Source organism: Aptenodytes patagonicus, chromosome 4, assembly GCF_965638725.1.
Source record: "Aptenodytes patagonicus chromosome 4, bAptPat1.pri.cur, whole genome shotgun sequence".
Classification (NCBI taxonomy): domain Eukaryota; kingdom Metazoa; phylum Chordata; class Aves; order Sphenisciformes; family Spheniscidae; genus Aptenodytes; species Aptenodytes patagonicus.
Window position 1 is genome coordinate 50,131,277 of NC_134952.1, and position 60,948 is coordinate 50,192,224.

The 60,948-nt window shown below is 43.8% G+C and overlaps 4 protein-coding genes across 4 annotated transcripts; 2 read left to right on the forward strand and 2 right to left on the reverse strand.

The window, feature by feature from the left end:
* The first annotated feature begins 714 nt into the window (after window positions 1-714).
* SFRP2 (secreted frizzled related protein 2) lies at window positions 715-4,935 on the forward strand. Its single transcript, XM_076336654.1, has 3 exons — window positions 715-1,209; window positions 1,865-1,945; window positions 3,333-4,935. The coding sequence occupies exons 1-3, from the start codon at window positions 717-719 to the stop codon at window positions 3,635-3,637; spliced, it is 879 nt and encodes a 292-aa protein (XP_076192769.1). The 5' UTR covers window positions 715-716; the 3' UTR covers window positions 3,638-4,935.
* A 30,217-nt stretch (window positions 4,936-35,152) lies between these two features.
* On the forward strand, window positions 35,153-40,764 carry RNF175 (ring finger protein 175). Its single transcript, XM_076337534.1, has 6 exons — window positions 35,153-35,409; window positions 36,258-36,365; window positions 38,032-38,158; window positions 38,801-38,934; window positions 39,781-39,902; window positions 40,646-40,764. Exons 1-6 carry the CDS (start codon window positions 35,153-35,155, stop codon window positions 40,762-40,764), a joined length of 867 nt encoding a protein of 288 aa, XP_076193649.1.
* Window positions 40,765-43,972: 3,208 nt separating this feature from the next.
* TLR2 (toll like receptor 2) lies at window positions 43,973-46,512 on the reverse strand. Its single transcript, XM_076337626.1, has one exon. It carries the CDS (start codon window positions 46,510-46,512, stop codon window positions 44,161-44,163), a length of 2,352 nt encoding a protein of 783 aa, XP_076193741.1. The 3' UTR covers window positions 43,973-44,160.
* A 5,580-nt stretch (window positions 46,513-52,092) lies between these two features.
* Window positions 52,093-57,075, reverse strand: LOC143159581 (toll-like receptor 2 type-1). The gene is made up of 2 exons (XM_076336655.1): window positions 56,695-57,075; window positions 52,093-54,857 (listed from the first exon to the last, which is right to left on the reverse strand). The coding sequence occupies exons 1-2, from the start codon at window positions 56,706-56,708 to the stop codon at window positions 52,472-52,474; spliced, it is 2,400 nt and encodes a 799-aa protein (XP_076192770.1). The 5' UTR covers window positions 56,709-57,075; the 3' UTR covers window positions 52,093-52,471.
* Between the last annotated feature and the right edge of the window lie 3,873 nt (window positions 57,076-60,948).

Below are 60,948 nucleotides of genomic sequence, written 5' to 3' on the forward strand. Positions count from 1 at the left end.
AGGGAGGCCGGGAGAGCCGGCAGCCCCCAGCCGCTGCCTGCGGCTCCAGCGCCGGGCCGAGCCTTGCCAGCATCGCGGGGAGGGGGCGGAGGTGCCAGACACCCCCCGGGGGCTGAGGGAGCAGACAGCCTCGCCCCCTGCTTGGGGAACCGGCCCGGCCACATCATGCATCCGCTGGCAGGGGAAGCGCCGAACGTGGGCAAGAGGGGCCGGGGGGAGAGGGGGGTCCCGCCGCTTCGCGGTAGCTGTGTTAGCTGCAAAGCTCACCTCCAGCTACCCGCGGCCTGGGAGCGGCCCCTCTCCCCCTGCCCGGCCGAGGAGCTCCTCGGGCTTTCGTGGCTCTTTGTTCGCGGGGATCTTTCCCCCCTTCCCCGTGCTCGCACGGGAGCGTTTCTTGCAAGGATTTCCTGCCAAAAGACAATCCCCCTGAGCAAAAGCAGACCGAGAAAGTAGTGACCAATCCTTTCTGGATGGCTGTCACCAGGCTCCTCCCAGCCCCCGCTCCCCCTGCCATTTGCATACAAAAAAATCCAGAAAACTCCCGTTTGCCTCCGCATCTCGCTCAGACCCTCCGTCCCCGTCTGGCAGGCAGGAGCCCGGGCTGGGGGACGCTGCCCGCGGCTGAGGGCAGCGGCGCGCCGCCCGCTCCGCGCCCCGCCACCCCGGCCCCCCAAGCCTTTCGCCAGCCCCCCCCCCCCCCTCCTTCGCGCCCCAAAATGCAGCGCCGCCTCTGCGCCCTGCTCCTGCTGGCGTCCCAGTGCATGGGCTCGGCCGCCGGGCTCTTCCCCTTCGGGGAGCCCGACTTCTCCTACAAGCGCTCCAACTGCAAGCCCATCCCCGCCCCGATGCTGCTGTGCCGGGGCATCGAGTACCAGAGCATGCGGCTGCCCAACCTGCTGGGGCATGAGACGGTGCAGGAGGTGCTGGAGCAGGCCTCCACCTGGATCCCGCTGGTGCAGAAGCAGTGCCACCCCGACACCAGGAAGTTCCTCTGCTCCCTCTTCGCCCCCGTCTGCATCGACGACCTGGACGAGATCATCCAGCCCTGCCACTCGCTCTGCGAGGAGGTGAAGGAGAGCTGCGCCCCGGTGATGTCCGCCTTCGGCTTCCCCTGGCCCGACATGCTGGACTGCAGCCGCTTCCCCAAAGACAACGACCTCTGCATCCCGCTGGCCAGCAGCGACCACATCCTCCCGGTCACCAGGGAAGGTAAGAGGGAGCCGCCGGACTGCCCCCGGGCCGGCAGCATCTGCCCCCCGATGAGCCGCCCCGACGGCGGGGTCCCTCCCCAGCTTTCTGCAGGGGAGCGGAGGCGTCTCCCGCCCGTTACAGCACGCCCCGGTGCTCCGGTACGGGGGGGACCGGGGAGGGGGGCCGCAGATCGGGCTCAAGGAGGCTTTCCCGAAGGGACCGGAGAAACTGCAGGCACCGTCGGGCAACTGGCACCGGCCCGTCCCCGTCCCCAAAGGAAAGGTCCGGGAGCCCGGACTCGAGCCGCGCGGCTGCCGAAGGGACATCCTCCCTCTGCAAAGATCATCGCTGAAAAGCGGGGTTGGGGAGTTTTGTGCCGTTTCCCGTGTCCCCCCCCCCCCCGCTTTACTCTTTCCCCCTAAAAAAACCTTTTGGTTTAGGTGTGACCTTAAAAGCACACCGTGCCCCCCCCCCCCCCCCCCCCCCTCCAGCGGGTCTGCAGCAAGGTAAGACGCGTCAAAGTGCTCGGGCAGCGCCGGGGCTGGGGGGTAGAAGGCGCACGGTCAGTCCGTCCATCGAGGGATGGAAAACCGGCGTTTCCCGAAGGGTTCCCAACGCCACCTGCTGTTCCTTTCTCCCCGAGCCTGACGGGGACTGTCCCTTGCATTTCCAGCACCCAAGGTCTGCGATGCCTGCAAAAACAAAAATGAAGACGATAACGACATCGTGGAAAACCTCTGCAAAAATGACTTTGGTAAGTGGAAGCAGAGACCTCTTGGTTGAAACTTGAGAGTTGAGGATCAGGTAAACTCCCAGTGGAATGAGAGGGAGATGTGCCTGAATAAAGGCAGGGCATTGTCTTATCTGCAGATGGACCCATCTGACTGTTTGGTCGTGAAACACGAAATTCCACCTCGGCATAAAAAGTGGCCCTCTTTATAGTCCTTTTCTGTTTGCTGTTTCGAAGTAGTGCTCTTTTATGTGGATGTTGCTGGCAAGCCGAATAGAAAGTAAAATGGAAAAAAAAAAAAAGAATCTTTCATCCAGACTATTGCCTGGGGAAAAGCAGAGCAAAGTTTCATTTAGACATATGAGAAGGACCCGCATGACCAGTCTCGTGTATCATAAGACTCTCTCTGCAGATTAAGAATGAAGCTCTATATATCATTTGACAGAGAAGGTAATGCACAGACAATTGGGGATATAAACTTAATGGGAAGATCTGGGGTTAGAAGAGGACAAGAAAGCCCCTTCAACACAGACAACTGAACGGCACATTATCCACACATTAGCATTTCAAGAGAAAAAGGGAATAAGGAGGGGAATCCTTTTATAATAGGTCAATGTTTATACCTGGAAACAGATTCGTAGTATAAGTATCTACAACAATTCAAAAGTCTCTCTTTAAAAAAAAACACCACCCAAAACATGAAACTGTGACTGTGGGACATAATTGCTAAAACAACCAATAGCTTTGGCCTGGCAAATTGCACTCAGATAAATCCTCCTAAAGCTAAACATGCCCCACAGATTCTTACAGAGCCCTGTATCCCCCTCCTAGTTATTTTACCAAATCGAATGCAGCTGTTGGACCAATTTGCCCTCCACGGGATCTATTCTTTCAAAAAAACAATGCATGTGAAATATCATTTCCTTACAGGTTTGCTTAAAATCCGCTCCAGCCTAATAAATTAAGTTTAGAAGTTTTTAGCCGCAGCAGAGATCAGGTTTCAGATTAGGTCTAGGTACTCACCTCCCCACCTCCCCTTCAAACTCTAGTTTCAGGAACACTGTCCTCTCCCAGCCAAAATGGGAGCGCTGCTTAATGTAGCAAACCTGCCCTCTCTCTGTTTGCAAACAGGAGAAAATACTAATTTAGAAAGGAAGGAAAAAGGGGGGGAGGGGGAAGAGGAGAAAAGAAACCCAAAAAACCTCAACCCTAAGGTTGATTCAAACTGAAATGACTTGCATGCCCTTTGTGGCTTTAGAAATGGAGCCACCTGCTGCCTCTTCTGTCAGCCCTGACAGTTTAATTAGCAATAGAGCACCTCCCTCCCCAGGTCCTCTTTATGTGCACTAATGGGAAAAAACCTCTCAATCTCTCTCCCTCTCCCCACTTCCCCCTCCCCTCACTCTATTAGCCTTGAAGATAAAAGTGAAGGAGATTGCCTACATCAATGGGGATACCAAGATCACCCCTGAAACAAAGAGCAAAACCATCTACAAGCTGAATGGGCTGACGGAAAGGGATCTGAGGAAGATCGTGCTCTGGCTCAAAGGTGGCCTCCAGTGTACCTGTGATGAGATGAATGACATCAACGTCCCCTACTTGGTGATGGGGCAGAAGCAAGCTGGGGAACTGGTGATCACCTCGCTGAAGCGGTGGCAGAAAGGGCAGCGGGCTTTCAAACGGTTCTCCCGCAGCATCCGCAAACTGCAGTGCTAGTGGCTTCAGCTCTGGCCACCTCCAGCAGCCGCCTCTGTCCCCAGCTCTCTGGGCCTCCCGCACCTTCTTGCTTCAGCCCCTCTGAGCCTCGAGATGCCACGGCCATGAGACACGGTGACCGCTCTTCGAGGGGCAAGGGAGCCCTCCGTTTCTGTACATAGGTTAAAATGTAATAAAAAAAAAAAACCATGACTATTTTTGGGGAGTATTAAAGTATCTCGCTTAAAGCTTTTTCCTTTTTTTTTATGGTTGCAAATGTGACTTTGGTCTGAGGTTTTTCCCTCTTCATTTTGGTAATGCTGGTTCATTTATATTGCTGCTTCTCTGTATACATGCATGTTTGTTGTGCAAAAGTAGGAGATGCAGAGAAAGACAGCCACGCGTGCGACTGGCCTGTCACAGTGGGTATGACTCTTTCACCGAGGTGAAATGGCTTGCCATCTATATTAACACTATAAAGGTCCTGTTACAACTCTTGCATGTGATACGTAGGCACCAGTAAGAGTATATTAACCATTCTCACATTTTATTTTCCACAAGTCTGAGCCCTTCTCTCTCAGAAAAAAATGAACAAGTTTTGGAGCTGGTTGATCTGAATGCAACTTTTTTTTTACTATTTTGCAAATTAAACCATCTGTAGCCTAACTGTAATATACCTAGTGGTTAACCTGAAAGAGTTGTAAAATATTGCTTTAATTAACCTTGTAAATACTCCAGATAAATGTTATATTCTTGTATATAAACTTTACATCATCGTTTACCCATTGTCTTGGTCTGTATTCACTTTAATCTGTGTTGGGAGAAAGCTGTCCAAGTGGGCTTTGTCACGGCAAAGCAAAATCTGGGCTTCCACGCCAAGTGGCCAGCAGAGAAGCACGAGGAAGCATCTAGTGCTGCAACCAGAAAAGACACAGTGGACGTCATTTCCACAAAGATGAACCCACGAGACACGGGACTGAGGTTCAGTCAACTCCTTTTAACGTGTCTGTTCAGCTCTTCAAGACGAAGAGTTTTCTGGGGCTCCTTTGTTCGGCCGCCTGCATTTTCATCTCATCTTCTCAGAAGACTCTGCTCTTTGCTGATGTGGAATTGCAATGAGACCACTTGCTTAAAAATCAAATCTATTTATCCATTTCTTACACTTGAAAAAGCCATATTAAGGAGTGCAAGAATAGACAGAAAAATTTCATTTGCAGCTAGCAAGTCAGAATAATGATAGAGCAAGGCATGTTTTGTGTATGTACACTCACTATTCTTACTGAGAAAGAAAATAAAACCTAATTAATAGTGTAACTAGCGGAATGTTTTTCAGCATTTTTCTTACGAATGTTTCCTGATGAAGAGCATTACCTGCTAGAATTTTATTGTACTTATCCTGAAAAACAGTCTTGCTTCCCAGTGCTGCCACATAAAAAAGTCCTCTTAGCTTCACTGAGAGGATGAGCAGTCCAATATTCCCAAGGACAACGTTTTATCTTAACCATTGCAGACAGAATACAAATCCAACACTAGATTGTTCTTTAAAGTAAAAAATCATATTAATTTCATATATTTAGCGTGATTTTTTTCACCATCAGGATAAAAAGATAAAATCTAAAGATCCAACATGTTACATTTGTTTTAGAAAAATGAATTGTTTGCCCTCTCCCACAGTCTTAATGCACTCACTACACCTGGTACAAACAATGGTAGGCCTCTGACCAAGCAAGACAAGAGCAGTCCTCACAAATGTCCTCAAAAGTATAACAATTAAAAAAAAAAAGGCAACAAACCACCAAACAAAAAGCCCCATTCCAAACTGGCTCTTAATTATTTTGTGAAACAGTATCTTTATTTAAAGGCCAATACATTGCTGAAATGTCATTAAAACTTTTCTTCTGAATGGACCTGACTTCCCAGGAAACAGATTTGAGTCTTTCTGTGCTATGGCGTAATTATTATAATACCAGCACTATGTCCATCATCCTACAGAGCCATCAGCATCCAGATGTCACATCGCTCTACCCATTTCACTCAGCATAAAATGTAATACCTGTCCCTGAACAACCTTGGTTTTAGAGGGAACAAGCTCACAGATAAAGAGGAGCGGGCTGAAGATGAGCCTGCAGAAAATGGGCTTGTGCTGCCTGGTGGAGGAAAGCACTTCGAAGAGGCAGTCATTGCAATGCAGTCCCTGGGGAGGGAAAACGAACAGCCAGGACTGCTCCACTCAGCCTGCCTTACAGATACTAAGTCCTCCTACAGCAACCATAAAATTATCTTAATTGGGCTGTCCTAGAAGGCAGCAGTACTGACGCTGATGAGGACAGACAGGTCACAATTTACTCACTCTGGGGTCATGTTAAGGCCAAGACTACATAATAGATTTTTGCCAAATCACTTAGATGTATGAAGACACATGTACCTATGACCAACATTGCTCTGTCTTAAAAAAAAAAAACCATTCCCCTTCCTCCATCACAAAATAAACACCATTACACCAGCGAAATCCTGTTTCTGCCAGGACAAATTCAGGAGAAGAAGAATAAACTAGACTGGCAAGCATTCAGTTTTACTAGTATAATCAGCGTCCTGGATTAAGAGTATCCTGCCATACAGCATACCCCTACCGATAAGGCCTTCTGCACGTGGCCCTGGGCTGAATCACTGGGACTATCCACCCTCAGGGTAAACTGGCAGAGGCAGGATTACCTTTCAGATAAGCAGGATTTAGGCAAATGTGAGTAATGGTACTCACGTTTTCCCAGTTTAGTTCCATTACCTTGTTCTAACACTATCGTATTAAAAGATGGGTCATATTCACCTCACCAAGGAGAGTGAGTGTCAGTGCTTGTTACACTATTTCCAAAGGTGTATAATCTAGACATTGCGAACTATTCAACTGAAAATTAGGATTTTAAAGTCACAGCCTGAGGAATCTTCATCTCTCAGATGCTGGCAAAGAAGTAAACGCATAAATTTTTCACATTTTTACCCTTACTCTTACTTGCTCAACAATAACTGAAAATCTTCGACTGTGCCAGGCAAATAGTGAACCAAACATGTAATAAAAAATTATCGGAGCCTGTTACTTCTGATCTGATCATTGTGTCACGTATACTTCAGAGTAACTTCATTACCTGGTATGGTATGGTTCAGTTCTAGCAGAATTTTTTTTTTTTGCAATTGATGAAAAAAGGCAACCCACTGTTGCATTTTTCAGACACTTTTTGTCTTCTTCTAATTAAAACAACATTGTTAGGCAGCCAGTTATGTAGCTCCCATTGTATTTGCTTTCATAAAAACTATAAAAGCAGTTGACTACAATGGATTAGTTTAAGAACAATAATAACGATACTTGACATTTATGCAGAAGTTTCCATTTAAGTTTCTCAGACTGCCTTCGCAAAAATAGGCATTAATATCCCTACTTTGCAGATCAGGAAAATGAGGCACAGTGAAGTGAAATAACTCATTCAAAACCACCCAGCAAGTCCTTTACAGTCATGAAAAGAAGCATATTTTTTGTCTCCAAGTTTTATGCTCTAATCACTGCACCACAGCAATCAGAATGGTATATAATCAAGGCAGCACTTAGATTATAATTTGAAAGCATAACAGCAACCAAGGTTCCCTCCCTCCTTTTTCCCCCTGAGTGTGTAAAAAAAATGACTGCCCAAATTCGAATTTAAAACCCATCAGCAATATTGCTCGCAGTCTTTTCCTTTCTTCCTTATTTATTGTTCTCTCGATCCTTTAATTACGTCTTAATCCTTTCTTTTCTCCCTCATTTCTCATCCACTTCAGACACCCACAGAGAAGCCACTCAGCCCCTCTCTCGCCTCTCTCATACAGACACTTTCGCCCTCGGTATGGTTTATTAAAGAACTCATGCAGTATAACTACACACAAGCCACAAAAATCCTAATGACCAGCTTAAGACACAAAAAGACCCATGCGGGAAATTCAGCAAGAGAGCAAGAGGCATTTAAATTTAATTAATGATTTTCTGTGAGGACAGGAGGGTGGTTAGATGCCACAAGGAGCACCACAGACACATGCTGGTCGCCTCAGGCACAGCCACTATTCCTATTCTGCAGCAGGAGAATATAAGGATATTTAAAGAATATAGCGAGCACCAAGACCACACAGATAAAGCACACCTTCCCTTGCATGGCCAGGTCTCCTGCACATCTCAGCCCCATTATTATAACCCTGTATTCCCCCACTGGGGCCACGGTGCACCTCTCTCAACCTTCTTCCAGATGTCTCACTACCTCTCTTCAGCTATCGAGGGCATCAGCCAAGAGCAGAGCCACTGTGACTCAAGAACAGACCACCTCATCGTCCCCCAGGTGCCTGCTGGGGCACGAGCGACCACCGTGCAGCCGGCAGGGCAGCCCCTTTTTTGCTGCGTCTGCAGCCTGCTGCCAACCTCGCCAAACCTACCAGCCCTGTGAGCCCTCTTGATGTGTCCACGGTTGGCAATGCCAGAGGAAGGGCGATGGATTGACTGCTACCAGAGCAGTAGGCGGCCTTCCTTAGGTCGGGCAGCCCAGGCTTTTGTTATTGGAGCCAGAAGTTCTTATTTCTAGGCTTCAGAGACATGCCTGTATGATTTATCTAGAAGTTGCTTTCTTATCAGCAGATGTAGATTCAGTACAGCCTGACTGTCTGATGAAACAACCACAGGAATGGATCTTGTTTGCCTCTGTACGAAGAGGAGAGTGCAAGATATTCACATCACAGGAATCCAAGACCCCAAGCTGTCTTACAAACATAAATTAGCCTACGCTATATCCCTTCGGGGTGAATTTAATAGGGTAACATTTTCCAAATGCATCAACCCCCTTCAGGGTGAGCCGTGGGCTCCTAAATCACTTAGATGCCTTGGAAAATATTAGCCGCTATCCCCCACCAGAGTTAAAGCCAGTTGGCCGAGGTCAGCCAGCAAGCCTGTCACCCAGCCAGGAAGAACACCTCAGCAATCAGCCAGCCAGCCCATTGCTCTCACGACTGATCAAAATAACCAACCGACGCAGAAAACTGCACCGCGAAGCAGCTGATGGAGCAAACTTCAAAACCAATTACTGCACACACAGAGAAGCCGTCCGGCCAGAAAGACCAGCACAAGTTAGGAGGTATGCTCAATGTCTTACAGAACAGACACAAGAAAGCATATATACCTTCTAAGACCCACGATAAGGCAATACCATTAATGCAGCTCTTTCAAAACCCAAACAACACAGATCATCCTTTTAGAGTCATTTTCAATCCACAGAGATGATGCTAAAATCATGGAGTATTTTCTGTTTGGACACAACAGGTTGCCATTAGAGTCACAGCCCAAACTAGCAGCAACTCGCAGACTTAGGAGTGATCTGAAAGAGTAGCAGAAATGCTAATTTAAGCACACTTTCAACTTTCCAGGTCTTTGTTTTCAGAGCTTAACCCTGGCAGTCTTCATTAGACATTAAACTTTCCATATGGAGCCACTATGGAAGAACAATTTAAGAGTTTTCCATTGATACCTGCTTTTATCAGGCAAGAGATAACTAATCCTTCCCTGGCAATTTCCCTGCATTGTTAGCTTCTTCAAATCCCTAACATTGTCTAATTGCCTTTTTTGTTATGTGAATCTCCAGCCATGCACAATAGCGAACCCTGGCTGCTTACACACTGAGACAGGTGCTTTAGTGGCTGCAGGGCTCACATCATTAAGCACACACAGAGCTATTAATCATTTCAGTTTACTCTGAGGCACAAACCTGAATTAAGTCAGGCCACTTTCCTAAGCAAAACAATAGCTTAATTGTAATAGGTAAGGCAAAAGAGTTTTGAGAGGTAGAGTTTCAGAAACTAGAGCAACCCCCCCCCCCAAATAATCAGGAAAGACAAGAAAACACACTGTAATTTAAGAATTGGGGGGTTTAATAATTTGTTTTCAACAAGGGAAGAAAATTATTTTGAAGATAATCTTATAGCCTCACACAGCCTCTTTGTTTCCTTCAGATGCTGGATTCTTCAATACGGGAAAAAAATTCAGTACTCTTATTTACATTCTGTGAACTGTAACACTGTAGTCACCCCAGTGATATGAATGGTGGTTTTTTTCACACAATGTGTATTTTTAAATAGAGCATGGATTTTCAAAAGAGTCTATGAAACTAAAGCATAAGCTCAATTTCCGGAGTAATCTTAGGTTTTAATTTTTAAGTAACTTACACAACAAAAGGATGAAAAATTAATTTTGTTGGAAGCAACATAAGAAGGCATATTTAAAATCCTGTTAGATGCTTACAGATGCTTATCTGTTGCTTGAGGTACCCACATATATTTAAAAATTTGGCCGCAACACATATATCCTTAGAGAGTTTAATGTACTTGGCACCCAGGGATTTTGGAAATGGGATCTAAACTGTTGAAAATATTAGCAAGTAGTAGTATCATAATCTGTCCCACACATGTGAAATGTTAAAATTGTCTTAATCCTTTTGTTCCATCATTTGACTAGAATATATGACTTAATGGGAGAGCTCTGGAATTCAAAAGCTAGTTCTACATTCATGAGAAAACACTGCATGGAAATCAGTCCTTCGATCCAGAACTGAGCTTTAGAAGTCTTGCTGGCAGTATTAGCATCCTTCTCAACTTTGCACTACTACATTAAGTAGGTGAGCAAGAAAAGATTTGTATGAAACACTGCTTTCTACACCACAAGAGAGCAGAAACTACATTAACTGTTAGGACTTGCCTGGCAACTGCTGCAACTAACTAGCACATAACAAGCAGGAGTAATATAAATACTCAGCAATATAGTTATAGTTATAGTCAGCAATATAGTTATATATATAGTTATAATTAATAAAGGGTCTATTAATGAGATTTCTCAAAATGGAAGATGGAAGAGACACTGCATTTTCACCCATATGAAACTCAAAAGGATCATTAGAAACATCTAGAACATGGATTAGAATATAGCACATCTCCTATGCTAGTAGAGTGCCACAACCTACCTTAGGGTAAAGTTCACCTAGCAATAACTACACTTAAAGTGTGCATATTGTATCTAAATGTGAGCTGCTCTATAGAGGCTCCATTTTGTTGACCACGCAGCTGTATGCTCCCACTACCTTCCTCAAGGCAGAGGTATCAATCACACAAGGCAGACAGTGTGTCAGCTCAGCTCTTTTACTCAAGCCCAAATCAGCCCTGAATAAGAACAGCTAAATACGATGAGTGGTTTCTGGCAAGTTCAGCAGCTGAGCAGAAGACCCACCTAGTCCCATGGCCGCACCATCTGATGCATGGGGAGGGGGTGATGCAGGTGGCAGGTAGGTCACACAAAGTGCATTCTAAAAACAGGCCCTCAGTCCAGACATTTGCAAAGAAGCAAGTATGTTACAGCAGGCTCAGTCTCAATTTGCTGCTATGGCTTGCCCAGCACCAAGTGAAGTTGCTGGGATGGTGAGGGCTATTAAAGAGCTTGCAGTATCAACTTTGTCTCTGTATAGCCTGTCCCTGCGGCACAGGAAGGGGTCCCCTGGGGATCTGCCCCTCATAGCGGGCAAGGAGCAAGGGCTGTTGTGCTACCCTGGCTCTGTGAGCTCCCACAGGGCAGGAGAGCAGCAGGCAGGATCCCTTCAGATGGCAGCCTAATGACCATCTGCAGGGCAGGGCTCAGCACACTTGTATCTTGGACATGAAGAACACACCTTTTCAGCCTCATGGTAATCTTGATAAGGCTGAGCACCAGAGGCCCAGGCTTGCTGTATTTGCCAACTGGGCTCTCCTCCTGCTTGCTTGTCTCCCACACTCATTCTATCTTTGATCCTCTCAAGGAGAAAAAGGATCTAGAAGAGCTTGTGGAAAACTTTACACACAGCAGCACTCGAAAAAGAGATAAGAAGAAGGTGCTGGTGAATACTGTAATGGCATAATCTACTTCAGTGGGAGATTCTCATCTGGCTGATGTATTCCATTTCTGACACACTATTGAAAGGATGGTGCAGAAATAGAGCTTTTAAAAAAAAGAGGACAAGATTTGCCAGGGAATTTGGTACCAAAACACATTCTAGGTAGACTTTATGAAGTGTGAAATGATGGCCTAGAGCTGGTCCTAGGACAATCAGCGGTAAAATTCCATATACATTAACAGAAGCAGAGTATATCCAGTATTGACTACTTTTGAAGAGTCTGACTCTTTAACAGTAAGAGTATTTATTTTCTAAATGTCATGCTATATATAAACGAAGGACATCAGCAATTCAGAAGAGCCACTCCTGCTCAAACTCCTATTAGAAGAGATGCACTTTGAATAAATTTAATGGAGCCCTACTGAAGCCGCTGCTCTAAAATAGTATTAATGCAATAGCTGACTAAGTCTGAATAAAACATGCACTGGTATATAAATGCAATAGCAGAAGCTATCTGGAAGAAAAAAACAGCAACCCTGATTGTCACTGGTTCAACACATAAAGAGGTGGACAAGTGACTGTGGTCAGGATGAAGTCATTCTCACCATACAGCATCAGGCAACTGGCTGAGTGCAAAGCTGCCTGAGGTTCAGCAAAGTCAGCCTGGTGACATGTGGAGCAGATGCTGAAAGTCTGACAGCTGGAAATGTTGGAAGCACTTGTCATCAGGAGGTGGCAGGAAGCTTATGTCAGCTGGAAAAGAGCCTGTATGCTTGTTGCTAGGGGAGCAGAGAGGGTTTTGACAGATAAAAGTGTTGGTGAGCGACTACTAGAGATAAGAGAGCAGATCCCTGGGAAGGCAGAGGAGGGCTGGTTCTTCAAGTTTATCTTTAGAGATAGGGATACAACAGGTCACAGTGAACCCCCAGTTTGGGGCAGGGGCTTGCATAGTCCTCAAGTCATCTGCCGCTAGCTTAACCCCAGAAAGGAATTGTTACTCTGACATTCCATGCTCATTCTCTGTGCTACGGTATAAATGCTACAGCTAGCAGGGAGGTTGCAGATGGGGAGGAAAGCAAGGGGCAGGGAGAAGAAAATACTCATCTTTGGGAAGAGTTAGGTTCACTAGACTTGACCTTGAGAACCTGAATGACCAAAGCTTGCATACGCTTAGGGCTGTGCCTGGGAAAGCGCCTTCTTTTTGTATTTTAGTTTCCTCTGGAGGCATTCAGAGTAAAGCAATGAAGACATAGCAGATGTGTCTTTGAGTCAATCTTATTTGGTCCTGAAAAAAATAGGGGGGATAAAGAACAAAGTTTCTTAACTGAGATTGCTAAAATGTAAGTATGTTAAAGAACAGGAAGAAAACCTGAGGATGATGAAAAACGCATAGTCTTCAGAAAGACTGAAAAATAAGACCTTGTTAGTAGCTGTTTTTACTCCAGAACCAGTAAAAATACTAGAAAACAACAAAAAATAGAAAGTCTTTTGCAAGTCTTTTTTTTAAACAAGTCTCCCCAAATGTACAATATTGCTCAGAGATTGTCCAGAGCAAAAGCCTCTTCAAAAAATGTTATAAAAGTTACAGTATTGATAGCAATTTCAGATAAATGGAAAACCCAAAGTCTTTGTCAATTTTCACACTATGAGAAGTTTCTTTAACCAAGTACAGCTGGCTGAACTTTTTTTCATTAAATGGTTTATTGGTTTGGATGACTCAAATAAATTGGGGAAATTCACCTAGTGCTGTTTCTTTTTCATTTCCAAGGTTGGGAGTGGACATTTCTGAAATTAAATATTCCAGTTTTGGTAGCAGACTTGCACAGTCACTGACATTATCTATACTCACTCATGCACACTCAAACAGATACATGAGACAAGATGGTAAACACTTGTCCAGGCTGTGGGAGATCCAGGTTTAAATCTGTCCTCTCGTCCCCTCCCCTCTGTGTGCTCTGTCCCAGTTCAGATCAAGAGCTCAACCAGTAACCAGAGATTTTGGTAGCTACACACTTGCATGGGGACTATGCGCGGTGTTTCACTCTCAACTTTTGCTACTGAGGCTTTTCCAAATTGTATAAAATTATAGAATAAATCAGGTAGAGAAAGAATAAGCTTGTGGCCTGATGACTAGGTTACTCACTTTACACAGCAGCGGGAGAACATGAAGTAGAGGGGTCAGAGCCCATCTCTGATCCTCAGCCTCTCTCTTGTCCCTGTAGGTGTGTGTCATGGCCCCACGTCAGACTCATAAACAGAGAAGATCCAGCACAAGAAACCTGACCCATGAGTTCTGATTTTGCTTGCCTACTCCACTGGGGTTATTTTTTAATCTAGGCATCCCAGAAAGAAACAGAGCTCCATCCCAGAATACTTCATTTCCAGTGTTAAGACTTTCATCTGAGTGTTAGGTGAACCTGACTAAAATCTTGAAGCAGTTTGCAGTCTTGAATTTAAGTTGTTAACATCCCAGATAAATTGCCCTACTCACTCAACCAGTGGATAAAACGGGAGAGCTGGGACTACTTTCATCTCATATTTATGATCCAATCCTTTGCTTTTATTAAATGTACCTGAAAACCAAATGAAACAGTTTGCCAGGTGTTAAAAAATGTTTCTATAACCTCAAATCAATTCTTGTTGCTGTGCTGACAATTCTAAAGAAATGAAGTTTCCATTCAGTCCATAATATTTTTTTTCAGTTCAGCTGCCAAAATACTTTAAACCCAGCAACTATTTGCACAGCCCTATAAATTAGGTTTACTAAAGGAAACAATTAGCAAGCCTGTAGCCTACAGGAATTTCAACTGGTGCTGCTACAGTGCATTGTTTAAGTAATTAGAAAATGATTCCAACTATTGTAAGTATTTGCAACGCAAATGCAGAGCACATAGATACTGTCCTATTAATAATGAGAGCTATAAAAAGATTGAAAAGCTAGTCTGCAGAGGAGGTCACATGCTTATTAGTCTAACCAGTATACGCTTTCCATTGTCACCAAATAGCAATATTAAAATAAATTAGGACTGTACAGGGAAATGTGCTCCTGCACCGCTAAATTTCTGAGAAATCAAAAGATACAGATGTGTCACTTGCTCCATTCAAGCTTAAACAGACAAGCATCTGAATAAAGACATGAATATAATAATTAGTGAAGTTAAGGTGTACCACCGGACTAGAACTCTGTATGAAATACTGAGCAGAGCTATAAAATCAGCAGCAAGATGTCATGAAACCAAAATGAGTTTCCAAACGAGTGTCTGTTTCCAAATGGAAATAGCGTCAATCATAAATGTTGATCTTGTGGAAACTTATTTAACAGGAAAACTCAGCAGAGATGCTCAAACCACAATTTAATACACTACAATCCTGAAATGCAAGTAATCTGCTTAAGACAGTAATACTTCCAAGTAATAATTTCAACTGCAGCCTTAAAAAATTCTGCACCTTAGATTTAGCTATTAAGCTTTAGAGATGGGCTAGCAGCCAGATGTTTATAAACTCTTTTCAGGTTACAATTTAGTTACGGTTACGGGGTTAGACAATGTCCTCTCCTTTAGCCCTTCAACTGACTAGCTTAACCATTATTTGCCACTACACTAGGCATATGCACCCTGCTGGCTGCTGCTCTCCAATGCCAAGTCATCTATTTCCCCGCTACTGCTAGGCTGAGCCTGCTCCATTCATCCCCTAGACAGCCTCCTTTCAGGGGAGCATTACAGGCTCAACAGACCTCTTTGTTGGAGTTCTATTTACACCACCATTTTTTGTTACTCAGATTGTGAAAGGAAACAACAGGAGATGGAGAGGAGACGGACTGCTAACACAGTGGACCAGAAGTCATCAACCTTGGTTCTTTGAAGTGATATGCACACTAAACACGGAAACTATACCAATATGTGAAATAACCTGGTGGTTTAAGTGCAATTCCCAATAGGCGCGTGGATCTATATCTACAAAAGTCAGCATCACAATCAGCAATAACTGGCAACCTTCCTCGTTATTTACAAAGAACTGCAGTGTAATTATTCACCCGGCTCCCATTCATTATAATGGGATTTGGCTGGATAAATCCCCATGTAACTCTTTGAAAATTTGGGAGCTTTGGGGCAGTCGCTGCTCAGAGGTGCAAAACCAAGCACACATTCAGATGGGACGTGCTCCCTTCTGAATACAGCTAAAATGCAGCAGCAAGTATTGTGAGCCTTTGACTCTTCGCTGCTGTCTCAAAGCTGTTGTGAGACAGAAATGCACCTCCCTGCAGCAGGACAGCACAATGGCCATGCGCCTCCTAGACACAGGAGTGCTGGAGCACATGCTGAACTTTGAAGACGTGTTTAATTCCCTTTGACTTCAGCAAGACTAAAGCATGCACACGACCGCTTCGTGGCGCGGATTTCAGCATGTGACCCAGAACGTAAGGCATATGGCAGGGGTCCGGAGGCCTCGCAGTGTCTTCAGTTGTCAGGTTTTAGCTGGGGAAGCTGCTTTGCATACACACCATGCTGCTCAGCAGCTGCCTCCCCAGTACGCCATGGGCCAGCACCCTCCTTGCCCACACCACAAAGGCTTTTGCAGCCACATCGCTTCACTCCCATGATTTACCCTGTCGACTTCAGTGGGAGCAACACTCTGCATTTCAGTGAGTGATAGCAAGTGACCAAGACTTTAGATGCCGAGGCGAAAGACACAGTAAGTTGAACCACAAGCTGAGCAGGCATAAAGGGTTCACTTGGGTTCAGTGAACTTCGCGTCGTTCAGACAGACTTCCTGCATGGGAGAGCAGCTCCAGCAAGGGTACATGTGTATTGCTCATTTCTTTGCTGTACTCCAACTGGAATATATCTGTTATCCCCCAGTCGTGTTATCTTCTTTACTTAGTGCAGCACCCCATCGCCCAGCTCCAGCTTCCTCTCCAGCTCTCAGCTGTCCTGCTACTCCTTTCTGAGCTTTCCTGAAAGGTAGCTCCACGCTACTTTGGCTGCCAGATTTTAAGTTTGCAAGTGCATGGCACTCCGCTCCCACTGGCCATGCTGTCCATTAGCTTTCCCAACACTCTCCCACTCTCTGCCACTATATTCTGAAGCGGTGATGCCTTAGACAACATAAACACCACCGGAGGCAAAAGTAATGTTGCTTCTCTATGATAATTATTTCCCATTTCTACAGTGGGACAGATGCCAGATAGTGCTGTTGTGTAAGATAGGTCTACACGTGTTGCCTTTACCATGAGTCCACCGCTAGTCTTTCAAAACTTTTTATTGGTGCCCAAATTCTGGGGTCCTGCGATGAGAAAGGTCTCACTGTTTTCATTTTATGAAATGCACATTTTTAGACTTGCTTTTTCAGAAAAAAAAAATTGAAAAAGAGAACACTAATAGCTAAAAAATTAAAAGTGACTAAGAAGAATTGTATTGTTATTGCAGAAAACTTTCTATTCCTAAACCAGTCACACGATTGGGGGAACAAGAGGACTGGCTCTTGAATTTTCATTATTTGAAGTAAAGAGGTTTGTTTCACTAACTTTTGCAGATATGAGGAGAAACACATTTTCATGCCGTGCTTTACGGCAGATTAACTTACTATTTCTCCCTTGTCTGGTACGCTTTGCTGCTTTTCAAGAGCACCTCCTTCACAAAATAAAAATGTTGTTCTTTTATCTGACAACATCCAGAGGCTGGACATAAAAAAGACAATGCACAGAGCACAGTGTGTGCATGCATGTTTCAGCGCATAGAAATTTGCACTTTTAATTTTAACCAGTGCAAATGACAATTAAAAGCAATAACTTTTCACCTTTTGCAAGAAGAGGTACCATTTTTGCATTTTACGGGGTAGGTAGAAAAACAAAATTTTATTGCCTGTATAGGGGAACAATTTTCAGTGATTTAAGCTTATAGTGAAACCAGCTGATGTCCATCTTGCTTTATCCGTATTGCTTTATCCTTTGATCATAAATGTATCCAATGAGTATTTTTATGTTTGCCATGGTCTAACCCCAGCCAGCAACTAAGCACCACTCAGCCACTCGCTCACTCCCCTCACAGTGGGATGCGGGAGAGAATCGGAAGAGTAAAAGTGAGAAAACTCGTGGGTTGAGATAAAGACAGTTTAATAGGTAAAGCAAAAGCCGCACACGCAAGCAAAGCGAAACAAGGAATTCATTCACTACTTCCCATCCTCAGGCAGGTGTTCAGCCATCTCCAGGACAGCAGGGCTCCACCACGCGTAACGGTCACTTGGAAAGTCAAATGCCATCACTCCAAATGCCCCCCCCCTTCCTTCTTCTTCCCCCAAATTGATATGCGGAGCATGACGTCATATGGCATGGAATATCCCTTTGGTCAGTTGGGGTCAGCTGTCCCGGCTGTGTCCCCTCCCAACTTCTTGTGCACCCCCAGCCTACTCACTGGTGGGGTGGGGTGAGAAGCAGAAAAGGCCTTGACTCTGTGTAAGCACTGCTCAGCAATAACGAAAACATCCCTGTGTTATCAACACTGTTTTCAGCACAAATCCAAAACACAGCCCCATACCAGCTACTGTGAAGAAAATTAACTCTAGCCCAGCCAAAACCAGCACAATGTTATTTTACTTTCTTGGTAAATTGCGTGCATCGTGAGATATAAAAAAGTATACTAGTTACTATTATTTTCCTAATGGGTTTTCCTTTCCAGTACAGTATTGTATTGTAGTTATCACACTGAGAATTTGCCAAAAGTATCTGACAGAGCTGCTCTGGAGCTTCAGCAGTTCTGACATTCCCACAAAAGTTCCATGAAGAAAAAAAAATTCCATTATTTTTTGCTTCCCAGGAGTCCCAGAATCCAGCCTAGCCAGCCAGAAAGAGTTGTTTCCTTCTAAGGCCAAAGCAAGCCTTTTAAGTATATGACGTTTATGAAAACATAGATGAATCCAGTAAAGCACTCTTTAGGGGGGAGCTCAAAGAATAAAATTTAAAGTGTTTGTTGCATTCTGTTGAACAGGTAGCGGGTAAAGCTAACAACTGACAGGGTTGCCTGGTCGTCAAGAGACTGAAGTGGAAAAACAGGGCCCCAAATGTTAATTGCATGTCATTTAAATTGCTATGATTCCGTTTACACTATCTTACACAGCTCCTTGGATTTGATCAGATTTCTGCCAAGTGCTCTGCGACTCTTGTTCAGTAAGTGTTATAAAGGTACAATATGTGCGTACTGAACATGGGCACTATTTTTATGCAGAAACGTTCCTCTATTGCCTAGTCTCATTTCAGCTGCTTAGCTCTATTTATTAAAACACAGAGGAAAGAAAGGGAAAAAGTAGAATAAAAATATATTCAAATTTTCCCTTGAATATTTCTGCTTTGTCAGAGGTAAATGCACTTTTGCCTTCCAACTTTTGCAAAAAGAGATCCTGCTGTTGCATTTTAAAGAGCACTTGGAAATATAAAGCTACTACTTTTATAACAGAACAATTTTTAGAGATTTAAGCTTATTGTGAGGGTTTTGTAGCATATTCTGGGTTAAATGGCCAGTATGGAAATGATACATCAAAACTGCATAAAAGTATGACATGCAACCTGCTGTATTATTTTTGTAAATAAAAAATGTATGTACTTACAGGGAAATACACCACTATCCCACTATCTTTCCCAGATAACGCCTTTCCTTCCCACCAGTGGCTGATATTAGTTAATTAAATTACTGTAGCATTTATTCATGCACATACCAGGGGCTGCACACAGCCCTGCCACATAGGGAGAACTTTGTGGCAAAGACTGCACAGGTCTTGCAGGCAGGAGACTCCAGCTGGAGGGTCGGCCAGCTAGCAGGGAGCAATTTGTGAAGCCGCCATACCTGAACAGCACTCAGTTGCAAACCCAGTCCCCAGGCTGCTCTGTACTGGTTCAGAGCCAGGCCGCCCTTGGGTTACTGCAGGGGATGTCACACGACGAGGGTCAGCCCCTGCTTCCCTTTGCGGCAGGACTGATGCCTGCTATGTGTGAGCATGTATATACTAACTACTGGTATTTCTCCCCCATGCAAGAGACACACACTAAAAACCTCCTCCCGCACTATACAAAAAGTGAAGGACCATGCAGAAGCCCTCATCAACCTTGCCACTTAGAAATGAAGCGCTTTGCGGCCATTCAGGACTTTCATGGGTGGCCATCTCTTCAGGATTCTCAATACCAGACTTACAAAGGGCCAGGAGACCACATACCACCTCCATTTTGGTGTCTCATGCATCAGATGATAACAAAATTAAGTAATTATCTGGCACCAACAAACAATAATGAAGTTTGATCAGCTGCTGCCTTGGGAGGCTTCAAGCAGCCTGCTCAAGGGAACCCAAACAAGCCACTTCCCCACAGCTGCTCGTCAGGCACAAGAAGCAAACCCAACAGGGAGAGTATTTAATAAAGACACATACGTCCTCTCTCGTGTTTAAAACGGGTAGCAGAGGTGGGAGAGACCAATGGCCCACGGCAGCAGTCTGGACCACGCGTGCCCACCCGGGCATCAGGGCGGACAGGGCGGGGTACTGCCTTGTCTGCTCCCGAGGCTGGCCCGGAGCAGTGCTACCGCTCAGCCCCAGGCCGTTGGCAGCGATGCCAGTAAACCTCAGAGCGAGAACAACCCCAACCGTTTTGTGTAACGCTTCCGTGACTCGGGCTGCGGGGAGCTGGGACGGGCGGGCAAAGCCGAGCCGGCCCCAGCAACCCCCCCGCTCCAGCGCCGGCATCTTGGGGCTCTGCGCGGCCCCCGCCGCGCCGCCGCCAAATGGCCGCCCGCCAGCGCCGCCGCTGAGGGGCCGCGGGCTCGGGCGGGCGCCCGGTGGCGGCGTCTTCCTTCCCGCCCGCGGCTGGGGGCACGGCTGCCGCCACGGCCGCGGCGCAGGTCCCGGAGTCACAGCAGCGCGGCCGGAGGGAGGAGGAGGAGGTGGGAGGAGGAGGGCGGCTGGAGAGGGGCTGGCGGCGGCGGGAGGTGTGGGGGGGCTGTGGTGAGGGGTGTCTGGCTGCAGCCGTGTGTGTGTATGTCTGTATGTGTGTATACAGATGTGTGTCTAAGGGGTGGTGTTGGCCCTGTAATGAGGAGCCGCATTTTCAGCCCTGTCGCCCCGTAGGCTGCGAGGGAGCAGGGACCCTGGGGGATGGCCGAGCGCTCCCCAGGCCTCCGCAGGAAGGGGCAGACACAAACTCGCACCTCAACCTAAACCCAGCACCCCTGCTCCAAAATACTGGGGCATTTGTGCTTCCCAGCCCACTGGCTTGGCGTCGCTCGCCTCTCCTGGCCAGGCACCCCTCCGCCTGCCCGCTCCTGGGGAGCGATGCTGTCATTCACCTCTATGCCTTTTTCCTTCCCTCTTGGAAAATGGAGCCATCAAGAAACTTTCAACCTTTCCCTGCCCTCATACAGCTTTTGCAGGATTTTACGACAGCTGGCACAGGGTAGGAGGGTGGATCTCTGTACAACTCTATGCATTAATCATAATTACTCTTCATTAGCACTGTAGTAGTATCGAAAAGCCAAGGTACAATTTTTGGGTGCTTAGTGGCTAAAGCATACATAAGAATACACGGGCCTTCCCCCAACAACCTTGCAATCTAGTTTAAAACAAGACACAATACCTGCTGGAAAATTAGTACAACACTGCAATAATGATGAGATGAATGATAATGAACAATGCAGGTGTATTTGGAGAAATGACTTTTTTCAAGATTAAAAAAACCCAAAACTTTCAGTCATCCAGCTGAGGAGGTTAAAGCACACATCAGGACATCTGCTTGTCTGCTCTGAAATTTTTATTTCGCCCCAGTGTAAATAAACAGGGATTTACCTGGACTGTGACAAGAAAATATTTCTTCTGCTCATATAAAAGCTATTCTGCCCATCCTTTTAAGCCAGTATTGTTTTCTTGTCCTGTTCTTTCCAGTTTTAGGTGGATAATGTTAGTTTACACCTCATTAGCAAATACTTCACCCAGCAGCCGGAAGAGAGGCCCTAACTGGACAAATGGCATCTAGTCTTTATCCCTGTCTGCTGCTGACGGACACTGTGTTTAGATGGGAATTTAGCATTTATAGCAAACACTTTTTTGGCCAGGTCACTTGCCACTAATGAGGGGATACTGGCAAGGAAAGGTCATTCCTGTGGCCATACATTCACCAATCATCCATTACACACTGATGTTACAGTCCCTAGCTGGGTCCAAAGCTTTTAATTGTCCTTTTCCTGGGGCTGAAATAAAACTTTCAGATACCTTAGTCCGTTTACACATTAAAACAGGGCTTCGCTGTCTTCTCCCCATTGCCAGCACCCACAACACTCTCCCCCTTGCTCCCATGCCATGTAGCAGCCCCCAATGCTTTCCTCTACATTGTTTATCCAACCTTCACGATGAGGGTTAGTCTGTGCCTGGTGCCCGCTGCTGCACACACAGCACCATGCTGCCGTGTAGTATTTGCCTCTACTCACTGTATTTCTTCATGGCCACCATCAACATACTCCACCGTGCTTCCTTGTATTACACCACTTTTGTTCTTCATTCTCCTAACCCCTGCGCCACAAACTGCAGCACCCAGATAGCAACATCTCATGGTACTTCCCTTACTCCTTCCTGTCCAGCCCTTCACCCTATGGACAAAGCCCTTCCTAGCCGCTTTGTCGTGACAAGCCTTCGCCAGCTGCTCTGGTCTTTGCCTCATGCAGCACAGCTCCATAGTACAGGGCAGCCCTCATCACCGAGCCACTGCCACTGCCATAGGGGAGAGGAAGAGCAATCAGAGTTTAAAAAGGGAAGTCTGGAGATGCAAGGATTCATTTGGCTGTGCGGTAATCAGAGTAAAGTTAAAAAGACTGTGTGGACTGTAATTTTGTTTCCATTTTTTAACCACTGCCACATCCAAATTCTGGCACAGATAGGCTGATACTTAAAGCAAAAGTGTCATTACCAGTATGTGTTGGGGGAAAAAAAAATAAAGATCAGTATTTTGTACAAGTTCTTCACTTTAAGAAGTTGGGGAGAAGTATGCTAATAGAATATGATGAAATACTAGCAAATGGTCTGCTGTCTTTGAAATAAAACTAATTTTATTTTTAAGGTCCAATAGCCTTCCTCTTAACTGGTCCCTAGCTTGCTACAGAGTCAAAATCTTACCGTGTATAATGTTGAGGGAAGCGGGATCTAAACTATCGCAAGCGTGTTTCCAGTTTTATTGCATAGTAACAACAGAAATCAGGTTTGGTTAGCAAGATATTTTCAGAATCTGCAAGTTCTCTGTTACTTGCTAGCTGGTAAACAAATAAATAATGCAGTGTGAATTGAAATGCATCTCTACTTTGAGCTATATAGTGTAATTGTTGCAATTTAATTTGGCTCTAATGAGATTAGAGTTTGCAGATGTGTAGTCCAGTACTTTTGTAAAGGTGCATTAGCATACAAATGAACTACAAAAGCAAGTCTCCGTTTTACAGTATTTTCTAAGACTAGAGTGTCAACGCCTTTACTATACTGCAAAAGTATAATGAAGACTTCTTTTTTTTTTTTTGCCTTATTCCCTCAATTTGATCCTCATGACCTCCAAAGATAAGAGATCAGGAGCCACTTGCCTCATACTTTTTCTGACAGAAACAGCAAGAGGAGCTGAGGAAGCAGAGAGTGGCAGCTGGGCATCTAGGTGGGTTTGAAGTTTCTGCTAGGTGCAGCTATGTCTTTTGGTACTTAAATTCTTCTAAAAGTGTACTTATTTCCCCAAATGAATGGTGACTTGCATTCCCTGTTTCTCCCTTAGACAAGTACAAAGTGCCAGGCAGATAGTAAAACTGTAGCATATCCCTCAGTAGTCAGAGCAAAATGCAAGGACACATCACCCATAGGGCTAAGATGTACATGGCGAAAATCAACACAAAGTGGCACCTTGACACTTCAAGTTATATTAATAACAACCACCACCAAACATGGACATTTCAACTGAAAAACAGGTAACATTCATAAAAATAGGAAAAGTTTATCCCCTTGAGTTTTAGAATTTTTATAGAAAATTTAAAGACTTGTTTACAGAATTGGAAGATTTTGAAGGAAAAACAAGAACTAAACACCATCTTTGATAATGACCTTTTCTGATAGAATCCAGTTTGGAACCAGAAGTTCTACCTTTAGACTTCATTGAATACTCTTGAATTCCCCTTTTTAGCCTTTTTTGTGTGAGCTGTACCACAGGCTTTATGGTGTGCCTGTACAGCTGCCTAATTAGAGTAGCTGAAAGATCAGACCTAGACCTTTTTGATTAAGTCTAGGAGACATTTCGTTTAAACCTCAGCTTGCTAATTTTGTTGCAGTGATTTTGTCCCCATGTACTGAAGAAGGAAAAGAGAATTCACTGCCACAGGAGGCCCAGAGGGGCAGTGAAATACCCATCCATGGAGATATTAACAACTCAGCTGGACTCACCCCTGAGCAACCTGATGTCCTTCACTCTGTTCTGCGCTGGAGGTTGGTCCAGATAACTGCCAAGGTCCCTTTTGGCTGGAGTTATGCTATAACTGTAGGTCACCAGGGTACATCGTCCCCGTTGGTCAGTCACCTCGAGGGAATTCATTAGCTGCTCCCATCGTACATCGCAGCCATTGAAATTGCGTGACCGCCATCCTCATTGTAGCTGCAGGTTTCTAAGCAGCTTCCAGGTGAGAGGGGCAGAGGGAACTTGCCAACACGTCCAGCAACTCACAGGACAGAAGGGGTGGTGAGGGTTAAGAGAAGAAAACCCATCTGGCTGTTGTTCACCATGAAGTTATAATACTTGTTTTGAATGTGTTTCAGGAAAATGATTTATTATCAACAGAGGAACAATGGAAGTAAGTTAATTTACATATTGCTCGCAAATGTTTTGTTAAATGAAATGTACATTTATAGCGATACCAGAAACCTTTAACATTTTGTTCACAGAAGAGTAGTTAGTAAAGAATTTTATTTTCTTGAAAAGTTTTACTGGAACTTTTTATTCTGTCAGTTTAATCAGTTCCTCAGCAAAACAAAATAGGGAACAGCTTTACAGCGATCATTACAGAGATTGCTGTTGTAGTACAATGTTTTCCTTTAGGTACAATAAATATAACGCTTCCTGTCCTTGCAAGTCTAATATAAACAAATGGTCCTTTAACCATCATTTTAATGCCTGCTTGGGGGGGGGGGGGGAGGAAAAGCTTGTTATCCCTCTCTTGCCGCCTTCCCTTTTCTTAGGATGCACGTTAATTACACTATCTCCAGCTATAGGCTTGCCCCGCCGGTGCGGCTGCGCCGGTGCGCTGCCCGTAAGGGGGCACCCTTGATTGCGGCCGGAGGGACACCGAGTGCATCGCACCGAGGAGCTGCTTCGAGATACTTAATGCAAGCACGCTGTCAGCAAAGAAGGTGTGGTACTCTGTGGTATGTGCATAAAGCTGGGAAGAAAGACGTTTGACGCTGGTATTGGCACCCACTTCGGTGCTGTGGCATCTAAGCACAGCATCCATCACATAGCCGTTTCTTTTTAGATGGAAAAAAGCATGGCTACTGTTGCACTTTTGCTTCTGAAGAAGGGATGGGAAAGAACCACATGTTTTTAAACCTATATCCAGATTTCTGCAAAGTCAAAAGTTTTAATGGGATTCAAAGTTTGGCTAACATGGGATAGCAAGTAATAGCAGCAAAGAATGGCTTTGGGCTTTTGTGTAGTTCCTTGCTCAAATCTGGATGCCAACTGGTTTAACACTGGCGGTGTCTGAACAGAATAGCTGCTGCCCATCAGCCACCGTGACAAAAAGTCTTGCTGCACAGTGTTTCTCCCCACAGGGACCAGAGCATGGAAGGGGAAGGGAGACGGTGCGTGTCTGTCACTTCAGCTTTGTTTCAGGGTGCAGCTGGGGTGCAGTCAGTGCATACGCAGATCTAGAAGCCAGGAGGTGCTGTTGAGTCCTGAAATGTAGGCCCAGAAAGCTTCAGGTCAGAGGAAAACTAAAATCCAGGTTAATTTGAGTCAAGCTCAGATGAAGATCAAGATTTTTACTACAGGGGCATGAGGCTCTGATCTAACACAGAAGCTCACTCAGCTTTAGTTATGAAGGAGGCTGATTTATAGCTCCAAGACAATCCACTCCTTTCTTAGGGGCTCAAGGAAACTTTCATTAATTAATGAAATTATGAAGGAAGATAAATACCAGCTACAATTCTCACTTTGTAGGGAAGGAAGCTGACACAGGGGTTTAAGTCCTCTGCTGAGTTTGCATTTACCTTGGGCTAAAATTCATAGGCACTATGTATTTGTGGCTATATTTATCTTCAAGACTGAGTTACTAAAAAAAAGAAAAGAAAAAAAGACAACTCTCTGCCCATTACTTTACATTTCCTTTTTCAGGGTAATAGTTCCAGTTACAAAGACCAAGTATTCTCATCTAGCTTGTTACCTTGTATCTTCATGCATAACACCACTAACCTCTTTCCTCAAAGTATCTCTCATACATAGACTTACTGTCACCTCTAGGTATAACAAATCAATATCTAAACTGTTTTTTGGGTTTTGGTTTTGTTGTTTTTTTTTTTTTTTTTTAATAGCACACATATTTTCTTTTCGGGTTGCAACATCGGAAGATGCATGTGAAACAGCATGGCTGTGAATCAATGCACATGGAGATGGTTCTTGTTCTCATTGCAACCTTGGTTGTTGCCCAGATTGTGCTTGTTCAGTGGAAGCAAAGACACTGTTGATCATACAATGTGAATAGCTTGTCAGAAAGACAGCAGTTTTGGAGCTGTAGTGGTTAAGACATCATCTTTCTCAGGTAACAGTTGGGAGTCATGACATACTCTTAAGGGTTTACATCTAGCAAGAAAACTGAGCCTCCGTGGAAAGCAGCAAACCATGGCTTTTGGTCAGGTGGAGAATAGCTTTTATGTAGGAAGAGAAAACAACCTGTATTTTATTTTCTGTTTATGCATACTGATGCTGTGGTCAGTCTTTAGTAGGTTAAAGCTTTTAAGGAAAAGGCTTTGAGTTTTCAAACAACTGTCTAATAATGGACTAGGTAGAAAAACAAAGTCACTACCCTTATCTAGCTGAAGTAATGCTACAGAGGGCTTACTGACAGAATCCAAGGCCTCTCTTCACTAAGTTACTCATGCACATGCCTAATTAGAGAGAAAGCTTGTCCTGTGGTTAAGGTGCTAAAACTGGGGCTTATGGTGCTTCAGCTCACTTGCTTTCCCCTACCACAGACTTCTCTGCAAACCTGAGAAAACTAGAATGACATGATTTCCACCCCTGACCTCCCTATTCAATAGTTAAAAAAAAGGCACCTCAGAAAGGGCCAATCCTTAAAAAGCAATGTGAGTTTTAAGTAAATGTTAAACAAATAATGGGAATTACACAGATATTTCAGACAGGCAGAATTTTAAGCACACAAGCAGCTTCTTAGCTTTTCCATCTTCATCAGCTGATGAGTGCGCTAAGCCATCTGTAGATTGAAATCCGGTTTTTGGTAACTGAACTTCTTAATAGCAGTGACATCAATAACTGTCATGATCAATACTTTATCTCTTGGCAATTGCTCCTCAGACTCTGAAGCATCATACCCCCTGATTTGACAGGTCTGTTAAACACTAAAGAATGAAACCTTGCTACAATTTGTAGAAATTATTTTAGTACACGATATAAAACCAGCCTGATCTACGACAGCTTTACTGTTAGTAGAGTTTCACAGTGGCATAAAATTGCAATACAGAGATTGTGAAACAGGCTCTTCAGCTATACAGTGATGAAATGTTCATCATGGCAACATATGAAAAGGCTGAGGTACTTAATGCCACCTTTGCCTCAGTCTTTAATAGTAAGACCAGTTGTTCTCTGGCTACCCAGCCCCCTGAGATTTTCCCCCCATAATCCAAGGGGAAATCATTAGCAACCTGCTACACCACTTAGACACACACAAGTCTATGGGGCCGGATGGGATCCACCCAAGGGTACCAAGGGAGCTGGCAGAAGTGTTCACCAAGCCACTTTCAATCCTTTATCAGCAGTCCTGGCTAACCAGGGAGTTGACTAGACATTAGCAAATGTGACACCCATCTACAAGAAGGGCTGGAAGGAGGATCCAGGGAACTACAGGCCTGTCAGCCTGACCGTGGTGGCAGGGAAGGTTATGGAGCAGATCATCTGGAGTGCCATCACGCAGCACGTACAGGAGAACCAGGTGATCAGGCCCAGTCAGCATGGGTTTATGAAAGGCAGGTCCTGCTTGACTAACCTGATCTCCTATGACAAGGTGACCTGCTTAGTGGATGAGGGAAAGGCTGTGGATGTTGTTTACCCAGACTTTAGTAAAGTCTTTGACACTGTTTCCCACAGCATTCTCCTGGAGAAGCTGGCTGCTCATGGCTTGGACGGGTCCACTCTTTGCCAGGTAAAAAACTGGTTGGCTGGCTGGGCCCAAAGAGTTGTGGTGAAGGGAGTTAAATTCAGTCGGTGACCGGTCACAAGTGGTGTTCCCTGGGGCTCAGTACTCAGACCAGTTCTGTTTAATATCTTTATCAATGATCTGGATGAGGGGATCGAGTGCCCCCCTGTTTGTTTTGTTTGCAGAAGACACCAAGTTGGGTGGGAGTGTTGATCTGCTCGAGGGTAGGAAGGCTCTGCAGAGGGACCTGGACAGGCTGCATTGATGGGCCCAGGCCAACTGTATGAGATTCAACAAGGCCAAGTGCCGGGTCCTGCACTTTGGCCACAACAACCCCATGCAACACTACAGGCTTGGGGAAGAGTGGCTGGAAAGCTGCCCGGCAGAAAAGGACCTGGAGGTGTTGGTCAACAGCTGGCTGAACATGAGCCGGCAGTGTGCCCAGGCGGCCAAGGAGGCCAATGGCATCCTGGCCTGTATCAGAAATAGCGTGGCCAGCAGGAGTAGGGAAGTGATCGTGCCCCTGTACTCGGCACTGGTGAGGCCGCACCTCGAATACTGTGTTCAGTTTTGGGCCCCTCACTACAAGAAGGACATTGAGGTGCTGGAGCGTGACCAGAGAAGGGCAACGAGGCTGGTGAGGGGTCTGGAGAACAAGTCTTATGAGGAGTGGCTGAGGGAACTGGGGTTGTTTAGCCTGGAGAAAAGGAGGCTGAGGAGAGACCTTATCACTCTCTACAGCTACCTGACAGGAGGTTGTAGTGAGGTGGGTGTTGGTCTCTTCTCCCAAGTAACAAGCTATGGGACAAGAGGAAACGGCCTCAAGTTGCGCCAGGGGAGGTTCAGATTGGATATTAGGAAAAATTTCTTCACCGAAAGGGTTGTCAGGCATTGGAACAGGCTTCCCAGGGAAGTGGTTGAGTCACCATCCCTGGAGGTATTTAAAAGACCTGTAGATGTGGTGCTTAGGGAGGGACATGGTTTAGTGGTGGACTTGGCAGTGCTAGGTTAACAGTTGGTGATCTTAAAGGTCTTTTCCAACCTAAACGATTCTATGATATATACAGGTGAAGTGTCTAATGAAGTCACAGGTAGCGCAGCTCATTGAGGATTTTAGCTTCATGTCATTAACTCTCTACCTTTACAAACACACACTCCTAACCCTGAGTGCACACAATACCTTAGCACGTATAGTATAATCATATACAATACTACTTTACCATTATGTTCTCTTTAACTTCTCTTCTAGACCAGTTCTGCTGTATGATTCAATCATTTTATGTTCACGTTAGCATCTCAGTCCAGCGCTTTTCAAGTATTTCTTTCCTATCAATTTTTACCTTACTCATTTCAACAGATATTTAGAATAAAGAACACAACACTGAAGTGACTGAAGTCACTCAGACTGTCCATGTCTTTGTTTTCCATTGAAAATATTTTGCATGAGACTGGTATCAAATCAGTGCTGAAACACACTTGAACTCTAAGTATGCGTACAATGATGAGCAGCTGGCAAGGTCCCTGTCTGCCTGGGAAAGCCTGTGGGAGTCTAAGAACCATGCACTCTGTGTTGCTTTGGCATTATCCTCCTTAGCAGTACTTAAAGTTAGTTAATGTGTACTACATAGACTGTAGTACACCTCTGTCAAAAATGCAAACAGCCTACACTTGTTACAGTCCTATTACTTGTGTAACTTAGTCTTCGGCAATTGAAACTTCATTCCCAACTATTAGTTTACAGGAGCCAGTCACATCTGCAAAGTGCCATAGCCAATATGGAAAAATATACTTTTAAATGCATTTAGTCTAATTTAGGGAGGCTCCAGTTCAACTACAACCATCACAACACTTTAATAAGACTTTGTGATGGGTTTTGTGTTTTTGCAGTGCATGTGAAAATAAACAAAACATCTGCGCCAGAGACATGTTGGGGCCTCAATTTTCAGTGCATAGCTGCGTGGCAGCAGCAAGGCCTCCTTCTCCAGTAAAAGAGGAACTGAAGCAGAGCCTCTTTCAGTAAAAATAGTAGCACCAGAAGCTGAAGTTCACTTTGCACTGAGTTTTGGCAGTTCCGCTTCACGCTTTGTTTAGCTGGGAGAGTAATACATTCCCACACCTACCATCTATCTATGTATGAAGTTACTTTATAATAGCGAGCACTACTCACAGTGGGTCTCTGCCAGTAGATGGTTTATTGCATTTATTCCATGTTAGGTAGCTTAAGAGTGTTTGTCACCAAAACAACTTACAAGTTTGTGTGTTGTTATAACTGCCCTCATGTTTCATATCCAGATAGTTTTGTACAGTTTTCAAACACACTGTCGATCTCATTGCATTAGCTTGCTTTCTTTAAAAGCATGTCATGCAGCAATGTTAAAGTTACAAATTTCTACCAGTATAGTAACTGCTGAAATCTGATCCACTGTACTTTGAAGACTAACAAATAGGACAAACATTAAGATACAAAGTTGAATGATTAATGAGATCCTTACACAAGATAGATGAAAAATAACTAGTATACATTGTTGCATCAGATAAGGAAACCTTCTGATTTAGGAGCAGAAACTGTAAAGATGGTCGCATTTAGGATTTAAACAACTTAGTTAATGCATACAGGAAATTGTCCGTTTGACATAAAAATCAACAACAACAACAACAAATTCTACTGCTCCCCTAAGTACAGGCAGGTCTAGACTTCCGCATTACAGTTCTTCCAGGTGGCAGTTATTATGCTTGTGTTCATGTGCATATCATTTTTGTTTGATTTGGTAGGAAACATTTAAATAAGTCAAAATTTGAAAAACAACCACATGCTCACTAGAGAGAAAACAGCCCTCCACTTTTGCTTGCTTACGCATTTCTCTTACTTGCCATCCAGCTTTTGACCGCTTGGTTTATGCCTGTATAGTTCACATGTAAGTTATGCACAACACTGTCTAATACTGAAGAAAAGAAACCAAACACTTTCCCCTGCTTGTAACAACATGCTTGCATCTTTAGGAGCGAAAGAGAAGGGAAATCAGATGAAGAGGTAGAACACATTATTTTCAATGGGAGGGGTAAACCTAAGGCTCCTTTTTTTCGATCAAAAACTGCTTTCTCTTCTATTTTCTGTCCCAAGGGATCAACGAAACAAGTAGCCAGCCCTCCATTACATATCATGGCTTGAAAGGCAGCATCAGCTGACAAACCTTTCTGTCTGATTCTTTGAGGTCGTGGTGGGTGCTTGCATGTATACATCTCTGCTCTGGATACTCATGCTATTCTCAGACATAGTAAGGGCTCAGAAAGAATTGCACAGTCCTGTTAGTAGAAATAAAGCAAAGGATTGCAGTGATTGACTCCCACCCTCTTCTTCAAAGTGCTTTGCGAACATATAAAAAAGAAAAGTTTGTTTTCTTTTTGAAAGAAAAAGGAAATGAAGGTCAAAGGGAGCATAAAATCAGTCCTAAGTGGAAAGGGCATTCATTAGCTTGCTCAAAAAGAACAAAAAATAAAAAGCAGTGACTACTTACTAGATGCAAGAGAAACAGCAACAGCCTGTACCTTCCAAAAGAGCCTTATCCAGGCTTATCGAGAATGTAAAATGTCTCCTGAGAAAAAAAAAAGGCATGCTGGGGAAGGCTCATATTTCAAAGAGGCAAGAGCAAAAAAGTTGCAGCAAAGCAACCAAGGTTCAGCTGTGGATAATTTTGGCAAGAAGGAAGAGATTGCCCTTCACCAGATGGCTACATATAAAGTAACATGGGTATGATCCTAGCACGGAGGGGTTGGGGGGGAAATAAGGAAGAGTTTTTTCTAGTAAGTCTTGGCCTGAAATAAAATGTAGGCCACTCTGACAATTGTGTTTTTTCTTCTAGATGGTGGCTGACAGTTGGGGGTTAACTTCCATATGATGAGGAAGCAGATTAGAGAAAATTATTGTTTCTCAGTTACTTTTGGGAATTTTGTTATTGTTATCTGAGATTTTCAAAAATAAATATGGAGCCTGTGTTCTGCTAATTCGTATTGTAAAAGCCTGATTTTCAATAGGTTTGCATAAGTGTTCAGGTAAGGCTCTCATTTCTCCATTTCACTCACAAATTTTGCACTCCTCTAATCCAGTGAGGTGCAGGCAAATATGTGCTTGCAACTGTATTATGTGCTCTGGGATGTGGGATGGCAATGAAGAATGCTTGTCAGCGAATTACCATCCTTGAAAAGACATTCCTATCCTGTCCTAGCCTATCCTATCCATTTTTCTCAACATAAAGGCAGGAGTCTAGCACATCAACTGGGGAAGGAAGGAAGGAAGGAAAAAGCTTATTAGTGTTCTGACTCTGTATTTTCCCAAAGGAAATTCTGACTATCAGGTACTCAGCGATTCTTATGATGCAATTTAGTTGCCATTGGAAGCTGTCCATTGATGAAAATTAAATAAATATGATATATTTGGACACAGTTGTTCTCCCCTGGCGTGATAGGAATCTTAAAATATCTGAGATAGAAAGGCAGATTTGTCATGGTCTCAGAACAATCTCAAACACAAAAGCCTTACTTCTGGTCCCGTAGGTGGTTGCCTATTTTACTGATTTTGTATCTTGTATCATGTGGCAGTCACGTAATGAGAACTTACTTTGGAATATAGTTGAAAACTGAAGCAGCATAGTTATGACAGCATTGATTTCTATACCTAGGTAATGAGGCAAATCTTGAAAATAAGGTTGGTTGATTTACTTAATATAGAAATCCCTGCCAATTTCCAATGTACTATCAAGTATAAGCATATTAATTTAAACCTTAAAAAAACCCAAACAGCTGATTTATTATTTCTTCCATGCATATGTTTTTGAGTATTTGAATATGTCTACATCAAAAGAAACTAGATCTTTAGAGAGCCAGTTAGCTTGCGTTGCCAAGTTAACAAGTTCTGGTAAGGTCAGTCTGTCACAATAAATCTAATTATTACACAGTTATTTTCTTTATGTATGCAGTTTTTGCCATATGCTATAAGATGGAAAGGATAGTGGAATAATGCTCTTCTGTTGAATTTGCTGGTGATAGGCATTCTTACTCACTCAGAGTGGGGGGAGCGTTGTGAGGGAAGCAGAGGACAGATGGACATCTTTCAGTTGGTGCTTGTATGACCTATTTAATCTGCATAATTAGAAAATGGGAAAGTTGTCTATGACGCTGATGCTAACTTCAGTTCTAGGTCTTTTTGAGCTCATTTAAAGTACGGTAATGAGAAAAACATTTTACCTTTGGGCAGCACTCTGATTTGTCAGGAAATTCCTCTTGCTATGATGGGTGGATGAGAAAAATTTGGAATAATATGATCCAGATGTTAAAGCTCCCATTTAGCAGCAATGGAGATGTATTATTTTATGGAATTGCCCAGATGGTGACCTTCCAGTATTAATAATAAATCAGTACTGGGGTTTTCATCTGTACGACTCGATTCCTATCTTTGTCCTCATTTACATGACAAAATACTCATGCATTTCATGTAGAGACTAATAGAATTAAAATTAACATCTGGAAGACCTAAAAATCAATAAGGAAATTTGAAACAATTACTGCAAACAATATCTACCAATTGATCTGATAACAGCATCACCTGAGAGAAGGTTGTGATACCATTTTTTAATTAATTAGCATTTCATTTTGCAGCTAACATGATAACAAAGTTCTGTTACAGATTTTTATTACAAAGTAGCTACTTTACTGAAGATGTGTGCCCGTTCAGTTTTTGGCTTTGCCACTTAAATTCAGACTATACCTTCAGTCTACTGAAAAAAAAGCAACCCACAGTACGTAAGCACATTGGAGAGGATCGCGCTGGACAGTAGCAAGGCAGGCAGGCAGCAGGGAGCCTTTAGTGGCCTTCGGTGAAGGCCAGGGGAACTCAGGCTCCACGATCAGGGATGTGTAGGGACCACTGACCTCTGGTATGCCAGGAGGGCTGCGTGGCACAGGAAGAGCTCTGTCACTTTTATGATTACAAGCAGCAGACTGTGGTCCCGTGAAGCCAGGGCTGCAGGGTGGAGAAATGCATAACAGTGATGCGATCTAACGATGCTGTGTCGTTATCTTTTACAGGTGTTTCTATCTGTTAATTTATTGAAACTTATGTTGTGAAATACCAGTTTGCTCAATAGTTGCATGCTTTCTGGGGTTTGGGGGGATTTTTTTTTAAGAGTTTCTCCTTTTTCTTAGGAGAAGAAGAAGAATCCAGTCCTGCTTCAGTTGAAATTTGTGGCAAAACTGCATTAGGTTTCACAGGGAGTAACACTCATTCCTTCAGCATTCTCCTTTTTGTGTTAAGGAAGGGGATTCATCTTCCATAGAAATAGCTTTTTACTCTAGATGGATTGTGCTTTTTGTTTGCTTTTAAAAAATCCCCCCCGCCCCAAAGCAAACATAAATTTGAAAACCATCTCCCCTCAGATTTTTTTTTATTTTTAGTAACCTTTCTGTAAAGATGCGGGAGCTAACTCTGCAAACAAATATTAAAGTCAGTCTTGCTTTATCTTTGTCATCATCAGGCTTCCACAGTCCCAAATTCACAGTTTATTAATGTGATCATGGAGAGAACTGACATTACAGGGCTTCTGACTCTTCAGCGGGTTTCAAATATTTGCTTATTGGGAAAGAAGTAGAATATTTCATCACTGTGGGCAATTCAAGCAAATATACATATTAAGTTTGATATAATTTCATTTAGAAAAATGGTTTAAAAGTTTAAGCCACAACATTTTGTCGTGCTGTAGAAAGAGTTTTTAAGAAAAACCTTCAGTAGTGTGGTCATGTAACGGAGCAGCATCCCAAATTAATGCAGCCAAATGTGCCTTTCTGAAAGTTTATAAGAGCAGCTTTAAGGCTTAAAGGCCAAACTATCTCCACCGATTTCAGAAAACTTGTTCCCAAAGCTTTAGCCCTGCGGTCACCATATATAATTTGAGTTAGAAAACAAACTTTAATTTTTTTTCAGTAGCATTAATTCTATCAATAGACAGTTTAGTTTTTTGAGGATAGGATGTGGGTGTCTGATGAGTTATATCTCAGTGTTGCAACCATTTACTACACTGGGATTACTAATTATTTACAAGGTGCAAGGCAGACTAACATCCTTATTCTAGGGTCAAAGGCCCTCCTGTGTCAAATGCTGTACAAGTCACATTTTTTTGTTTGAGTTTTACAGTTTGGCAATCTGTTAATCCAACCTAACCATGCAAAATGGAACCATAGGATGTCATTACCTTGAAATTACCATCTCAGTTTTGCCAACAGTCACACTGCTGCAGATGTGGGTTGTTCCTCTTTATTTCACCATCAGACTTTACTGGTGGAGACCCCTGTCCCTGTGGGGAATTCTCTCAGTTATTGCCAGTTACATCGCTGTCAGAGCAACCTGCAAGCCTCTCTCAGGAAGAACACCACAGTATGTCCTTTTTTGTTGGTTTTGCCTTGGTTGGGGTTTTTTGGGGTATTGTTTCTTAAAGGAAACTTGTAGAAGGAGAAGAGCAAATAAGAATTTCCCTGGAACAAACCTTCACAGATAACAAAGAGGGCCATTAGCAGTTGAATTTGAAGGAATCTTCCAACTGCAGTATGAATAAGTTTCTCTAAACCAGTGTTTATCAAACATGACATGCAAATGAAAAAGAATTAAAGAGTTAAAATTAAATTCATTCCATCAGTTCCATCTTGGTTTTTCATTCTGCAGACTCTTACCATCTGCAGTCATCCCAGGTGTTACTGAGCCTGAAGAGCTCAATTTGGTATATATACCAAATAGTCTGAACTTATTCCTTAGAGCCCTCTCTGCCTCGCTGCTGAGAGGTCTGTATTCTTCCTTCTTCAGTCTTCTGAAACTCTGCCTCTCCACCCTGGGCTCTCAAAGACAATTATTAATAGTTCAGAGACTACTTCTGCTAACTTTAAAGTATTTTAGATAAATTTCATTGGTGGTATACTGACTTGACTATATCTAACTTACCTCAGTTGTTTTTTACCTGTTCTTGTCCTGTTCTGGCCTGTGCCTCCCTCTTTCACAGCTCCCAACTGTTAGTTTTAATTATGTTAGCAATCTGTTCACAATTACCATTTCTTGTGAAAACTGAAGCAAAACAAAAAAGTTTGGGGCTTTTTTTTGTCCTGCCCTTTTCCCTGTATTATATGTTTTTATTCACCTTTAAGTAAGGCAGAAATATAGAAGTGTAAAACTTCTATTGAATTTATGAATACTTCAGCAGAAGCTACCTATGTGGCATTTTGTGCCACTCTGCAAAATACGCAAGGTCTTGAGCGGTCTTTCTTTTCTCTTATCCATAGGTTGGTCTACAAATGGTTCCTCCTGATCTATAAACTGAGTTATGCAGTTGGAATTGTGGGTTATCTAGCCATAATGTTTACCATGTTTGGATTTAATTTATTCTTTAGGTAGGTATCTTCAGGTAAAATTGGGATTGGCAACTGTTGTGATTTCCTATTTGATAGATTTTACTTTGTTTGCAGTGAAATTGCTCCAGGCTGGTCTCTTCACCACCCACCTCAACATATGAAACCCCTTTTACATTGTGTAGCTGTAGGTTCTCTTACTTCTTGATTTTTATTATTGCATAGTTGGTCTGAAGTCTGATATTTAGTCATTTTACAACTTGTGTTTGTGGTGTGAAGAGAAGAGGGGAAAAACCTTAAACTTCATACAGCCACTGTGTTCACTCATTTAATCCCCTAATTTAACTGCTGAGTTAATCCTCAGTCCTTCATTTATGTACCTGAAGGACACGAGACATAAAAAGGCTTGATGTAAAAGATAAAAGTAGATAAGCACATTCATATCAAAAACACATTGTAGTTCTTTCGGTCAATTATAATTTCCCACTCTACCAGGCTATATTGTTGCTAGGGGGTTCTCCTCTTATTATTTTGACTATTGCCAAAGACAATACTGTATGTCCAGATGATTCTCGACCTAACCTCTTAATCTAGCTAGAATTTTTGCCTGGGTAGAATTTGAATTTTCTTTGTGTTTGTCCAGGATTTCTGTCTGACTAGCAGCCCAGTCAGAGCTACTGTGCTGGACTCTGAGGCGCCGTCTGACCAGAAATTCCAGGGATTCCTCAAGAGCGTGCAGATCAACTACATAATGCATCTGCTGTAAGTCCAACACTTCTTGGAGGTATTGGAGATACTGCACATAAGTAAGTCAGCTGTTCCTTTAAGTGTCACATTTATTGCCCATACATTGTGTAGTTGATTAATCCAAAAGTACATAGCTCTGATGGAAAATCCTTGGCAGAAACTTAACAGTCTTGTGTTACCAATACTGTTAAGCTTTATTCTGTTGAGGAATTTTATTTAACCAGCTAAATTCCCCCACCAGTGTATTTTAAAGATATAAGTACAAAATTTGTCAGCTCTATTTTAAAGGTTCTTAGTTTGTGCCCTGTTGCAGCAGAAATGACAGGTCCTTTTTAATGTTGAGAAGCTCCGGTTTTATGAGTATTTGGTAGCCTGGTTTCCATCTCCTAAGACCTGTAACACATACAATCTCAGAGAGGTGACAAGAGATGTTAACAATTTTGCAGAACCTATTGGGTTGGGTGTTTTTTGGGGTAAGGGGTTAAATACCGCTTGCTGCAATTTAGCGAAGATTTTATTCTGAGGAATTTGTATTCAGGAGGACGGTGGGTTCTTTCAGCTACAGAACCTTAACATTTCTTTGACTGGCATCTTACACCTTATTGAGATTTGGCTGATCTTGTTGCTTCTGCAAAACAACGAAATATATCTAATTGTTCTGTATAATAAGACTCTAAGCAAAGTCCCTTTCTATAAGAAAATGTGTCAGCTTGGCCTTCCTATAACAGAGCTGAGTAGCTGTGGCTCCAAAAGCAGTTCATAACCTACTTTCAACGTTGCTTGCCGTCAAGCATGTTGATACTTCAAGTATGAGGGTGTCTGCTGCTACAAAAGAAAATGAAACTAAACCTGCAGTTTGAAGGAAGCAGGAGCTAACTGGAGTAAAAGTCTTGTTGATATTTTATTCTGGTGTTTTGGTCAAGAACACTCACCCGAGTACTCTTTTGTGGTTTTATGACAGAATTGAGTCTGACGACTGCATGGGTTTTGCTATGACACTGCTTTTTTACGGACTGTACTATGGTGTGATGGGAAGAGACTTTGCAGAGGTTTGTTCTGACCACATGGCTTCCACCATTGGTGGTGAAGTGCTGGTGATCATCATCCTGAACACCACTTGCAAGGACTGGAAGTGAGCTCTTGAATCTCTTGTGGCCCTGGGTTCATGAGAACAAGGTCTACTGGATACTCTTGCAGTAAACTAACCTCACTTTTCCTTGAGGAGAGCTGTTCTTGTGCCACAGACAAACTGTTGAACTCCCTTGTCAATCTTATGATTAGAAGAATAGCCTTAATTAAGTAGTAGCCAGTGATTTGGGGTTTCCAACAGGCGGGTCCCAATGTACAAGAGACTACATAATTTTCCTAATTGCCATAGGGAGACAAGCTTCTTACTTCTGCAAAGTCTGTGAAAGAGTCTTCTTGCCCTTTCCTTTTTATAGCTCTTATCTTCCCTTTCCAAATGAGGTGATTATCTCAGCACAATTTTCTTATGTCCCAGTTACTTAAAATCAAGCAGGCGGTTGCTAAAGTTCTTGCATCAGCAATAAGATTTTAATTATCTCTTGGTAATTGTGCATCCTGACACCAGTAAACTAAGACAACTGTGCCATTTTCATGCTGTCCTTATCTTTGATGGCACTTAAAATGTGCTTATGCATCCTTGACTCTAAGCAAATATTTTGTTGTTCTTTGGCCTCTTTTTTTTCCTGTAAACTTGATCTTGACAGTTTTACAACGTCAGTGGCATACCAACAAGAAATTTGTCCAATGACATCTGTGCAGTCTGCAGGCAGAAAATTTTTGTGGATATAAATGAAGAAGGGATCACTGAAAATACCTACCAGCTGTCCTGTAATCATGTGTATCCTTTCCATGTAATTATGGAACTGTTGTTTTCTCCTCTTTTATGCTGCATTAAAAAATAATAACAACGGCAATAAATACCAAGAAAAAAAGAAACCAAAACCACATTCAGAAACAACATAGCACAAAAGTAAAAATAGGAGCATGAAGTATATTTCAGTTCTGTGACAGAAGTTGAGGCCACGGAGATTTTTGACAGACAAACTGGTGCAAGAGGGGCTGTAACCCTACAGCTTCAGGCCTACATCCTCCTTCCAGGCACTTCGTGCACAGCCTGTGTGGTTGTGCCTGGCAGTACGTTAGGTCAGGCAGGCTGACCCCTTGGTCAGGTCTGCTAATTCAGGCTCCCGTGTACCACAGAGGATTTCCTCCGGCTGTGCCCGGGGCTGCATTTGCTGGGTAGTTTTAAGGCAGATGTGGAATCCTTTTCAAACGATGGCACATACATACCCTACAGCCTGACAGAAGACCCAGTGCCTCATACTCGGGGGTACCAAACAACTCAGCATTTTGCATTCCAGAAACTAAAACGAAAGGTATTGCATACGTGCTGGAACAATGTTACTAATCACCCCCTCCTGCAGTTCATAAAAAGTATCCTGGCTTCTTGCGAGCTGGAAAATATGAATACCAGTCTGGATGTTCAGGACATTGGATTCAACTTCAAAATAATTCTAAATATTCTAAATATTTTAAGCCATTTGAAACTGTTTGGTTATAAAACAAGGCAGTATCCATAATCGGTCATTAAAATTATCTGTTGATGGTTTGACTAGGTTTGCAGATGTATGCACTGGGCCTTGTTTATATTTGAAAGATTCCTTAACAATACACCTGATACCAGGTTTCATGAATCCTGCATCCGTGGTTGGTGCATTGCTGGCAAGAACCAGACTTGCCCATACTGCCCTGAGAAAGTTGATTTGAAGAGGATGTTAAGTAACCCATACCCTCTCCCTAACAAGTGTGCTTTTGATTTGGGTTTTCTAAACCATAGCCTGATTACTTACTAATTCTTGTTTTGATCTGCAGTGGAGAGATGAGATGGCCACATTAAATAAATGGAAAACCAACTATTATAAGGAACAATTATATTTAGGGAAGATGATAGTTCTGTTTGGCTTTATCTTATCTAAGACCCCAAGCAGGCTAGGAAAAGAAAAGTGCATATATATTTTCCTTCTTGATTTTAAGACATCCGGAAATAATTTTTATAATGAGAGGAACATTTTAAAGAATGTAAATCACAGTTTTAGAAAGGCCATGCAGTGGATTTTGCTCTTTAATGAAATAACAAAATTGATACAATCCACTTTCAGAACAAGTGCTGTTTTTCCCCCTTCTCTTAGTAGTTAGTAAACAACATTTTTCCTTTAGTAAATGAAATAATAGTTGAAGATCTGCTGCTGCATCTGTAGAAACCTGCTTGAGTGAAAGCAAAGTTTGGCTTACTTTTTTGAAGCCTATTTTAACCATATGTGGGGGGGGATATTTAATTTCAATATTAATATTTATATTAATATTTAATATTAATAATTTAATTAATTTTAATATTAATACCCCTGTAAAAAAGGAAGTAAATTAGAAGAGTTTAAAAGAAGGCATTTCAAAATTTTAACCCAATACTTTTTCTTTGATTCTGGCTAAGAAAAACACCAAGGTTTACCTATTGTTGCATTTTCTCTCCAGTTTCCTTAACAACAGGTTAGGTGGGAACACACACGTATTGTATGGACAACTTTTGGACTGTCTCTGCTCTCTGGTGGTTTGGCAACCTGTTGTTACAGGCATCGTCCAAGGCATTAATTACTCACTGTGCCTAGAATAGGACTCAGATTATTAGTGAGAATGCAAAGTGTTGGATATTTACCTGTCTACTATAATGTGCATATTCTGTATTTAATTTTAAAAGACTAGAGAGAAAATAGCAGTTGGTTGAACTCTGGTGTGCTATACACCCTTTTGCAGGATAGTGCCTTTTTTTGCATTACAGCAAGACTGTACAGCAAGCTATTAAAGCATTTTTTTATTTTCTCAAAGTAGGAATTAAAAGAAATTGCTGACTTTAATGGGAAGATTGTGCTAGGAAAAAAAAAAGGACTTATTTCTTAGAATGAATATCCCCTAAAAAAAAAAAGGAAAAGAAATATTTTAAGTTTGTTTCTTTATTAAATATATTGGTAGTTGCTTCCAGTTGAAATTCTGACTACAGAAAATTGTGCAGCAGATAAGAAGAATTTTAGGTGAAATAATGGCTTTGTATACAGCAAATTCTGAAAAAATGGCACCCAAATAGTTTGTTCATTTGGTTAATGTAAGGTAATACAAGATTACCATTAGCTTTTTTTCCCTCACCTCTTTCAAGAGCTGTTGTATTGTAACTCATACATTTTCCAATGGCTATTTACAAAAAGCTCTAACCACAGCAACATTTATGGCATGCTTCGTAGTCAGATAGGCCTATATATGGAGGTCCTATATTAAGTCCTCTTTGACCTACTGTCACCATGCTCAAAAGGCCCAACTTCCAATAACCAGCTTCTCAAACACAGGAGGACGAAGTTACGATCCCTAACCACCAATTCCGTATGTTGCTATTGCTTTCTTTAAAAAAAAAAAAACGAACAACCCAGATCAAAATGGATGCATAAGTCTTGCTGCTTAGCGGCCGAATGTTTGACATCTATACTACCCTGGTCACACTGTGAGGAATTGAAACACAGACTGTTTGTGCAAGAACGGGCAGTTCTGCTTAGGAATCAGAGAAACTGGTCTTAAGAGATAATTAGCCTAGCTGAAGTAGCTTTTGAACTCGGATGAAACATGGTCAGTATTTTAAGAATCTTTACATTGTTATTAGAAATCAGAAATACAGATTAGCTTGATTTACACTTTAATATATATAAGAATAAAGCAGAGCTTGCATGAAGCCATCTACCAATGAAGGTAAGGTTTAGATACTAAAAATAGGAAACGATGCAATTAAAAAAACATTAAGTAAATGAAAGAAAGAGCAAATCTTAAGTACATACAAAGAAGGTGGCCGTGTTCGCTTAGATGAAGTAGCAAAGTTAATAATTCTTATAATGTGTTATGCCTGTATTCATATATGCAAAAATGCATGTAAATAAATCATTCATTTGCATTACGCTGTCAGAGTTGCCTAACTGTGGCTGTAATGGAAGAATGTTTGTCCTCAGCCTTCTCAATGGCTAGCAAAGGACAGGGGGACTTCCGCTTTCACTGACACGTTGGCTGTGCAGAGAGCTTCCTAAAAGCAGTAACACAACAGGTAACTAGCTGTGAGATGAGACTTCCAAAGTACCAACTCAATTACAAATATTGAGGTGTTTGAACAAAGATTTTGTACACGTTAGATGCCCAAGACCAAAACACAACAATAAAAACACTAACTTGGATATGATCTCATCACAGATACAGCAAAATGCTGTAGGCGTTTCCATGTGAAGGCTTTTACGGTCTGCTTCTGTACATGCCTGGAAATGTCCTACACTGTGCCTAAGCCCTGAACTGATCCAGAAGTTAGTTGTCCCTCTGGCCTACCAGATTCAAGCTGTTAGGGTTCATCTGAAATTTCCTGTGGCTGCAAGGCAGGTATCATCCAAGATACCCCTTTCTTTTTAAATCATCTCTGAAGGAAGAGCCTGGTGCCAGTGTCTCCCATTTATTCCACTTTTTCAGCAATTAGAGGCCTCGTCCCAGCAATCTTCTCGAGAAAACATGGCCCCAGCTGACAGCAAACACAATGTCTGAGGTGGGATGCTCTCTACCCCCTCTGATTTTGTGGACTACGTTTACAGAGAGTAGAAAGGTAGGAAACACCCTTTTCGTGCCTGTGCTAAGGCTGCTGATCAGAAGGAGGAGTATGGTGTTGGATTCAAAGACTACATATCTATTAGTGTTTCCCACATTCTAGCTGAGAACAGCTTAAACTTAAATTTGAGCAAGTCAGAAGAGTATTTGGACCCTACTCTGCAGCATCTATTCCCACACATGGTACAATGAAACTAGACAGAAATCATCCTCCGCAGGTGTCTTTCACCGAGAAAGTTGTCTGCCATAGAACACATGCTACAACAGCCAGAACCACAGTGTGAAGGTGCATTTTTACATTAAGCCTTGCAGCCATGATCCTCAGGACATCTGGACATTTAACTTATGGTGATTGTGAAATACTGCTGAGAATCAGTCCTTAGATCCACTAACTAGGAGAGCTAGGACAAAAATCCTTGCTGCGTAAACTGACTATTATTGCATTTGATTAGAAGTGGTTTATACAAAGAATGCAGAAAAACCCTTGGCTAGGCAGGCTCTCTCCTAAAGCTTTTGAAAAGATGAAGATATATAAACTACATAGCTGTATATCTAAACAACTTTTCATCATTAAATATTTAAATGAAACAGCTTTTGCTAACACTGCTGATTAACGTGCGTAGACAATTGTTGTGGTTTAACCCCGGAAGGCAGCTCAGCACCACACAGCTGCTCGCTCACTCCCCCCCAGTGGGATGGGGGAGAGAATCGGAAGAGTGGAAGTGAGAAAACTCGTGGGTTGAGATAAAGACAGTTCAATAGGCAAAGCAAAAGCCGCTCACGCAAGCAAAGCAAAATAAGGAATTCATTCACACCTTCCCATCGGCAGGCAGGTGTTCAGCCATTTCCATGAAAGCAGGGCTCCATCACACGTAACAGTTACTTGGGAAGACAAACACCGTAACTCCAAACGTCCTCCCTTCCTCTTTCTTTCCCACGACTTTTATTGCTGAGCATGATGTTATATGGTATGGGACATCCCTTTGGTCAGCTGGGATCAGCTGTCCCAGCTGTGTCCCCTCCCAAATTGTCATGCACCCCCAGCCTACTCACTGGCAGGACAGCGTAAGAAACAGAAAAGGCCTTGATGCTGTGCAAGAACTGTTCAGCAATAGCTGAAACATCCCTGCGTTATCAACGTTGTTTTGGTCACAAATCCAAACCACAGCACCACAGGAGCAACTATGAAGAAAATTAACTCTATTCCAGCCCAAACCAGTACAGCAATTCATGACCACGGCTACAAAAAGAAAATAATCTCACAGCAAGTAATAGAATTTACAGTAGCTCAGCTCTCTATTCTCGAGATACAGATAGGTGATGGGATGAACAGGCAAGGGAAACAAATCCAGAATACATTTGCTACATATTCATTCCTTAATGTCCCTGTCTAGGATTTTAGAGCTATTTTCAAATTAAACCAAAACATCTGCTGTTGCTCTTCTTCAAGAGGCCACTCCAGGTAGGTCTTTGTGTTCATGATCTTCCGCAGCTTGCAGAACCTCTTGGGAATCGCTTTGCTCTGGATGGGCTCCAGGAGGACGAGAATCGCTGCATCGTTGTTCTCGTCGAAGAGGCGGAAGTGCGAGAAGTCCAGCTCGTATTTGCACCACTCGCTCTGCACAAAGTGCTCGGACAGCACAAAGAGCGTTTTGTGGCTCTTCTCTATGGAGTCGATGATGTTGTCCACGATCCACTTCCCAGGCACAAAGTCCCGCTTATGGAGGCAGAGCCGAAAGGGGGGGCAGGCCTGCTCCAGCTCCCGCACCATTATGTTTTCCACCCAGTCGGAGTCGTTCTCGCTGTAGGAGACAAAAGCGTCATAGCAGATGTCCTTCGGAGGGGCTCGCTTGGGCTTCCGCTTGGCTTGGAGCCATGCCCAGGTCATTCTCAGGTACCAGACCGCGTGGTACTTGTAGCCGACGGCCACAAGGATGAGGATGACCAGGAACACCAGGGCGCAGATCAACGACACCACGAGGAACTTGTGGCACTCCATTAGGGAGAGGTGCACAGCTCCAACCTGCACCCCTCTCACTGCCAGGGGAGAGTCACAGACATACTTGTCTGGCCACCCCACCAGCACCTGGGCTATCCCGGCCTGGTGGTGGATGAAGGAGAGGAATTCACAGGAGCAGATGAAGTTGTTGTCACTGGCATCCAGCAGCTCCATTTTCTTGAAGGACTCAAACTCTTCCCTGGAGAAACTGTTGAGCTTGTTTCTTCTGACTGACATGGCCACTAAGTTAGGAATGGGTGCGGCATCAGGCAAGGTCTTCAGCTGGTTTTTTGCAAGGTACAGCTCTTTGAGAAATGGGAGTTGCAGTCCAAACTCCTGCAGGTTGTTAGCGCTAACGTCCAAAACTTCCAGCGTCGGAGGGATGCAAGTTGTTAGTTTAGGAATTTGAGTGCTGGAGAGGTTTAAATATTTAAGGTTTTTTGGCCATTCGCACACATCTGGAATCTCACCAAAGTTATTCTGGCTAATGTCTAAGAGAATTAGGTTTCTTAGATGAGACAAACTTTTACCCGTCATTTCTAAGTCACTCAGTGAATTCTGACTTAAATTTAGAGTTTGTAGTGAGGGCCAACCACCCTGACAGGCCGAATGCTCCAAACTGAAGTCTCCAAGCAAATTCGCACTAAGGTCAAGATACTCTAATGACAGAAGACGTTGTGAAAGTCTGCATGGTACCAAAAAGACCTTGGTGTTATCAACTGTGACTTTGGTAAGAAGAGATAGCAGGCCTTCCACAGCCTGAAGATCTGTAAACAAATAAAATTCTTCTATAGATAATTTCTCTATTGTCAGAACTCTAAGAGTCTGTGATTGGTTTGCTTGAATTTGTATTGCCCATCGTCCAGTTCCCAAGAGTCTACAGTCTATCATATCCACCTCCACTAATTTTGGCATGTCTTCTAAAATGCTGACAATCTCAGGCACAGTAGCATCTGTTAATAAGGTCTGTTTAAAAGAAATTTTCTTTGCAAAAGAAGACGACATGACTCTCAATAGTTGCATTTCAGCAGGTATACTGAATGCTATTTTTCTCACTTCTAACCAAGTGACAGAGTGCAGAAGGTCCCTGACAATTGCTGAGAATACATTAGTACTTCTTAGGTTTATGATCATATGATTTATCTTCTTAATCGATTTCAAACTTCCTGGCTCGTACTGACTGAGATTGCCACCGTCAATCCACAACTTGTCCAGAAGCTCAATGCCCTCAAAGTTCCCTTGCCTTATCGTGGAGAACTGTGGGTTGCCCAGGTGGAGAGAGCTCAGGTTCCTCAGGTTAGAAAAGGGGGAGCTTTCCCCCAGGTCTCTGTAGGAGTTCCCTTGAAGGTGAAGGTGCTGGAGCGAAAAAAGGTGCCCAAACCACACGGGGGACAAGTGAGCCAAGTTGTTATTTGATAAGTCCAAGCGCTCCAGTTTCCCAAGGGAGCGAAACGAGTCCTCATCTATTGAGCTGATTTTGTTGGACTGCAGCAGCAGGGCTCTCAGGTTCACAGCCTGCTGCAGGTCCTGGGATCGGATGTGCTTTATCCTGTTGTGGGCCAGGTTTAACACTGTGATTTTGGCCGTGAGCCCTGGGGGAATGAAGTCCAAATCCATGGAAGAGCAGTTGCAAAGCTGAGTGGCATCGCATGAAGGACAAGCCTGCTTCAGCGCTTGCTCTGTGGAGAAGTTTGCAGCTAAGACCATGTAGATGGCCCACACTCGCCAGGTGTGTGTAGTCATTATTTTGCCTAAAATATGAAATACAGTCAGAGCAAATATAAGATGAATAGTTAGTTTTGAAGAAAGTACATTTTGGATATATCTAAAACATAACCTTTGCTGTTCTGTCCTGTTGAAGGCACTATAAATATATTTGGTTTTAACAGTGTTCAGAGATGAAACAGATTAGTCAAAAAAAGGCGTATTGTACACAAATATTCCAGAATCATTTGTCAAATGCTACTTACATTGAATTTACTCTTTTTTTCCCTGTGGTTCCTAATTTTGGAATGAGGACTATCAGATCAATTAACAGCGGCACAAATCTTTTGCAGATTCAGCTAAACATCTGAATAATCACAACATTATTACTAATCTGATCCTTCACCTGTTTAGGAAATAGTCCCCATACATCCCCTCTCAGCCCCACCTTAGGTCTTTTTATTCTGGATCTGTGAATATTATTTTGTATATTCATTTTTTACTACAGGGAGTCTCCTGTATCTGTTTCAAATCCTGGTTGCATCAAGAAGAGTCAGCTTCTTGCAGGAGATATAGTGACGTTCACATTTAATACTCATTTCAAGCATATGTCTAATCTCAATTCTGACAATAGGAAGAAGAGGGCTGCATATGTTTCAGTCCCTTTCCTCATTTTATCTGCCTTTGGCTATTCTGATTGTAAATGTGCTGGGATCAGGGAAATAAATATTTTTCTGGATGTCTGTGTAGGCCATCGTTATCATGTCGCCATCAGTCCGATACTTGCTAATGAAACTTAAGCTCGGAAAACTGACCATTGTAACCTACAGACTCCTAGCTCTTCCTTTTTACTGCCACATCCTTCTCCTCTGCCAGTGGCTTTTTCTGCTTTGGGTGTCTGTGGCAGAAAGAAGGTCAGGCCCAGCCATGACACAGAGCCAGGGGCTTTCGGAGCCTCCTGCAGATCAGATCAACTGGCTGGACTACATCAGCTTTTTCCAGCCCCACAGCCTGTTCCTCATCTCCTGGACTGAAATTATTCAAGGGAAGCCACACAGCTGTGGATCTTGCATCACTTCTCTTTCCTCTTATAGCTGTGCCTTTCGTAGCAGAGATTTGACATGGCTTTTTGTGTTACAGAGCTTGCTGTAATATCCAGCCCGTCCTTACTCCCAACAAGGTGACTTTAGTTCTTCTGTCCCTCTGAGGAGTTGGAAAAAAAATTCTTGAAGCCTGAGAGGGCTGTTTTCCCTTCAAAACCCTTATTACATATTGAATTATAACCCTTCTTTTGTTTGTGCTTTCTTGACAAGGATCAAAGAGCACTTTCAAAGCATAACTTTCCCCAGTGTGTCACAAACCCCCCTACCTCAGTAGGTCTCTTACTGAGGGTGAAAAGAGTGAACCAACCCCAAAGAGGCCAATGAACAGGTTCCCAAAGATCGTCATGGGCTCTGTATCAGGTTAATTGGGTTAGATTGGCTCACTGAGAAGTACTTTCTCCTTCAGTCATCCCACTGAGACTCTGTGCCGAAGTTCTACTGTACTTTGAATTCATACTCTTATTTGTTTTACAATAGCTGACCCACGCAGACAAGTCCATACAGAGAATTCCTACCCTTCTAGCTGCGTTATTTTTAGCCAGAGTTGCTTAAAAGTATTCAAAAGGGGCAGAATTAGCTGAGATTGTTTGGGCATATGGGGAGAGGAGGAAAAGTTGTGGATAACATTTTCAATCATTCCATCTCTTTCCACCTGAAGGACTATAAGCATTTTGACCTCTTGTGTTATTTTCCTTTAATCTGTCTCTCTCTGATGTAGAGCTTTGGGTCTTGAAGGACACAATCCTCTCCCCTGTCTTTAAGTGCCCACAGCTGAGCTGGTCACCCACCATGTCCTCCAAAGCCAATGGAGAGAAATAACAAGTTTCAGGTGCAATTCACATCATGTCTCTTGGACACCCACATTAAAATGTGATGACTCCAAGAGAAATGACCCCATCGACTTAAAATGGAGCACCACAGTTTAGATACCTAGATATTTGTCCCTGTGAATCCCACCCAAAGAATTGCAATCTGTAGTTACACTCACCTGCTGTCCAGCTGAGGCTCTTTTATGGGGCTTTTTTGGTCTTGCAAGTCTGGCTGGATAACACAGTGCTGTAGGTCATAGGAGCAAAGCTCCTATGAGTAAGATGAGTTTCACAAGCAACAAATTTAAGTGGTATTTTTAAAGTTGCCATCAAAATGCTTACTGTTAGAAAAAGAAACAACCAGGCAACCTGGCCAATCAAAATCTATCTATAGGTAGGTTATTTACAGATGGAAAATTGGCAGCACGGAAGGGAACTGGGCAGGTACTGCATGGGAAATACCGACTAAGCCTAATGGCTCTCCACCTTACCAGCCTGAAACCAACCAGGGACTGCAGGACTGAACCCCATTTGCTGGTACAGGATGCTTTTCTTTATTGTCACTTCCCCGAGCATCTTTTCCAGGTTTTTTTGCTCATCTGTGACGTGAGCAGACACTCAGGGAAATCCCATTCCCACCCTCATTCATTTTCAGCCATTTTCTTCCCCTTTCCATTCCTGTCTAATAATTCAGCTTAAGACCTTGACTTACAGGGTCATTTCAGGCCTCTCTGCACCCACTCAGAAATATAGCCCTAGTACACGATATCATTGCCCTACCAAGGAATCACTTTTCCCTGTTGTGCTGGGAAGAAAAAAAGACACATAGAAATTGAAATGCAGCTAAAAATATGGAAACTTGCACAGATGCCCTTATACCATAAGGCGCTGTGATTAACTAGACATTCAAAGTGTTTCTGGGTTATGGGCAAACGGTCCAAGGCATCAGACATGCTCAGGATTATTTTCCCTGGCACAGGCGAGTAGAAGTATTTGAGGAAATATGCACATATTCTTAACAAAACCATGAGTGCCAACAGAATGAGGTTCTATAAATCCTAACAAATGCTAAAGGCTAATGTAACTGCTAAAATAAAGCGTGCCAATAGTGTGCAAATTGATTCTAGCTTGGAGAACGCTATCAAGCTAAATGAGGGCTGGTAAATTTGAGCAGTGCTATGGAGTCTGCAGCACGAGGGTCACTGGTTGGTGAAAGGATCAATCCACAAGCAGACTGGGGAAAGCTGCTGATTTCTACTCGGTTGTGTGTGGGTTACATATGTCCTAGCTATCACCCACCAGCATTGTCTTAATAGTATGTATGTGTATACAGACACGCACACATACATAGGCATGCCTCTTCTTGTTTCCAACACAGAGGATGTGCAACAGGGCAGAGTTAGGTGAGGAGATAGCTGATCTCACTGCCCTGAGACCATTGCTCAATGAGCTCTTTCCTGGTTGAATTCCTAAAACAAACGCAGCCCACCTTCACACCCAGCCTTCCCTGTGCAGCCGGTATCGACACACAAGGGGGACAACATACAAACAGGACAAAGCACATACAAGGCACCCTCCTATGAGGAAACTGAGCAGAAACGGCAAAGTCTGACCCAGCTTGTCTCTTTTTCATTTCCTGTTTTCCTCTCTCCCCTTTCCTGAAGGACATTGCTCCCATCAGCATGTCCTGGCTCTCCCAGTGAGCCTTCCTTTTGCTGCCTGCCTGCCATGCAGTCCTGCCAGCTGCCTGCGATTGCACCTGCCTGCTCCATTTCTGCTGGCAGTCAGCAATCCCTCCCCACCCTGGACTCCTGCAGGAGCTGGCCCCTGCCCCGCAGCCCCAAGGACCCTGAATCCCCCATGCAGAGGAGGAGGACTCAGTGGCAGAAATTAGATAGCCTCTCCCCAGTGCTTCCTTCTTGCTTCTTGCTCTGGCATTGCAGCGCCACTCTCTTTCCCTACGTCTCTAGCCTCCACCCACCTGCAAACTCATCTCTGTGCAGAAAAGATTCCCGGGGAAGCCAGCTCCAGCTCTGGTGCCTGCATGCCGGTTAATCTATGTCGTGTTTCATCTCTCTCTCGCTGATCGCTCTTTACCGAGCTTCCTCTCATGCTGCTGTTTCCTTCCCACTTCATCTCTCAGCCTTGGCAATGTAAGCAGGGGAATTCCCACCTAGGGGATCTGATTGGCATAAGAGCAGTAATGCCCTCAGTCCTTTTAAATGTGCCAACCCATAAAATTCTGGGTCTATGGTAAGAGCGTACTGTGTGACAGCCAAGTCCTCTCCTACCTCTCTCTCTGACCCTCTCTTTGAAATGATCGGCAAGACATATTTCCCTCCTTACCTCTAGGCACGCAGTCTCCTAATCTGTTTTATCAGTGCTCAGTATTTGCTGTCAGATGATTCACTCATCACTTACCTGGAGTTCAGCCTTGGTTAGCCTGTGAGCTATTCTTCTCCAAGACAGCGAACAGAAAAATCCTTTTGTAGCAGACTTTGGACTAACCCTAGAGATATCATTATAACAGGAAAGTAGAACTGAAAGTGGTGTTCACAGGCTACACCCACAGAAACTATCATCTCATGTGTGTATATACGTATACACATACACACAGGAGTGTGAATATATACATATGTATAAGCACGTACACAGATATACATATATATGAATATGTCATATATACCCAACACACAGACAAGTGTGTGTGTATAAGCAAATTTCTCCATTTTTCAAATACTCGCTCAGCCCATATGCCAATGCTTTGCTATTTCACCACAAAATAATTGCATGTCTAAAGTTCAATCAAGATTCATTTAGGCTCTCCTGTACTTAAGCTCCAGCAACACAAGAAAAGGGGAGCATGGAAGTGCCAAGTTAGAGAAGCCCACACCTAACTTTATCCCCTCAGAGACAATTTCAGGTTTCCACAAGAACCTCTAAAACACAAGAAACCCACAACAACTGTGACTCCAGGCACTCAGGGTGGGACCACCTATCTTAACGTAAACATCTGTATCTACCTGCTTGTCTAGGTTCCCTTTGAAAATTGTGAAAAGCAATACAGTAGTTCTAGGAGATACCTCATACTGAAGTAGAAAGATTAATTACCTCTTATTGGTGTGATTTTCTTCACTGGTTATAAAGGAAGCTAAGTAGAGCTGTAAGGGGTGCATGGCCCAATGATTACTTAAATGTAATCAATGTAAAGAAGAGCAGAAACAAGAAGTGACCCAGTCTGCAACATCATCTAGCCCGCTCATTAGAAACACAGCCTCACACCCCACAAATAGAAGGCTTCAGCTATTTCTGTGGGAAGGTAGAAGGGAACATGGTGGTGACCATGAAGGAGAAACAAGCATTCACAGGGAGAAAGAAGCCTAAGGAAAAAAAACCCCAGTGATTTAATGCCTCTGGATTTCACCACAGACATTGTACAAGGTGCCAGGATGCTTCCTTCACAGGTATTGAGTAAACCCCAATCTGTGCATGGTGGTACGGACTCTGGTGTAACTAGCCAGAATAACAGACTTGTGAATGCAAGTATGTATTCAATACTGTCTTTTTCTGTGTTGCACAGCGATGGTAGGGCTTCAGAGGGCTTATTTTAATGTAAGTCCTCAGTTTTTTTCCAGAATTTAATTTTAATTGCCATGCTATGCATGATGGCACTGAAAATAAACTAAAGGAGAATAACAGACACGGGGGAGCATTGAAGCACTTGGCTTATATTTTCATTTGTAAATTACAATGCCATTGTTAGGAACTAGTTGGGGATGTGGTAACAGGAGGAAAAAGTACAGAAATACCCTACATACAGCTAAATGTATTTAGAAAAGTATATCAAGTCCAACGTGGCTTCCAAATATAATAGTTATTGGCAAGGATTTTGAAAGATCAGAGTATCAAATCACTGGAAAGCCTAAAGTGGGTCTTTCTCATTTAGTGAGATGATAATTATTTCTATACACAACAAAGCCAGTTATCCTTAGGCAGAAATATAAAAAAGAAAAATTTCTTAGCAGGAAGAAACACTGACACATATCCTTTGTGGAAATATGCTGAAATAGGGACTGCTGGCTTATTCTACAACTTCAAGGCCCCTTTCAAGTTTTCCCAAAACATCTCCTGCTGCTCTTCTTCAAGAGGCCACTCCAGGTAGGTCTTTGTGTTCATGATCTTCCGCAGCTTGCAGAACCTCTTGGGAATCGCTTTGCTCTGGATGGGCTCCAGGAGGACGAGAATCGCTGCATCGTTGTTCTCGTCGAAGAGGCGGAAGTGCGAGAAGTCCAGCTCGTATTTGCACCACTCGCTCTGCACAAAGTGCTCGGACAGCACAAAGAGCGTTTTGTGGCTCTTCTCTATGGAGTCGATGATGTTGTCCACGATCCACTTCCCAGGCACAAAGTCCCGCTTATGGAGGCAGAGCCGAAAGGGGGGGCAGGCCTGCTCCAGCTCCCGCACCATTATGTTTTCCACCCAGTCGGAGTCGTTCTCGCTGTAGGAGACAAAAGCGTCATAGCAGATGTCCTTCGGAGGGGCTCGCTTGGGCTTCCGCTTGGCTTGGAGCCATGCCCAGGTCATTCTCAGGTACCAGACCGCGTGGTACTTGTAGCCGACGGCCACGAGGATGAGGATGACCAGGAACACCAGGGCGCAGATCAACGACACCACGAGGAACTTGTGGCACTCCATTAGGGAGAGGTGCACAGCTCCAACCTGCACCCCTCTCACTGCCAGGGGAGAGTCACAGACATACTTGCCTGGCCACCCCACCAGCACCTGGGCTATCCCGGCCTGGTGGTGGATGAAGGAGAGGAATTCACAGGAGCAGATGAAGTTGTTGTCACTGGCATCCAGCAGCTCCATTTTCTTGAAGGACTCAAACACTTCCCTGGAGAAACTGTTGAGCTTGTTTCTTCTGACTGACATGGCCACTAAGTTAGGAATGTGTGCGTCACCAGGCAAGGCCTTCAGCTGGTTTTTTGCAAGGTACAGCTCTTTGAGAAATGGGAGTTGCAGTCCAAACTCCTGCAGGTTGTTAGCGCTAACGTCCAAAACTTCCAGCGTCGGAGGGATGCAAGTTGTTAGTTTAGGAATTTGAGTGCTGGAGAGGTTTAAATATTTAAGGTTTTTTGGCCATTCGCACACATCTGGAATCTCACCAAACTTATTTTGGCTAATGTCAAGATTAATCAGTTTGGGTAGACGAGTTACAGAATTTGCAGTCTGTTTCAGAGATTTTAGAGAGTTTTGACTTAGATTTAAAGTTTGCAATGAAGGCCAAGCATCTTCACAGATTGTCTCATTTAAGCGATTATTTACAAGCAAATTATCATGAAAGTCCAGATACAGAAGTGATGAAAAATGTTTTGCAAGTTTGCATGGTACCATGAAAACTCTAGAGCTTGCAATGGTGAGTCTTTTCAGTTTGTTTATTTGTGACTCCATACCTTCCAGGTCAAGAAACAAATGAAATTCCTGAATCACCATATTTATTACTGATACTGTTTCAACTAAAGTTTCCCCACTGCTTGCAATTTCTTTAGTATCCCATGCTCCTTTTCCCTCAAGTACACAATCAATTGCCTCTAATACTCGTAAAGATATGATTTCCTTCAATAATATTGTTAGTCGGCTAACATATTGATCTGTGAACGAAGCATCTTTAAACGTAAGTTTTCGTATCGTAAAAGGAAGTGTAGAGTTCTGCACCAAGCTTTTTTTTTCAATCTCTAATTTGATTTCTCTCACTTCTAACCAAGTGACAGAGTGCAGAAGGTCCCTGACAATTGCTGAGAATACATTAGTACTTCTTAGGTTTATGATCATATGATTTATCTTCTTAATCGATTTCAAACTTCCTGGCTCGTACTGACTGAGATTGCCACCGTCAATCCACAACTTGTCCAGAAGCTCAATGCCCTCAAAGTTCCCTTGCCTTATCGTGGAGAACTGTGGGTTGCCCAGGTGGAGAGAGCTCAGGTTCCGCAGGTTAGAAAAGGGGGAGCTTTCCCCCAGGTCTCTGTAGGAGTTCCCTTGAAGGTGAAGGTGCTGGAGCGAAAAAAGGTGCCCAAACCACACGGGGGACAAGTGAGCCACGTTGTTATTTGATAAGTCCAAGCGCTCCAGTTTCCCAAGGGAGCGAAACGAGTCCTCATCTATTGAGCTGATTTTGTTGGACTGCAGCAGCAGGGCTCTCAGGCTCACAGCCTGCTGCAGGTCCTGGGATCGGATGTGCTTTATCCTGTTGTGGGCCAGGTTTAACACTGTGATTTTGGCCGTGAGCCCTGGGGGAATGAAGTCCAAGTCCATGGAAGAGCAGTTGCAAAGCTGAGTGGCATCGCATGAAGGACAAGCCTGCTTCAGCGCTTGCTCTGTGGAGATGTTTGCAGCTAAGACCATGCAGATGGCCCACACTCGCCAGGTGTGTGTAGTTCTTGATTTGTGTTCTGTTTGGTTGAACATTTTGCTGTAGGAAACAGAAAGGAGAGAAGGTAGTGTTGATTTTTAGCTTTGAACAGCAACTGAAAACAGTTGAAAACCTGTGCAATTTTATTAGGAAGTTCAGATTCAAATTTTTTCTTGTAAGAGTTATCCTGTGATATCAGTTTTCCTCTCCTACTTCAGCTGCTCAGCCCTGCAAACATGGCGTGCTACTCATCTCTGGAGTACAGCCATACCCCATGCCATGTCTCAACAGTGTATGGCTATAGCTCTCGCCTCTTACATCTCTCACATTACGCCTCCTCTCAGCAACGAAGTTACAGCTGGATGTTTCAACCCTAAACAGGGGAAGATAGTTAGATCATCAATGATCTGAATGAGGGGATCGAGTGCTCCCTCAGGAAGTTTGCAGAAGACACCAAGTTGGGCGGGAGCGTTGATCTGCTCGAGGGTAGGAAGGCTCTGCAGAGGGACCTGGACTGGCTGCATCGATGGGCCCAGGCCAACTGCATGAGATTCAACAAGGCCAAGTGCCGGGTCCTGCACTTGGGTCACTACAACCCCATGCAACACTACAGGCTTGGGGAAGAGTGGCTGGAAAGCTGCCTGGCGGAAAAGGACCTGGGGGTGCTGGTCGACAGCCGGCTGAACATGAGCCGGCAGCGTGCCCAGGCGGCCAAGAAGGCCAATGGCATCCTGGCCTGTATCAGAAATAGTGTGGCCAGCAGGAGTAGGGAAGTGATCGTGCCCCTGTACTCGGCACTGGTGAGGCCGCACCTCGAATACTGTGTTCAGTTTTGGGCCCCTCACTACAAGAAGGACATTGAGGTGCTGGAGCGTGTCCAGAGAAGGGCAACGAAGCTGGTGAGGGGTCTGGAGAACAAGTCTTATGAGGAGCGGCTGAGGGAACTGGGGTTGTTTAGCCTGGAGAAAAGGAGGCTGAGGGGAGACCTCATCGCTCTCTACAGCTACCTGACAGGAGGTTGTAGTGAGGTGGGCGTTGGTCTCTTCTCCCAAGTAGCAAGCAATAGGACAAGAGGAAACGGCCTCCAGTTGCGCCAGGGGAGGTTCAGATTGGATATTAGGAAAAATTTCTTCACCGAAAGGGTTGTCAGGCATTGGAACAGGCTTCCCAGGGAAGTGGTTGAGTCACCATCCCTGGAGGTATTTAAAAGACCTGTAGATGTGGCGCTTAGGGAGGGACATGGTTTAGTGGTGGACTTGGCAGTGTTAGGTTAATGGTTGGACTCAATGGTCTTAAAGGTCTTTTTCAACCTAAATGATTCTGTGATTCTCTGATTCTAAATGCTCAGAGCCTTTGCAGTGTCAGCCTGCCCATCTAGTATGGCTACCCAGCAGGCAGAAGCCCAAACAGAGAGCATCTCCCCTCTCGGTCCTTCGAGTGGGCTGTGGCTTCCAACACCACAAATTTTCCCGGAAGAGATTTTGGGGTCCCCTGCATGGAGTCTCACCAGCCTCAGGGCTTCTAAAAAGCATGCTGCATAGGCTCCTGACACACCCTTTTACACACTGTGTAAGCAATTTACACTCTTCACTGGAACGGCAGAACAAGCTGATATGTAACCAAACAAGTCTATCGCCCTTTTCTGTAAATCAACACTGGTAATAGATGGGAATTGGATGTTACTGTCACCTTATAAACAGTGGATGTAATTAGAACAATACTGATTTTAATTTACAGAAGGGCTGTGTTTCCTGCCACGGGTGCCAAAGAACATTTCACCATTGGCTACACCGGAAAATAAGTCACTTATTAAAGCTCACAAGCTGCTGTAAACAGTTGCAGTACTGCAGACGAACAGTACCCCCAAATCCTGAATAAGCAGAGAGTAAATACTTACCTTGTGTACCGCATGCTGTGTTTCAGTCTCCTTTTGCGCTGATCATGTACTCTGGGATCCAGGTGGTCACCTCATACCTGCAAGCACAACAAAAACTGGAAACCCTTTGGCAGGCCTGATGTGACGACAGTCCTGGAGTGAGAAAATATTTCAGCCTGTGCTCCTCAAACAAAACTTTATGTTGATGGTTTCCCAACGTCCTCTAACTACTCAGCTGGTGAAGCATACCGGTTTGCATGAGTTTTCTTTAGTGGCTACTCCCCTAAGGTAACCATGGCTTCTGAAGAGTTTGGCATTGTCCAGCATGCATGACACTGGCCTTCAAACTCACATTTCAACCACTTCTATCGCTGCTGCTGACCGGGGACACAAAGCTGGCACAGATTGTGTTTGCACTCTCGTCTTCACAAGCTGAAATTCAGTGGCAGATCTCTCTCCTTTTGTCAGTCATCACCCATTGCTGGAAAGGCTGATGCAACCATTTTGCGCAAGTCATTCTTTCACAATCACTTCCTCTAACATTAAGTGCAGAAATAGTTCCTAGGCCAAACTGCATTCACCTCACTGTACCTCTACTTTCAATACTTACTGTTTGGTATGCATTGGGGGTTGTTAACTGTACCGAGCAACAGAACATCTCAGCACAGTCAAGCTATTTTGTTGTGTAGGTTCTGTAAAATGTTATCATTCTATAGATTGATATATATATAATATTGATATAAATGTTGGAGTCAAATTATTTAGTCAAAGAGAGTACTAGAGAAACACTCAGCACCATTTCATTTCCTAGGACACTGCAGACATATGTTATCAACAAATAGAGAATGCATAAGAATGGGAATGATATTCTGTCTGAAAAAGAAGACACAGATTGAAAGAAAGTATCCCTCTGTAAACATCCAAGGCAATTTTGAGAGGGGAGGTTTGATGATATTTATTTTAGCCTGACTGAATGGAAACACACAGCTGGTCAAATGGCCAAGCATGCTGCATGCATAAAGGGGTAGGGAGTCTTCCTACCAGCTCTGAAAGGGAAACCCATTAAATTCAAACACCAAACCTTCCTACTGCAGTTTCCATTTTTTTTCTGTGTGCAGAAATTGTCACGATCTGCTGCCCGCTTGCACCAAGAGGTACCTGCCTGAGAGCAGACAGACAGACTGATTCCTGCCACATGTCAGAGGGCCCACAGCAGCATCTGTGTGCTCAAGGGTGGCAAAGCCCAGGCAGAAGCCCGGGTGCGTCTCATAGCAACCTTCAGTCCCACTGCATTGAAATTAGCATTGCACATGAGGTTAAGAACCTGACGCTTTCGAAAAAAAGGAATTGAAAGACTGAGATACCCTTGTATTTTCTGTCTGCTACAGAGAATAGATGATAAGCATAACAACATTTTAAAGTAGAGACAGAGCCGCTGTGAGACACAGCAGAGAAGGGAAATGGTCTTTTAGTGAAGGGGTGTCATCAACTTCCCCAAAGCTACCTCTTCCCTCTAGCACCACTCAGCTGGAATGGTTCTTGTTCTTCAAGAGGGAAGACTTCCAGTTTTCAAAACGTTTAAAAATGTTGATTCTCAGTTTGACGCGACTCATTCCTATATGTTTTTGTCATCAAAATTGCAGCTCCTTGATAAAGTTAAGTATAGTTAAATTTGTGAAGAGCTTTGGAGAAGATGACCACATATGAGGCCACATACTTCATTGAATGCAAAATGAGCACGCTTTTCTATCTGTTACAGCTTCACCACCGTGCTTTCGTGGAGACTCGAGGTAGGCACCAGCTATTTTTTCAGAAGCACCAACTTTCTCCTATCATCCAGGCTCAGCCCACTCTCATCATGCTTCTAAACTGGGCTGGGTTTCTGGTTTCTCTCAGAAAGAGAAGACCGGAGCGACCCTGCCCACCTTCCCATGCCACAATTCACAAACCTTGCAGTTCATTTCAGCAAACTGCTTAAAAAGCCAAGAAATCAGGGTGGGCCTTCTGCTTGTTTCCATCAGTAGGGAAAAAATGTCTACAAGCAGCACAACTTCTCGTTCTCATTCCAGGTCAATTTGTCAGGATTCATCAGGTTATCCGGAGTCAGAAAGGTCAGAAGATGCTCAAGGTGGCCAGAAATGCCCTCCACAAGCTGCCACACACACAGAGGCAAGATACCAGCCACCTGCCTCCCAGAGCATCAGCTTCCAAATTGAGCTGCAACCTGGACTCAAAACAACTTCTTCTGAAATCAAAGAGTCTAGAGTAGGAGAAAGCTGCTGTCTTTTAAGTTGAGAATACCGTTCATCTGCTTTTTCTCCAGAGTAACCGCATGTTTAGCATTGAACAAAGCACGTTGTGGGTGCTTTCTCTCCTCCTCCAAGTTTAAGCTATGATTATCCTTCCTCTTTTACGGTGTTTAAAAAAGGCACATGCCTCCATCTGTGCCAGTACATTACTTTTTCCCAGCAGCAGGGCACAGATCTGCAACAAGCCTGTGCTTTTGTAACTGCTGATGTTCCAAGCGAGACACCACACAAGCCTTTGTCAGATAGATAGGGCTGAGACAGAGCTGTGGTCATCATTTTTGAAGCTCTCTTGCTTTAAACGTTCCTGTTTAGCCAACAGCAGCACAAGAAGCACACATTTCCCTCAGCCAGCTCTTCCCTGACCCCCAGCTACAGCCTGCTCAGCATTCCTGCCTCCTGCGGCTCAGTGCTGGGTTCCCTGCATTGCCTCTGCTGGCAGAGGGACAAGCTCCTGCCACAACCCTCCTCCACTAGTAAACTGCTGCTGCTAGACAGGGCAGCGACCAGTGATGGGGGGCTGTATTAGATGAGTGTTGACCAAAATAGATGTAGAAACAGAAATATATTTATGTGGCCAGAACCCCACAGGGATGGACTTGTTGATCAAAAACCATGGAACACGTGGCAACACTTGTCCTCAGTCAGTCTGCCATCAGAGTTACAAGGATTATTTCACTATTATATCCCCACTGCCTCCTCTTTCTGCATCTGTGTTGTGTTACTCAGGGAACGCAGCTTTAGGATCAGACTCCAGTTGCTAGAGCCCTGCAGCTCTCTCCCCTCTGCCAGCCAGAGGTACCGACTCCTCTATTTTCTGCAGTATCTGGGCATGTCGCACTCTTTAAAGCACTTCCCCTCCCCGGTCCCACATAGCAGGATCCTGCAACCCATCCCCTCCCTTCCTCTCTTTCCTCCTGTATGTCAGCATCCACATGCAGAGCTGCTTTTTGGTTTTCTGCTGAGAGCGACAGTGAGCAGTGCAGAAGGGGCCCAACCCGGGCCACACCCTGCCCCAGACCCCTGCCTTGAAGAAAAGGCAGAAGCAGTAGAATCCGTTGGCCAGCCTGAGATATGAGCAGAAACGCTTTCCAAATCTTTGCAAGCAGCGCAAAACTGCTTCCTGATACTTACCCCTGGTAACCAGGATGTGTCAGTGCGTCAGCTCGGCCGCAGCGGTGCCAGCCGGGCTGAGCCCAGGGCACTCTTTTCCTAACCCCCCCCGGAAACGGATGGTGAGGAAAAGTGGTCAAATCTGTGCTTGCAGGCTTTGGAGCAGGAGGTATAATACTCGTATAATTGAAAGCAGAACGGCTTGGCATCCTTTCATGGTCCTGGAAGCAGAGCCTTGGCATGCACTGCTGGTGCCTGTGCTTTAATCTGACTTGCAGGGCTTCGGGTATTCATCTTCAAACGACAACAAAAAGGAACATTATAATGAAAAATAAACAATTTTAACTTTGTCGTGTTCCATATCAGGCCTACCCTGCCAGCCGCTCCATCCCCTGGTTAGATCTTCAGACTGAAAGTTAAAAGGCAAAGGAGCAGATTCCCTTTATTTTCCTTCTGGGCTATCCTTGCCCTGCCATTGTGGCAGAGCATGAAAATGCTGTGTAAATGGTTACTCATTCAACAGCCAGCCTTCGGGACTGACTTTGCCAAGGAAGCAGGGTTGTGAGGTGGTTTTTTTTGTCTTACTCTTTCTGAAAGCATTCAGTTGAAAAAAAAGGACGCTGATTTGCTGCCTTAACAGAGGAGCAGCTAGCAGGGAAGTTTGCAGGCTAAGACACCAAAGCTTATTCTAATAACATGGAAAGTTTTGTTTTCCTAGAACAGTTGCATCAGCATGACTCAACAGAGAAAAGACCTCATTTCTGCCAAAATAGTCCTGATGAGTTTTTGACTCCCAAGGAAATTGCATCAACAGAAAGCAACCTGCATGCAAGGCGAAGCTGGACGATACAGTTCC

Bases quoted from the DNA above. Each gene is read 5' to 3' on its own strand.
- TLR2 (XM_076337626.1), bottom strand. From the start codon at position 46,512: ATGACTACACACACCTGGCGAGTGTGGGCCATCTACATGGTCTTAGCT.
- SFRP2 (XM_076336654.1), top strand. From the start codon at position 717: ATGCAGCGCCGCCTCTGCGCCCTGCTCCTGCTGGCGTCCCAGTGCATG. The intron at 1,210-1,864 runs GTAAGAGGGAGC...TTGCATTTCCAG, and splicing joins CCTCCCGGTCACCAGGGAAG to CACCCAAGGTCTGCGATGCC. The intron at 1,946-3,332 runs GTAAGTGGAAGC...TCACTCTATTAG, and splicing joins CCTCTGCAAAAATGACTTTG to CCTTGAAGATAAAAGTGAAG.
- RNF175 (XM_076337534.1), top strand. From the start codon at position 35,153: ATGCAAAATGGAACCATAGGATGTCATTACCTTGAAATTACCATCTCA. The intron at 36,366-38,031 runs GTAGGTATCTTC...GTTTTATGACAG, and splicing joins GGATTTAATTTATTCTTTAG to AATTGAGTCTGACGACTGCA. The intron at 38,935-39,780 runs GTATCCTTTCCA...ACCTGATACCAG, and splicing joins CAGCTGTCCTGTAATCATGT to GTTTCATGAATCCTGCATCC.